General features: G+C 47.7%; 2 protein-coding genes and 2 pseudogenes across 5 annotated transcripts in view; 1 reads left to right on the top strand and 3 right to left on the bottom strand.

The window, feature by feature from the left end:
- HIPK2 (homeodomain interacting protein kinase 2) overlaps nucleotides 1–13,131 on the top strand; it is a 165,842-nt gene extending 152,711 nt beyond the window's left edge. For all 4 annotated transcript variants that reach the window (XM_017880367.1, XM_017880366.1, XM_017880365.1 and 1 more), the window contains exon 15: nucleotides 1,355–13,131. In XM_017880367.1, coding sequence (XP_017735856.1) covers nucleotides 1,355–1,825 — 471 coding nt within the window. In that variant the 3' untranslated portion in view covers nucleotides 1,826–13,131. The remainder of the gene's footprint in view (nucleotides 1–1,354) is intronic.
- A 14,976-nt stretch (nucleotides 13,132–28,107) lies between these two features.
- CLEC2L (C-type lectin domain family 2 member L) lies at nucleotides 28,108–53,129 on the bottom strand. Its single transcript, XM_017880397.1, is given in 8 exon segments — nucleotides 28,108–28,856; nucleotides 30,944–31,044; nucleotides 33,176–33,342; nucleotides 37,043–37,117; nucleotides 49,538–49,679; nucleotides 49,682–49,725; nucleotides 50,133–50,243; nucleotides 53,054–53,129. Coding segments are annotated over 8 exon segments (828 nt in total). The 3' UTR covers nucleotides 28,108–28,744.
- Nucleotides 38,849–48,329, bottom strand: LOC108534833 (enhancer of rudimentary homolog pseudogene; annotated as a pseudogene).
- Nucleotides 53,130–68,457: 15,328 nt separating the features above from the next.
- Nucleotides 68,458–69,973, bottom strand: LOC108534838 (hsc70-interacting protein pseudogene; annotated as a pseudogene).
- Nucleotides 69,974–71,346: the final 1,373 nt, after the last annotated feature.

Consider the following 71,346-nt stretch of genomic DNA (forward strand, 5'->3'; position numbering starts at 1 on the left):
CCAGGGACAGACCTGCATCCGACTCATTGCAGGGAGGGCCCACACAGCCTCCAAGTGAAGGTAAGAGTTGTCCCAGGACCTGGAGGAAGGCGGGTGGGTTGAGGTGAAATGTGAGTGACCCGAGTTTCTGCAGGCACAGGGCTGTGTCAAGGGCTCTTCATCAGGCCTGACTCACACGGTGGACTCAGGGCCCCTGTTTCTCTAGAAACAAGATGAGATAAAAGGGGTGTTTGTGTTCAGAGCTTCTTATCTGAAGCGCTGCACCAGGTCATCAGTGGATCCTGTGTCTCTGTCATGTGACTTAGGTTCTCCAGGTAGGAGAGGGCTATTTTATTTGGACTGACAGAACTTCAAACAGCAATGCTTCTGAGAGCCAACCCTTTTTTTTTTTTAAGACAGGGTCTTTTTCTGTCACCCAGGCTCAAGTGCAGTAGCACAGTCATGGCTGTCACTGCAGCCTCTGCCTCCTGGACTCAAGTAATCCTCCCACCTTAGCCTCCCGAGTAGCTGAGACTACAGGCATGAGCCACCACACCTAGCTAATTTTCGAAATTTTTTGTAGAGATGTTGTGAGAGCCAACAATTTTGAGAACAAGATTTTACAGTGAGTAAGAAAGCAATTGCTGCTCAAAGAGTGTCCTGGCCGTGTGCGGTGGCTCACTCCGGTAGTCCCAAGGCGGGGGGGATCATTCTAGGCCAGGAGTTCAAGGCTACAGTGAGCTAGGTTCATGCCACTGCACTCCAACCCGGGGCATCCTGAGAATGCCACGGCATCTATGTGTCCTTGGGAGAAATACTTTCTCCTGTAACTTTGCAGCTGGCTTTTCGTGTATCACCCCAGCCTGGTGAGTGGCAGGCCAAGTCAGGACTTTCTCAATCCAAGTGATTTTTTTTTTTTTTTTTTTTTTTTTTGAGGCAGAGTCTCACTCTGTCACCCAGGCTGGAGTGCACTCGCGTGATCTCAGCTCACTGCAACGTCTACCTCCCAGGTTCAAGTGATTCTCGTGCCTCAGCCCACCGAGTAGCTGGGACTACAGGCAAGGCACATGCCACCATGCCCGGCTAATTTTTTTGTATTTTAATAGAGACGGGGTTTCGCCATATTGGCCAGGCTGGTCTCGAACTCCTGACCTCAGGTGATCCGCCCACCTCTGCATCCCAAAGTGCTGGGATTACAGGCATGAGCCACCACGCCAGGTCCCAAGTCAATTTTTACTTTCTCAACACACAGAGGGAAGCCCTTTCTGTCACTTCTGGCGTCTTTCCCTTCTCTTCCTCCTTCCTGCCCCTCCTCCCATTCCTTCCTCCCCATGTGTCAGCCCCTGACGTCTCTCTTGGTGCCTCTCCTCCCCAGGCTCAGCAGCACATCACCACGGACCGCACCGGGAGCCACCGACGGCAGCAGGCCTATATCACTCCCACCATGGCCCAGGCTCCCTACTCCTTCCCGCACAACAGCCCCAGCCACGGCACTGTCCACCCCCACCTGGCTGCAGCCGCCGCCGCCGCCCACCTCCCCACCCAGCCTCACCTCTACACCTACACCGCGCCTGCGGCCCTGGGCTCCACCGGCACCGTGGCCCACCTGGTGGCCTCGCAAGGCTCGGCGCGCCACACCGTGCAGCACACTGCCTACCCAGCCAGCATCGTCCACCAGGTCCCCGTGAGCATGGGCCCCCGGGTCCTACCCTCACCCACCATCCACCCGAGTCAGTATCCAGCCCAGTTTGCCCACCAGACCTACATCAGCGCCTCGCCAGCCTCCACCGTTTACACTGGATACCCACTGAGCCCCGCCAAGGTCAACCAGTACCCTTACATATAAACACTGGAGGGGAGGGAGGGAGGGAGGGAGAGAATGGCCCGAGGGAGGAGGGAGAGAAGGAGGGAGGCGCTCCTGGGACCGTGGGCGCTGGCCTTTTATACTGAAGATGCCGCACACAAACAATGCAAAAGGGGCAGGGGCGGGGGGCAGGGGAACGGGACGGGACACCAGTGAAACTTGAACCGGGAAGTGGGAGGACGTAGAGCAGAGAAGAGAACATTTTTAAGAGGAAGGGATTATAGAGGGTGGGAAATCTATGGTTTTTATTTTAAAAGAAAAGGAAAAAAAAAGTCAATAACAAAAAACAGCTCAAGAACCCATTCTACGCCAAACTGGAAAGGAGAAGAGAGCAACAGGAAGATTCCAGAAGCGGGGGGCCCCAGTTTTTGAAGAACTTTATGAACTTTTCAAAGATTATTTTCATATGGCAGCAAGTGATACGGAAGACTTTGCTGTCAGGGACACCTGATATGGAAATCAAATAGATTTTTAATTAATTGAACATAAGATTTAGGGATTTTCCCAGAACTCGAAAGGGTCAACAGCTCTCCAGAACGTCAGGCTGCAGCCTGAGGAGGCTGATGTTTGGAGCTGGTGTGGGGCTGCCGAAGCCGAGTCCAGGCTCCCTAGTCAGGAAAGACGGGGGACGGCCAGGCTGGTGGAAGGCCCTCGGGGGCGCGGGGCGGGTTTTCTTTTTCTGAGCACTCTGGATAAATCCCTAAGCAATGTTGTTCCTCAAATGTCATTAATAATGTGTGTTGCAAACTTTAGGGTTTTTTTCTTTTCTGAAAATGTATTTTCTCTTTGAATCCACCCCCTAGTCGCATAGCGTAGGGCTAGCGGTCGTCACGGACACCCTAGTAGAATGTAGCACTCAGCACCCTTGTCTCCTACCTTGTGTTCAACTCCAATGATACCAATAGAATATTCCTCAATGTAATTGCACAAAAAAAAAAAAAGCGATATAACATAGGCATGTAACCAATGTGGCGGTGCAGGTGTGCGGGTGAGCGAGCGCGTGTGGGTGTGCACGCGCCGCCCTCCCCGCGTGGCCCTCGGCGCCGCCACCCTAGCTGGCGCAGTCTTGACACTGCATCCTTCCCTCCTAGTGCCTTACCGAGCGACGCGGCGTGAGGGTTTACTTCCACTGGTACTCCAAGAAACTGAGGCTAGTCAGACACAATCTCAGCTCTTCTGTTGTGCTGTTGTAACAGTTTACTCTGGCCTTTTTTTTTTTTTTTTTTTTCTTTTTAAAATGTTAATGCCCATTGTCTTTCCTGGGCTGTTTGCTAGCGGAAGGATGCCAGGGAAGCCGGCAGGAGCTAGGAGAGAGTCCGTGGATCTTGAAAGAAATATGGGAGACAGATGCCTGGCAGGTGCGTCTGGAGATGGGGACAGCGGGAGTTGAGTTGTGGCAGTAGTTGAGTTGTACTTTGTGGGCGGAGGCCCAGAGAGACTCCCCACCCTTCACCCCTGCCCCACTCTGTCCCCAGCTCTGCCATTTGTGAGGCCAGAGGTTTCGGGACTGTTGGCCTTACCAGGCAGCTGCCTCCCGCCCTAGGCAGCACCCCCTAGTCCCTCCCACCATGAGAGCCTGGAGCTCTCAGCCTCGCCCGGGACTCCACTCTCTCCTCCGACTCCCTGGGCTATTTTGCTCTAACCATCTTGCCAGATCCCTCCCTCTGTAGACAACCACCAACCTCTGTTTGCTGTTGAATTCTCTCCTCATATTACCCAGGTCTGCTCAAGACATGATTTTGGTTTTGGTTTCCGAGGGTTCTGGTGGGCAGAAGGTTGGAGGGACACTTACGAGGGTGACCGGGGATCTGACGCTGCACTTTGGAAAAATTCCCACAGACAGTTAAATTTCCAAAGAAATCTGCCCTTTGCCCTCTTTGCACCTTTGACACATTCTGGAAGTTTTCTCAGGCTTTGGACACTGCTGGGGATGGAGGTGTGGAGAGGTGGGGAGTTCTCTGTCTTCATAGTAAATAACTCTGAAATATGTGAATGTGATTGGCAGGAGAATCTGGCCAAGGATGGGGCCGAAAAGGGTGGTTCTAATTGTTTGCTTCTGATGTTGAGTCCTTAGCTGACGCCACAGGCAGGTTTCCAAGGTGCAAAAAGATCTTTCCCGAGTCAGCGGCCCCATCCTTATCCTCCCGCCCTTTACTTCCTCACTCTGCAGTCTCCTTCAAGGATCTACTGTGAAAGGTGTGTTTGTAGTGATATCCAACTAACTCAGTAACAAAGCTGTTACTTAGCTCTTAGCTGTGAAATAACTCTGGAAACTTCCCCACCCCAACCATAAATTCTCACTTACAAAGAAATAGGTCCCCAAACTGGAAACAGCTTAGTCCAGCGAGAAGGAAGGACACCATGACTGCTCGATGCTGGACACAGCTGGGCAGTCTTGCCAAGTGCCCACTGGAGGCTGAACAGGCAAGAGGCCTACAGCAAGGAGATGCCCTCCCCTCGGGCCATTGTCAATACCATCTTTATCTGGAGGTGGGGAAGTGCAGCCCTCTGAGACAGCAGGACAATGGTCAGTTCAGAGAGAGTGAGGGCAGCAAAGGTTTCAGAGGACACAAGCCAGAGGACCCCCTGCTCCACAGCTGGGTCAGCCTGGAAAATCCGTCTGTTAGGGACTTTTTGGCAGCCAGATGGCAGCAGTAGCCCATTAGGTCTCATCCCGAGTTCCAAGTCTTGGCTGCAAATGAGCCTCAGTTCGCCTTATTGGAGAGCACCCCCAGACTCCGGGGCACAGTTCAGTTCCAGCCCTTTCTAGATCTGATCTTTTAGGGGAAAGACAGCTTAAAATGTTCTTTTGTTTTAAAGAAAATTCTTCTGTCTGCTTAAGTTGGAGGCTACTTTCACCTGATATTTTCTTTCCTTTTATTCTTCCAGATCAGGAATGAAATTTCCATGCTGCTCATAAAGATAATATTGTACTAATTATTTTTATTACCATTGTAATTATGATCATTATGTTGATATTTTAGTCAGGGTTTTAAATGCACGTTTATTCCAAGTATCTTTGTGTTTTCTCTTTTAATATTTAAACTTATTCTCTCTGTGAGTATATGAGTAGACTGGAGGGACATCCAGATGTCCAGTTTTGTCAGGCAAAAAAAAAAAGGAAAGACTTAAGAAGTAGGAAAATTGTTTCTGTCATCTCTATCCCACCAAGAGCCGTCAAGAAAGATCCACCACAGAACAAAAGTTTAAAGAAGAATCAAAGCCTTGATTGGGCTTCTGACAACATGGTCACCATCAAGGTTGTCATTTTCTAGATCCCAGCGAGCTGGGATGCGACGTCAGGTGGCATCTCGTGGGCTCGGGGAATGCTGAGTCACTGACTATCCAGCCCTTAGCTGGCTTCTCTCCCACATCCTCAGAGTTCTCCTGTGCTTCTGAAATCTGTTAATTAAGTCTTTGGCTTGCCTCTGATATTGAAGCAAGAAAATTCCCTCCCAGAGGTGAGCCCAGCCGCTTCCCCACACATCCACCCTTTTCCCATCTGCGCACCTGGGGCCTGGTTAGATTCTTCACTGCAGAAACATTTGCCCTCTCCCAGAAGCTGCTGGGCACAGTGAGGTGGCGTAAGAGTGACTGGCAGGTGGTACCTCCCCCAGGAAATTTCACCACACCACCCAGTTCCTCAGCCTGCCCCCTCCCCCTGTGATGCATGCTCCCAGCACCCAATTCTAGCCAGCTGGAAGTGGGTGGAGGGATGGCAAGAGGCCAGAGAAACCCTGAACAAAGCTGGGTGGCTGCTCAGGCATCACAGGTTGTGCCCCCTCTGAAAGTGGGCTCCGGCCACATCCTCAGTGCACTGTGCTGTGTGTGCTGGGTGCTCACACGCTGTCCCCAGACCCACAAAGTGCTAGGCCCCCAGATGAAGAAAGGGGTGAAATAGCCAGCTTCACCAAAGGGAAGGGAAGGGAAGTATTGGGCGATGCCAGCCCCACAGATGCTCAGCAGACATTAGTGCACATCCTCCTAGTCCTCACCCGATGGCCTCCTCTACCCCATGCATGGAGCTGCCACATCAGAAGCCCCAGGAGAAGCTCCCTGCAGGAGAGGCCAGCTCCCTGAAAGCCCATTTGCATACCTGGCCGAATCTGCCATGTGGTCACCTTGGCAAATAGGCTGCTGTCACTAGGACCAAGCTCTCAAGCAGAGGGATGCCAACCTAGTCCTTTCTTAGCCCACAAATCATCTAGAGCATCCTCTAGTCTTTCGTGGGCTCCCTCCTTCCCTTTTGAAGAAACATTGTTCAGAGGAAGAGGGGAAGATTTGAAATGTCAGGTCATGGAGGAATGTTTAATTGGAGCCTGGTGAACCGCTGCTCACTGGGTTCTGACTGGCCCGTCTGGACGTGGGCCCCCATGTCTCTGTGCTTAGGGCCTCTTCATGATGTTCTGGATGTTTCCAAGGGAAGTGGGTGAGCAGATCAAGGGGGTGGGAGAGTCGAGGCTTGATGCCAATTAATACTGTGAAGTGGAGCGTGCGGTCAGTGGAATTCAGAGGAAAAAGAAGGGTTGGAGCAAAGCGGCATTCATCTCCCGGACTGTTAGCCTCTCTAGTCTTCCTGGTGGCTGACGTGTTCGCAGGCTGGGGAAGCCAGCTGACCTTTGTCCTCTTCAACCTAGAAGACAGCCTGCCCAGACACCAACGTGTGAGACGAATGGACGTCAGGAAGGGAAGGGGAGATTAGCCCAACTGCCGACAGAACGATTTCCCTTGGTTGGACCTTGGGAATGGCAAACACTTATATTGGAACAAGCTTGGGGTGGAAGATTTAGGCCGTGTGAGCGTGTGTGAGTGAGTGGAACAAACTTTCTTGGAAACTGGAGGGAGGAGATGAGGAGGCTTCGGGAAGTATTACTGAGGGCTTATGGTTGAGAGAGCGACATGGGGCCCCTGCTCGCCCCAGCTTTCGTCCCAGGTTCTCTTTGTCTGATGCTGAGGGCAGGGTGGGGTGTGGGACCACCACTCTTGCTGGCCTGTCAGGTAGCCACTAGGACAGAAAATGGAGAGAAGGAAATGACTCAGTGCTGTCAACTAGCAGAGAGAATTCGAGAGAGGCGAGGGTTCCTTCCGCAGGCCAGCCTGGGACTCCACAGTGCCAGCAGGAGTGACTTTGCCACGAGACATTCTAGCCCAAGGGACTTTGCAGGCTTCATTCCCTGTCTGTCTTTTCCTTCTGGTGTGTGTTACAGATTTCTGACGGGGAAGCTTCAAACTTGAGCAGGCCAGAGATGTCCTTACCAAATTGGAAAGGAAGGTGAAGCTGTTCCTTTCTTTAGCCAAAGAACCCTTCTCAAAGATGCCTCCAGAGATGGACAAAATGGCCTTCCCCTCCTTCCTTTCCAGGCAATAATGACATCATTAGTGATGCAACTCTGTTTGTCTTTCTCTTTCCTCTCTGTCCTTTTTTTTTAAAAAAAAAAAAAAATTGTATTTGTTTCAAAACTGTGCTATTCTTTTAAGAGGAGTGGAGCAGACCCCTTGGATGCTGCTGCTACTGGGAGACAAGGAGCCGTACCAATAGGTGGGCTTGACTAATCCCGGGCCACCATGGGAGCGAGCAAAGCAGAGCTGCCAGGAGTTCAGCTGCATCAGGGACGTAGAGCGCGTGGGGGCTGGGCTCGGAATAGCAGTGCTTTTCCACTTTGATGCCTTAGAACTCTCACTTTTCATCTCCACAGACCAGACTCAGTAAAATCTCAGGCCACTAGAGAATGGAAGGCGGTGAAACAGGATTTAAATGCAAAAGAAACCTATTGGAGGCTTTTGGCACCGTGGCTCACTAGAGGGACCCAGCACAGTAGAGGTTTCTCGTGTCTTTGTTGCAGCTTCCGAAAAGTTCAAAAAAGAACTCCAGGCCGTTCTTTGCTCAGACCCAGTGAGAGTTTGTGGAGAAGTGCCCCCTGCAGGTCTCCTGTCCCAGAACACCAGCACCAGAGGGGGTCTTCCTGATGCCCCCTGCTGGACTTGCCCAAGCCTATGGGAGCCCCTCATCTCAGATCCCTGTGCTGAACATGGCACCGACTGTCCCTTATTTGTTAAAATTTGCAATATCTCTCAAGTAAATAATAGCCAACATTTGTTGAATACTTTCACGACTCCCGGGCCAAGGCCTTTATGAGCGTTGTCTCAAGGGGCCCCCACTTCCACCCCACAGGGAGGCGGATAACAGCCCCCATTTATAGATAAGGGAGCTGACCAGATGCTCCTAGAAGTGGCAGGTGTTGAAGGAAGGATAAAGCAGTGATGGGCCAGAATTCCCAAGGTGCCGTTTTTTGTTAATGAGGCCCTTCCTGAGATGTGATTTTTAATCTTTTAACTTTTTAAATTAATAGCAATGCGTGGCCTCATATTTCTATGAACCATTTAGTGATACTCCCGCTTCCTGCGTGCCACACACTGTGCTGGGAATTGCTCATGGGTCGTCCTGTTTCATCTTTTCAGCAGCCCTGTGAGATCGGCAATATTAGTCCCCCTACAGCCGAGGAAACTGCCCAGGGCTACACAGCTCATGAGGGGCAAGGAGGGCTTGAACCTGAGTCTGCCCAGCTCCAGAACTGAGCTTGCAGCCATTGGCTGCAGCTGTCTCCTGCGTGTCTGAGCAAAGAAAGGCCTTTACACAGCATCACCCTGTGCCATCCCGCGCACTGTGGGACTCAGCTGAAGACTGTGCAAAGAGGGGGCTCCTGAGTTGGATTTAGGCAAAAGGGGCAGAATTAGTTTGATTTTTAGAGAAAATCTCTGGAGAGTTTCTTTTGATTCATAGTAGAATTCCTTTTAGATTTCTTTCCAGCATACCAACTAGCTTTAGTAGTGCTGCTACAACCAGCTCTTATAAGTAAGAGTGAAAAAGAAGTATGCTTTTCTTCTTTAAAAAATAATTTTTTCTTGCTTATAGTTAATTCTAGAAAGGCAATACTAAAGGTATATATTTTTTTCAAAATGCTATTTTTTACTGCACTTGATAATTATCCTGACAGCTCTGATCTCTGTGATAGATTCACTCTTCAGCTCTGGGCAGAACCAGAGGCAGGGTTCACACCAAATTTGTAAATACCATATGTGGGTCTGGTGTCCAGGAACTTTTTTCTTTCTGTTAAAAAAGAAAAAAAAGAAAAAGAAAAAAAAAAGAAGTAGAGGTGGAAGAAAGACGAGACTTAGAGGAACAAAAGAATGTTTTCTTTTGAGATAGATACTCTTCTCAAAGAAATAGCAACAGTTGTACAAACAGGAAAACCAGCCAGCTTTCATGATAAAAGGAAGGAGTGTCTCTTGCCCTGGTATGAGATTAACAGAAATACAGATGCATTTTTGTTTTGGTTGAAAGATGGTGAGAATTTAGAAATGCTTAGGACTAGATTTTTAATTTTTTAAAAGAACGATTCTCATTTATTATGAAATATTTGTTCAGTTGTTTTCAGTGGGTTTCTTGTTCCTTTTTTCGTTTAAAACCTTCTTTGTTGACTGGCTCCAGGCTTGTTTGCCTAAATTCTTAGGTAGTTTACACAAGTTCTAGAATCTTTTAGAACTTTAACTCCATTGGAAGCAAACCCAACTAATCGGAGTTTGAAATCCTGGTTGGTTTCAATAGGTATTCTGGAATTCTGGCAGAACACCTAAAGATTTTTTTTTAGAAGGTTTTAGATACATTATCTTACACAAACTGTGACCTAATGGCAATAATTACCTCAAATGTGGGCATTCATCCTGGTTTTAGCCTTTTTTGAAATCATGTAGCCAGCTTGATCTTGGAATTTAAAGACTATGAATTCTCTGTGGGTGAAAATAATGATTACTTCATACCCCGGTCATCGTTGCTTAAGTGAATTCTGAAAATAGCTCATCTTTACAACAAAAATGAAACCAAGGAAGAGATTATTCTTTGTGTGTTGTACTCAAATGTGATGTTCAAATGCACATGTTAAGTATATATGTTTTCAGCTACTGTAAAATGCTGTTAGCCTTCTAAGCTATCAAGAGAGTCACATTTTAAATGAGTAAACTAAACTATTGACTGTGGATACTTAAGCATATTTCTGGCTACGTTTTATAGTTAAAGTGTTTTATAGTTTACATTTAGACTGGTACTTTTTAAAGAAAAGTTCTGTTTATAACTGACATCTGCAAACCCCAGCGAATGCCTCTTAGTTGCAGGCTGCGTCTCCCCCAAGGCAGGTGTGTTGTCCCAGACTCTTCTGTAGTCCAGCATGTGCACTGCCCTCTGGATTCTTAGTTTCCATGTGAGCTCGAGAGAACGTGAAAAGCAATCCAGATGGAGGGAGAAGGTGTGAGTCCGCAGCCCGGGCCAGATGCGAAGGTCTCATGCATGTCATCTAAACACTTGAATTCAAGACCTTCTCTCTGACATCTTGGAAAAGTCATTGAGAACAGTTAACCTGGTTCATTGGTTTTTGTCTTGATTTGAATATTTAACTTATTAATAGATCCACTGATTTCCAGGCACCAGGCAGTAGAAGAGACTGGGATTCAGGTGACCATAAAGGCGCAGCTGCTACTTCTGGGCCTGGGGTGATATTTTGATCAGTGTTTTGTAGGGGAGGACCATATACCCTATTCCCATGGTCGCTGGCTGGGTTTTCCATGTATCTGCTGTCATTTATTCGTTTTCCCCTTGAAAGCAAAATCAGTGTAAAAGGCTATGTTTACGTTTTACTCATTGTCCAGCTTAGACTCAAAGCCTAGTTTGGTGGGAGGGGGGCCTTAGCATCCTCTCAGAGATGGTCAGGGCTGAGCAGGAGAAGAAGGCGGAAACAGGGGCAGCTCAGCCTGGTCCATTGAGACCTACTCTAAACAGACATCATGTTTGGAACAAGAGAGATGCTTTGAGTTGGGGATGGGCCCCACTGTCACGCAGAAACAGACTGGGGGGATGGCAGTTTCCCTGAGTCTTGGTTTCTTTTGCTTTCTCTTGTGCCACCACCAAACTGCAGAGGACCTGCTGTGACCTAAGGGGCATTCCTTTAGCAGATAAGACCTTGAAAACTGCAAAACACCTGGGACCAGGGAGCTTTTAAAAAATACAAAAAATATACCACTTTTGCTTTTTCCCTGTGAACTGCATTGACAGTGTGTTCTTACGACAGTCTTTTGGTAGAAATGTTACCGTAAAATAGTTTTCATCTCACCCCTCCTAATCATGCTCCCACTTTCCTGTTTGTGTGGTGATGGTGGTGTTTTTTCCTTTACATGAATTAACCAAATGAATTTTGTGTCATTGTTTTGGGGCTTATATTTTAAAACATAGAAATTGCCTTTTTGTTCATTTGAAAAGTAAGTATGTTGTATCTGAAAAAGGGCTCTGCCTCTGCTCTCCCTGGCTTCCTTGTAACCAATCTCCAAATGAATCTCTCCTGGCCCTGCCCCCTTCCTTATATAGGGTCACTGTCCCCAGAGCCACCTCTGCCTCTACCCTGCTGTCACCACTGCCCTGGGCCAAGGCACCCAGGACTCCCAGAAAGCGCGAGAGCCGGCAAGAAGGCCCCAGTCAGCCTTGAGACTGGTGGTCACAACTGTCAAGAGTCGCCTGCTGGGCTGAAGGGGCAACGGATTGTCATTGTTGAAATTGTTTGGCTCAGGTTATAAGGAGGAACTTGGGAAGTAGAAAGTGACTTGACCATGCACATCCCTGGTAGCTTCCTGTAACTAATGAACAGAGAGCGCACCCCCACCCCGCCCCGTCCTGCCCCACCCGGTCCCCAAGCAGATGTTCCCGTCTGCGCTGCCGTGAGTCAGTCAGTCCCGTTTCGGCTCTCCTCCCTTTTGTGTTCCTGCTCACTTCAAGCTTCTTCCATGGACTTTCCAGGGCACAATCATCTCTGGCCCCCAAATCATCTCTTCATCCTCTTTGTGTGCATTTTTTTTTAACCAAATGAAATAGACAAGAAAGTCATACTTTGTGGCAGCAGAATTTCTAGTTTAGTAGAATCACTGTATAGAGATAGATATTGATATATATGTTTGTGTATATATATCAAACCAAATTTGATAGGAGAAGTATAGCTTTACGGATGAGGAGGAGGAAGAGCTCTTTAGAGGTCGGAGTTAGCACTGGTGTCTTGGACGTGCATGGGCCTTGTCCCAGGCCACTCCGCACACATGGGGCTGAGGCGTGGCGCCAGGCCCTTGTCATCCACCTCACCGTGGCAGAGCCAGCGGGCCCTGTAGGGTGCCCCTGCTCTCACCGGGTCCCAGCTTCAAGCGCATCGGTGAGAGCGCTTGAAGGGGCAACAAATCAGAGTGACTGGAATTTTCCATCCCGTTTTGCTTTGACCACATGTATTGAGCTGCAGCCTCTGATAATTCTATCACATTTCCAAAAATGGTATCCATTAAGATAGAAAGAGAACGGATCTGTAGAAATGTTTACCTTTCAACTGCCCATGAATTCAGGACACTGGATAGAAAGACTCACTCCCCAAAATGAGAACAGGGAAGAGGAGACCTGGTGACACCAAGTCGCCAGGTCCCAGGAACGTGGCTCCCTCCCCAGGGTCATCTCACCTAGATCTTTCTCTCCCAGGTCATCTCAGCTCAATCTCAATAACCCTGTGAAAGCCCTGGTCTGTTGTGTCCCTTCACCGTACGGTTTCTGTAATAAAAAGTGTTAATCCACGTTAATCTGTGTGAAAATTATTGCGTGCAACAGTATTTTCTCGTGTACCTCTTTTTCCTATGTGAATTGTCCCTCTTTTTTATTTATAAATGTCTACTTTTGTTTTTTTAAAGACAAACCAATGTGTTGTAGGCCTATATGTAACCTATTCCTTAGTCTCATATTATAGGTATGTTATAAGAATGAATATTTTACTTGGCTTTAGAATGTTTTACAAGAAAACTAATTCTTAACTGATCAAGTCCTTGCTACTAAAATGCTTGTGTTTTTCATCATGACGTCGTGTGCTTCTAAATTAATCATTTTCGTTGTAGAAAAATGGAGTGAATTTATATTAGTCTTGGAAACTAATAATAGCATTGTAAATTTATGAGATGATTTTAACAGAAAAAAATATAGAAGAATATAGTTATTTTAATTGTAATATTACTAACTGTAGGGTGAGAAAAAGGGGGGTCCCATTGTGGTGAACTATGTTATAGCTTGTTACTCACAGTTTCTTTTTGATCATTTTTTCGGTCTCCGAGGTGAAACGACTTATTAATTAAAATTTGTAAACTCACATATGCATATTGTATATGTGTAGAAATGTAATCACACTTTGTCTTGGAATTACATTAAACTGTTTGAAATCACTGTACACCTGCCTGGCATGCTTATTTATCCTGGAACCAGACCTGTCATAAGAGCGAAGAGTTTATTGTTACAAGTAATGTATTTTGGCTTTGTTTGTTTGTTTATTGAGACAGAATTTTGCACTTGTTGCCCAGGCTGGAGTGCAATGGCACGATCCCGGCTCACTGCAACCTTGGTTCAAGCGATTCTCTTGCCTCAGCCTCCCAAGTAGCTGGAATTACAGGCATGCGTCACCACGCCCAACTAATTTTGTATTTTTAGTAAATACGGGGTTTCTCCATTTTTTGGTCAAGCTGGTCTCAAACTCCCGACCTCAGGTGATCCACCTGCCTCGGCCTCCCAAAGTGCTGGGATTACAGGCGTGAGCCACTGCGCCCAGCCGAGATTATTTAATGGCTCTGGAAATGTGTAGAAGCCACCACTGCATTGAAAATTTGCAGAGAGAGGGAGGGCCTTGAGATCACGTTAGTCCCAATTCCCATGCAGCTGAGTGGGGCTAAGAGTCTCCCAGCTTCCTACTGCCTCTTCCAAGCCATTTCAGCCCCATCTGCCTCCAATCTCTGTCCCTGACACCTAAGGTGTGGCTGTCACCTGCTGTCCTGGAAGCTTTCCAACATGCTTCCTGGATCCTCCGCACCCAGGCCCTGCCGTCTCACCAGACACCATCAGCACCCACAGCCTCGTGGCTTGCGAATCCATCACCAGGGCTCTTGTCACTCTGCACCTGTGCTCCACAGCCCCGTCCAGCCCTGTGCCTGCAGCAGCTCCACCTCAGCAAGCCTAAGAAACTCCACATCCTGCTGGGACTAGGGTTTCCCAGGCTTCTGACACTCTTGTTGTCTTAAATTATGGTAAAATATACATAATATAAAATTACCATTTTAACATTTTTAAGTGGACTGCTAGCAACCTTAAATACATTCACATTATTGTATAGCCGTCATCACTATTTCCAGAATTTTTTCATCATCCCAAACACAAGTTCTGGTCCCATTAGCAACTCCCCATTTCTCCCTCCACCCAGCCCCTAGCAACCATCCTTCTACTCTGTCTCCATGAGTTTGCCTATTCTAGATATTTCATGTAAGTAGAATCATATATTTGTCCTTTTGTGTCTGGCTTATCTCACTTAGCATAATGTTTTTAAGGTTCATTCATGTTATGGCATACATCAGAATTCCATTCTTTTTCATGGCCGAATAATATTCCATTGTATGGAGAGATCACATTTGGCTGATCCATTTATCTGTTGATGGACATTTGAGTTGCTTCCACCTTTTGGCTGTTGTGCAAATGCTGCTGTGAACATTGGTGTGCAAAAGATCTGTTCAAATCCCTGCTTTCTGTTCTTCTGGGAGTGTACCCACAAGGGAATTGCTGGATCGTACAGCAATTTTAAGATTAACTCTTTGAGGTCCCATCATTCTGTTCCCCATAGCAGCTGTACCATTTCACATTCCCACCAGCAATGCACAAGGGGCCCTGTTTCTCTACCCAGCACTCATCCTGGCTTCCATTTCCAGGATTTTCAAGTCTGGGGAGCTCTGGGTTCCAAGCCCTCAGTCTTCTGTGCCTCTAGGTTGACCAGGCTAAACTCCACAGCCCTTCGTTCCACCCACCTTCTCCCCTACACCCTCAACTCACTGCCTTTTGCCTCTGCCACACCCCCTCACAATGGCTCAGTGATTCTGCCCTCCACCTCTGCTCCGAGGGCTACTGGGGAGGACCACCAAGCCCTGAAAACGAATGACCTCCAGCCTCGCTAGGCCTTCTGTTCCAGCAGCAAATTCTGTGGCTAATGGGAAACACCAATCTCTCCAGGCCCTGAGCCCCACTCTCATGAGACCTCTACGCCCCAGGCAACCCAAAGAGGTTCAGGCTGCTGGACAGAGTGCTCTCATCCCCCTCCTCCAGTCCCAGCGGCATCTGCCTTGCTGCCTCGGATCCCTTCAGCCACAGGGGAGAAAGGCCCTGTGCTTCCCCCGTCCTTTCCTGTCTCCCCAGGACTCTTTCTCCTTCAAACGTCTCCTCCCTCTTTCAGACCTTCAGCCGTGCTCCCAAATGTCCTTCAAGAAGCAGCCTGAGTCCCCTCTCTAGGGAGCTTGCCCTAACGCTCCTGACTGAGGCAGGCAGCCCCGGTCTCGGTTCCCAGCGCCTTGTACATTGTTCTCGTTAGACCACACTGTCAACATTGTTTCCCTTATTTTCCTTCCCCACAAAACCCTAACATTCTTTCAGGTAAAGATCTGTCTTTCATCTGCTTCCGGGGCATCTATTACAATGCCAGGCACAGAGTGTGTGGTCAAGGCATCTTCAGGTGAATGAACAAACCCCTCAGCCCACCTTCATCCAACCCCCAACCCACCTTTCCACTCTCCAAATTCAGCATCTCCCAGAACTCCAGTAATACAAACAAAACCCTGAATGTGGCCCACACTTCAACTCAGATTAAATTCAACTCAACTAAAACGTAAACTACGTAAAATCCACGCAACACATTTGGACAAAGCTTCAGAATTCTTCCATCATGCATTTTGTCATTTTTACGACAAATGCACTGAGAGGAATCACATCATGTGGAAACGGAAAGGGAAGCAGATTCTGCACACCAGTGAGGTATGAGTGGGCCAGGCCGGCGCGGGGTTGGGGGGATCACCTGAGGTCAGGAATTCAAGCCCAGCCTGGCCAACATGGTGAAACCCTGTCTGTACTGAAAATACAAAAATTAGCCAGGTGTGGTGGCGCATTCCTATAATCCCAGCTACTCGGAAGGCTGAGGCAGGAGAATGGCTTGAACCCAGGAGGTGGATATTGCAGTGAGCCAAGATCGTGCCAGACTCCGTCTCAAAAAAAAAACAAAAACAAAAAAGAGATACGAGTGGGTCAAAGGGGAAGGCAGTGTAGCTGTATCCAAGGAGCTCACATCCGTGCACCACAAAGTTGTATAAAGTCTAAAATGAAAAGATAAACTTACTGTTGTCAATATTTCCCTGAAGCATATTTAATATTGGGGTAATAAAATTGATAAGCTGCTTACTTGCCAAGGCGGCCCCTAGAGAAAGACCAAGTAAACAAGTAAATGGCGCCCTCATTTGGCAGCCAGGTTGTGGTGGTCCCTGCTGCGGCTTTGGCTCTAGACGGGATGCTCCTGCATTGCAAACTTGCTTTTAGGGCACATGGCTGGGTTTCAACAGCTATGCCCTAGCCCGTTCCAAACAAGTGTAAAGTTTTTTATGACAGTCTAGCTTATAAACGTTTTCTAACCATTTACTAAAATAGATAACTTGAAGCAAATATTAAGTATAAAAGCAGAGCATACATTAAGAGCAAAGTGTAGATGAAACACTATTAGGGTTGGATATCCTCATGTCTCTTAACTTTCATTTTCAGTCCTTCCTTTTTGCCAGCATTCAGCTTTAAAGAAGGAATCTGTGCCACGCGCGGTAACTCACGCCTGTAATCTCAGTTACTTGAACCCAGGAGACAGATGTTGCAGTGAGCCCAGATCACGCCATTGCACTCCAGCCTTGGGCAACAAAGCGAGACTCTGTCTCAAAAGCAAAAGGAATCTGGGACCCTTTCTTTCACCCACCTCACACATTTTATATTCAACTTGGACCACACAAACTTCCTCTTAGGAAATTTATTTCCTTCATGACTTCCCATACACTGTCTTGCACTACTTGAAGATGAAAAACATCCACTGTTCAGCATCAGCCCCAACCCTCATTCTATACGGAAGAAACTGATAGCTAGAAACTAGACATTTCATGCAGTGTTGTGAGACCATCAATTCCATTTTGTAAATGCTTGTTGTCCATGTACAGAGATCTCTAGGTCTATGGTCTCTTCTACAGGGTCACTCCTCATTTGCTGCCACTTCTAAAGCAATGCTAGATTACAGGTAACCTTGAAAAGGACCACTTGACGTCCACTTTTATGTCCTCATGTATATTCTATTTCTTTTTTGTTTGTTCGTTTGGTTTGGTTTTTTTTTTTTGTTTGTTTGTTTTTTGAGATGAAGTCTTGCTCTGTCACCAGGCTGGAGTACAGTGGTGTGATCTCGGCTCACTGCAATCTCTGCCTCCCAGGTTCAAATGATTCTCCTGCCTCAGCCTCCTGAGTAGCTGGGATTACAGGCACGCACCACCACACTCAGTTAATTTTTTGGATTTTTAGTGGAGACAGGGTTTCACCATGTTGGCCAGGATGGTCTTGATCTCCTGACCTCGTGATCCGCCTGCCTTGGCCTCCCAAAGTGCTGGGTATGAGCCACCACGCCCAACCTCATTACTTCTATTCAACATTTTTTATAGAAGTTAAAAAAAAAATACAACAAAACACAAGATTGTATAATATGAAACACCATATAACAAAAATATTGAAAAGGGAGAAGTAAAACTGTCTTTATTCAGAGAAAACATGATTGCATACAAAATCCTAACCAATCTACATAAAAACCTACTAGAGCTAGCAAGTCAATCTGGCAAAATTACAGGATAAAAGGTCAGTGTACAAAAATCAATTGCATTTCTTTATCCTAGCAACCAACAATTGGAATATTAAATTTTAAAACAATACCATCTGTAATAGCAACAAAATAAAAAATATTTAAGGATAAATTTAACAAAATATATGTAAAAGCTTATCCTTAAAACTTGTAACACATTGCTAAGAGAAAATTTTTAAAATTGTAAATGAATCCAGAGAGCCACCTCGTTCATTGATTGAAACACTCATTGTTAAAATTACCTCTCTAAACTGATTTATAGATTCAATGCAATCTCAATCAAAATCCTAGCAGACTTTCGTTTTTAGAATTGACAAACTGATTACAAAACTGTATGTGAAAAATTAAAGAACCCAAAGAAGAGTCAAAACAATTTTGAAAAGGAGTGAAGTATAATATTGTTGTAAAGATAAATAAACAAATGAATGAAACAAAACAGAGAGTATGAAAGTGAATCCAGGCTGAGGAAGGCAGATCGCTTGAGCTCAGCAGTTCAAGACAAGTCTGGGCAACAAAGTGAGATCCTACGTCTACCAAAAACACAAAAAATTAGCTGGGCATGGCGGCACATGCCTGTAAGTCCAGCTACCCAGGAGGCTGAGGCACAAGAATCACTTGAACCTGGGAGGCGGAAGTTGCAGTGAGTGGAGATCATGCCACTGCACTCTAACGTGAGCGAAGAGCCAGACCCTGTCTCAAGAAAAGAAAGAAAGAAAGAAAGAAAGAAAGAAAGAAAGAAAGAAAGAAAGAAAGAAAGAAAGAAAGAAAGAAAGAAAGAAAGAAAGAAAGGAAGGAAGGAAGGAAGAAAATAAATCCACACTTACAGGGTCAATTCATTTCAACTAACGCACCAAAGCATTTCAATGGGAAATAGAAAGTTTCTTCAACAAACGGCTATCTATATGGAAAAACTGGCTGTCTATATGGGGACAAAAGGAACTTTGATCTATACCTCACAACATATACAATGACCAATTCAAGATAGATCATCAACCTAAGTGCAGAACTTAAAACTATTGAGCTTCTAGAATATATAGCAGAAAAGTATCCACAATCTTGGATAGGCAAAGATTTCTTAGGACATAAAAAAGCAAGATGTGCAAAAGAAAAAACTAACAAAATTGAGTGTATCAAAATTAAACTCTTCTGTTCATCAAACATCATCATTTAAAAAATGAATAGATAAGTTGTGGATTGGGAGAAAATGTTCACATACATATACCTTGGAAATAAATGTATCCAGAATATTGTATAAGTTCACAGCTCCTATGAATCAAGAATAAAAGACAAACAACCCAATTTTAAAATGAGTGAAATTTCTGAACTTTCCCTTCACAATGGAAGATAGACAAATGGCCAATAAGCAAATAGAAAAGTACTCAACAGTGCTATTCATCAGAAAAAAATAAATTAAAAGAATAACGAGACATCTCTACATACCTGTGGAGCCAACAACAGTATTTGGAGCAAATGAAACTCTGATTCTTTGCTGATGGGAGTGTAAAATGGAACAGCCACTTCGGAAATTGATCTAACAACTTCCTATAAAGTTCCTATGAACACCCTATGACCCAGCAATTCTACTTCTAGGCATTTATTCAAGAGAAATGAACACATACATACATAAATACACTTCTAAAAGAATGTTCATAACAGATTTTTCTTTTACACTTTATTAGTCTGTTTTCATGCTGCTGATAAACACATACCTGAGACTGGGCAATTTACAAAAGAAAGAGGTTTGTGAGACTCACAGTTCCACATGGCTGGGGAGGCCTCACAATCATGGCAGAAGGCAAGGAGGAGCAAGTCACATCTTACATGGATAGCAGCAGGCACAGACAGCTTGTGCAGAGAAACTCCTGTTTTTAAAACCATCAGATATCATGAGACCCATTTACTATCACGAGAACAGCATGGGAAAGACATGCCCCCATGATTCAATCATCTCCCACCAGGTCCCTCTCACAACACATGAGAATTATGGGAGCTAAAAGATGAGATTTGGGTGGGGACACAGAGCCAAACCATATCATTCCACTCCTGGCCCCTCCCAAATCTCATATCTTCACATTTCAAAACCAATCATGCCTTCCCAACTGTCCTCCCAAAGTCTCAACTCATTTCAGCATTAATTCAAAAGTCCACATTCCAAAGTCTCATCCAAGACAATGCAAATCCCTTCTGTCTATGAGCCTGTAAAATCAAAAGCAAGCTAGTTACTTCCTAGATACAATGGGGTAACAGGCATCAAGTAAATACAGCCATTCAAAATGGGAGAAATTGGCCAAAACAAAGGGGCTACAGGCCCCAGCCAAGTCCAAAATCCAGCAAGGCAAATCTTAAAGCTCCAAAATGATCTCCTTTGACTCCAGGTCATGCTTATGCAAAAGGTGGGTTCCCATGGTCTTGGGCAGCTCTGCCCCTGTGGCTTTGCAGGGTGTGGCCTCCCTCCTGGCTGCTTTCACAGGCTGGCATTGATTATCTGTGGCTTTTCCAGGCAAGCAGTGCAAGCTGTCGGTGGATCTACCATTCTGTGGTCTGGAAGACGGTGGCCCTCTTCGCAAAGCTCCACTAGATGGTGCCCCAGTAGGGACTCTGTGTGGAGGTTCTGAACCCACATTTCTCTTCCACACTGCCCTAGCAGAAGTTCTCCATGAGCTCTGCCTTCCCCCACAGCAGCAAACTTCTGCCTGGGCATCCAGGCGTTTCCATACATCTTCCAAAATCTAGGAGGAGGTTCCCAAACCCCTATTCTTGACTTCTGTGCACTCCCAGGCTAACACCACATGGAAGCTGCCAAGGCTTTGGGGTTGCACCCTCTGAAGCCACGACCCAAGCTCTACATTGACCCCTCTCAGCCACAGCTAGAGCAGCTGGGATGTAGGCCAACAAGTCCTTAGGCTGCACACAGCACAGGGACCCTGGGCCCATGAAATCATTTTCTCCTAGGCCTCTGGGTCTGTGATGGGAGGGGCTGCCTGAAGACCTCTGACATGCCCTAGAGACATTTTCCCCATTGTCTTGAGGATCAACATTCTGCTCCTTCTTACTTATGCAAATTTCTGCAGTCAACTTGAATTTCTCCCCAGAAAATGAGTTTTTCTTTTCTATCACATTGTCAGGCTGCAAATTTTCCAAACTTTTATGCTCTGCTTCCCTTGTAAAATGGAATGCCTTTAACAGCATCCAAGTAACCTCTTGAATGCTTTGCTCCTTAGAAATTTCTTCTGCCAGATACCCTAAATCATCTCTCTCAAATTCAAAGTTCCACAAATCGCTAGGGCAGGGCAAAATGCCACTGGTCTCTTTGCTAAAACATAACAAGAGTCACCTTTGCTCCAGTTTCAACAAGTTCCTCATCTCCATGTGAGACCACCTCAGCCTGGATTTTATTGTCCATATCACTATCAGCATTTTGGTCAAAGCCATTCAACAAGTCTCTAGGAAGTTCCAGACTTTTCCACATTTTCCTCTCTTCTTCTGAGCCTCCAAACTGTTCCAACCTCTGCCTGTTACCCAGTTCCAAAGTCACTTCCACGTTTTTGGGTATCTTTTCAGCAACACCCCACTCTACCAGTACCAATTTACTGAATTAGTCCATTTTCACACTGCTGATAAATACACATACCTGAGACTGGGCAATTTGCAAAAGAAAGAGGTTTATTGGACTCACAGTTCCACGTGGCTGGGGAGGCCTCACAATCAAGGCAGCTGGCAAGGAGGAGCAAGTCATGTCTTACACGGATGGCAGCAGGCAAAGAGAGAGCTTGTGCAGAGAAACTCCCATTTTTAAAACCATTGGATCTTGTGAGACCCATTCACCATCATGAGAACAGCACAGGAAAGACCTGCCCCCATGATTCAGTCATCTCCCACCAGGTCCCTCCCACAACATGTGGGAATTATGGGAGCTACAAGATGAACTTCAGGTGGGGACATAGAGCCAAACCATATCATTCATGATAGCTAAAAATTGGAAACGACCCAAGTGACATCAAAGGAGAAAAGATTAAAGAAATAATATATCCATACAGTGGAATACAACTAAAAAAGTAGAATGCACTACTAATATATGCAACAATATGCATGAATGTCAAAAATATTATACTGACTGAACAAAGAGAAACACTCAAGAGCACATATTGTGTGAGTCCAGTCAAAACTAATCTATAGTGAAAGATATTGTAACAGTGGTTGCCTTAAGGAGTGGGGACTGACCTGGAAGGAACATGAGCAAGCTTTCTGGAATGATGGAAATGTCCTGAAAATTGATAAGAATGTGGGCTTTATGAGTGTATGCAATTGTCAAAACTCATTAAAGTGTACATAAGATCTATGCATTTCCATGTATGTAACTACACCTCAAAAAATAAGTATTATAAGACATAGGAAGAAGCAGGAAAATAAATAATCAATATAAGCAGTGGAAGAAATAATCAGTAGAAACAGACCCACAGGTATCAGCAGGCAAAGGCTTTAAAATAACCATTATATCTCTGCAGGAGCATTAAAAATAAAATAAAATAACTATTATGAATATGTTAAAGAAAAAGAAAAAATATATTTGGTTAATGAAAGGATAGATAATTGAGCAGAGAAATGGAAATTGTAAAAGAACCAAGAGGAAACTGAAGAATTGAAAAGTACATGATCTAAAATGTACTTTGAAAAATTTGTATCTATTGAAAAATCTACAACAAACTAGACACAGCAGAAGAAAGTACCACTTAACTCAAAGATTTGTCAGTAGAAGATACTCAAACTGGCTAGGCATGGTGGCTCACACCTATAATCCCAGAACTTTGGGAGGCCGAGGCAGAAAAATTGCTTGAGCCCAGGAGTTCAAGACCAGCCTGGACAATGTAGGGAGAGTGTGTTCTACAGTAAATTAAAAATTAGCAGGGCATGGTGGTACATGCCTCTAGTCCCAGATACTTGGGAGGCTGAGGCAGGAGAATCACTTGAGCCTGGGAGGTCAAGGTTGCAGTGAGCTATGATCACACAGCTGTACTCCAGCCTGGGTGACAGAGTGATATCCTGTCTCTAAAAAAAAAAAAAAAAGGAAAAAAAATACATATATATATATATACACACACACACACATATGCATACACACACGTATATAACAGCCCTAACTGGAATCTTGGAAGGAGAGAAGAAACAGACGAGTATAGCAGAAAAAAATGTTTAAAGAGATAAAGGTGGAGAATTTTTCAAAATTGATGAAAGACATACCCTCACAAAGTCAAGAATTTCACTCCACACAGCATACACTAGACTCTATTTCTCAGCCTTCCATGACCAGTCTGGCCAATAAATGTAGGCAGAAGTTTTGTGTGCCACCTCCAGATCTGGCCCTTGTCTAACATAGGTTAAGATAATACCATAGCAACAAACTCAAAATCTCAGAGCCTTTATTTCTCACTTAAACAGTCTAAGCCAGTCAGGAGCGGTGGCTCACGCCTATAATCCCAGCACTCTCAGAGGTCAAGTTGGGCAGATCACTGGAGGCCAAGAGTTCAAAATCAGCCTGACCAACATGGTGACATCCCGTCGCTACTAAAAATACAAAAATTAGTCGGACATGGTGGCAGCTGCCCGTAATCCCACCTACTGGGGAAGAAGCTGAGGCAGGAGAATCGCTTGAACCAGGAGGCAGAGGTTGCAGTGAGCTGAGCTCGCTGGGTAACAAAGCGAGATTCCACCTCAAAACAAACAAACTAAAAAACCAGTCCAAGCAACTCTCCAGGAAACCTGTCTGCCACATATTGGCTTAGCATCCCAGGATGCTTCCGTATTATGGAACCTCCAAATCAATCACTACAATGGGAAGGGAAAATATGAAGCAGACATTGGTTCTTAAATGCTTGCACCTAAAAATGGCATGTGTCAGTTTTCCTTGGTAAAAGCAAGTCACATGGACCCTTAACTTCAAGAGGCCAGGAAATATAGTCCTTCCATCTGCCTGGAGACAAAGAAAAGTGACAAATACTAGTGCAGGGCAGTCATATCTATCACATCCCTTAATGCACATCTTATGTGAATGGCTCCTAGTTGGAGCCAAGTGGTTCCTATCATTGACCCACGTTAGTCTGTGGTGTGAGCAAGAAATACAGTTATCCCTCTGTATCCATGAGGGATTGGCTCCAGGACCCTCCATAGATACCAAAATTCACGGATGCTCAATTCTCTTATATAAAATGGCATATGACCTATGCATGTCCTCTCATACACTTTAAATAATCTCTGAATTACTTATAATACCTAATACAATGTAAATGCTATGCAAATAATTGTGGGTTTTGTTTTTGTTTTTGTTTTTTAGACAGAGTCTCGCTCTGTGGCGTGCAGTGGCCCGATCTTGGTTCACTGCAGCCTCCACCTCCCGGGTTGAAGCAACTCTCCTGCCTCGACCTCCCAAGGAGCTGGGGTTACAGGCATGTGCCACCATGCCCAGCTAATTTTCGTATTTTTAGTAGAGACAGGGTTTCCCCATGTTGCCCAGGCTGGTCTCAAACTCCTGACCTCAAGTGATCCACCTGTCTTGGCCTCCCAAAGTGCTAGGATTACAGGCGTGAGCCACTGCAAATAATTGCTATATTGTGTTCTTTTATTGTTTGTTTTTCAAATAGTTTCAATCCATGGTTGGTTGAACCCATGGATGCAGAACCCGCAGATGTGAAGGGCCAGCCTCTGAAATTTGGGCATTAGTAGAGAAGCTAGCACAATGCTTTGCACAACACCTACTCCATAATAAGCTCTTAATTAATGTTGTTATTGTTATTCCAATTTATTGCTACTCTTCTTCCAGGTATTGCTATTCCAATTTCGTCTTAGTTGTATATTTATCTGCTGAAAAGGAGTCTGTCCTCAAAAGCACAGGACCCTAATAGATATCCTAAGTGGCTGGGCATCTCATTTATCTTTTTCTCAAAACCATCTGCAAGTTTCCTACTTTGTGGGCAGCTGAATTGGAAATATGGGTTTCTAGGATCACAGACAGCATGGCGTAAAGAAAAGAGCATTTGAACTAGGAGACAAGATCAGTTTAATTCAACACACAATTTATGGAGCACCTTCTGTATATACCAGGTGCTAGGGCCACACAGGAGTGTGAGACTGGATCCCTGCTCTCTAGGAGCTCACACCTCTGCATGAATGATGGACTAGCAAACAAATCAACAAAACATGACACGTGCAATAATGAATATAAACCAGAACAGGAGAGCCACACGGCCTGAGTGGTGTGACTTAGGATGTGTTACTTAACTGCCCTGGGCCTCATGGATAGTGAGATGGGATAGATCATTTCTAGCTCCTGAAATACTAACATTTACAATTCTCAAAGCCCTGTGAAGTCAGCAGGGCAACTATTATTCCAGCTTTATAGACAGATGGAAAGCCTAAGGTCAGAGAGGTTTCACATGGCAGCCAGAGTTACACAACTGCTTGCTGGTAGAACCAGATCCAGATCCAGGCAGGCCTTGGGACTGTGTAGAGTGCGTCTACTCCAGGCTGCCTTGGCAGAGAGCGGGGAATCTCTGATGGGCGTGGCAAGGGGCTTTCTTGTTACTCCCAATTTGAATCCCATACTTACAGTTTGGAGCTGGCCACAGACCAAGAGGAAAGAGGCAGGTACCTCTCCACCCGCTCCTGGTGCAAGCACTCAGCAGAGAGTGGGCATTTCTGAAAACCAGGTCACCTCTCACAGAACAACACAGTGATATGATATGGACAGGATTTTCCCAGCGATCACAGGACCCTTCAAATGCCGACCCCAGTTACTGATGACAACATTCCTGGGCCTGGCTTCCTCTCAGCCGTCTCCTTGTCACTGGGCTTAGTGTGTGATGTAAAGGACACTCGGGAGATGAAGGCAGCTTTCCCTCAGCACTCCTGGACTTTGGGCCACCCCACCCTCAACCCGTCCAGCATGTGCTCGCTTAGGGAATATGAATGAGCTCATTTAACATAAGCAAGGGGTTCGTGTTGGCTGTGCCTCTGAAATCATGCCATGCCACCAAAGCCAAAAAGATGAGGCTCTGGACAATAGCCAGCCATCGCTACCTCCCACCATGGCAAATAGTTCACAGATGACACTCCAGGCGATCTGATTATCATACACAGCAATTTTTGAGCATCTGCTATGTGTACTACAAAGAGACCAACAATGGAGTCCCTGCCATCTCGGGGCCACTGTGGAGAGGCTTATCATCAGATGACAGGAGTGGTCAGCTGACATAAAGAGAAGAGTCACAAGATGACAAGCCACACAGACACAGGGTCATGTAAGAGGCTCAGTCTTAAGAGGCAGAGACGTTGGGCAAAGGGAGTGGTCATGAGTGCTGTTGCTGCCAGGGAGGCATTCCAGGGAGGCTGGAACTGGACCTTAAAGGAAGAGAAGGACAGAAGTCATTCTTCACATCACGCACTCTCCATGGGTAATTCACATGAATGTCGTGTGATGAAGATAAAGGCATCCAGAAAAAGAATTGCCCGTGGGCATGTAGATTTCCTTTCCCAGGGTGGCCCCTTCTCAGCCACTGGCACACACAAACACTTCCCACCCTTCCTCCCCAGAGCTGGCCAGCGCAGCAGGCAATTTGCCTGCCACACATGCAGCTGCCCGAGTGCGTTGTGGGGATGGGTGTGGGTTCAAATCCTGGCTTTGCCACCTCCCAACTGTGTACTACGGGGCAAGTCCTGTAGCCGATGAGCTGGGCTGATCATTCTGACCTGGCAGGGCTGTGAGGAAGATGCATACAACACTAGTTAATCCTCTAGGACAGCACCAAATGCTACCACCCAGTCAAGCTTCTTAAAAGGTCTTTCCTAGGGCCGGGCACAGTGGCTCATGCCTATGATCCCAGCACTTTGGGAGGCCGAGGCAGGAAGATCACCTGAAGTCAGGTGTTTGAGACCGGCCTGGCCAACATGGCAAAATCCTATCTCTACTAAAAATATAAAAATTAGTCAGGCATGGTGGCACTCACCTGTAATCCCAGCTACTTGGGAGGCTGAGGCAGGAGAATCACTTGAACCCAGGAAGCAGAGGTTGCAGTGAGCCAAGAATGCACCACTGCACTCCAGCCTGGGCGATAGAGTGAGACTCTTTCTCGGAAAAACAAATAATAAAATAAAATAAAACCCAAAAGGCACAGGTTACCCATTCTGTGTCCTCTCACATTGCTTCCCTGAACCCACAGGGCTGGAGGAAAGCAGGGCTCTGAAGCCCTCGGCCATGTGGTTCTCAGGACCCTAGCAAGGTAGTTTACTCACCTTTGGCAGCATGACCTGCCTCCAGCATTTCTGCGAGAATTAAGGGAGCTGCCATACCTAAAGCAAAAAGTACTGAGGCTTTTGAACTTCGCTGTCTTTGAGGGGTGGATACTGGTGAGAAACACAGGCTTATACGTAACTGAGAACAGGTGGGAGTGTGGGACTCCCACTCGAGAAGCGGCAGCAGCTGACCACTTCCTCAACCCTCAACCCCTCACAGCCACCCCTACAGGCCCACCACCACCAGCTGAATTCCCTTAAGTACTTTATTGTATACTCAGATCCCCAACTGGCCTCCCAGTGACAGCAAAATATAAAACCACAAACCACCTGTATTTTACAAAGTATCTGGAAAGCATGCAGAAAATGTAACAAACCCAAGTTGGAGGTTTTGTCTGAAGACTATAAAACCAGTACTAGGACTACGCAGAGCACAGCAGGACCCGGTTTCTCTCTCCGAGCTATTTTCTGAAAGTGGGCCAGGACCCAAATGCACGCACTGGGCTCCCAGGCAGGCCACCCACATCTCATTCGTCCGGGAACATCAGGAGGCCAGAGAGGCCCGGGATCCACTGCAGCTTGGTGCTGGAGCCTCAAGTGTGTGGGGTGGAGAGTGTGGAGCCCCTACAGGCCCGAGGGCACTGCCTGCCAACCCCATGCCCCCACCACTTCCTCCCCAAGCAGATCAAGGGGGATAGGAAGAGGCCATAAGACCTTCACAAACTCTTTTCCAGCTCAATGTGAACACCACCTAATCTTCCCGTTCACTTCATTCCATCCTGTCCCAATGCAGAATAAACCATCCCTTGACTGTGTTCCAGAATGTTCTAGCACTTTCTGAGCTGTTTCCTCTGCTCTTTGTGTGCTTCTTAGGGGATAAGGCCATAGATCCCCCATGCCTGGTGTGGTGTCTGGCTTGTGGTAGGTGTGAATAAACATTTGTCATCTTGAGGTGACTAGCAATGAAGGAGCTGGAATGGCCACCTAAGAATACCTTAAAGGCTTAGCAACGTGAAATGATGCCCTGAGGCCAGAAGGTGCGTTTTTTCATCCTCACACACTGCTATCTGCTGCACTGGAACAGGTGAATTTTGTGGTGGTCCCCACAGACTGGCACCCAGAGATGTGCCCCTCGCTATCCCTCCCCAAGCTCTGACTCTGGAACAAATGGCAGCAGACTTCTCTGGACACGAGTTATTAACTCTTTATTCCGTTAGTGACCAATACAACAGCACCACGGACACAGCAGGGGCCCTGCCTGAGAACCTAGGCAAGGCAAAGAAGGGGGACGCAGGGGACCTCTGGGGCCCAGGGCTGGCCTGGCCTAGGTGAGGGTGAAGCTTTCCTAGCCTGCCTCCGCTGGCAGCCATGAGAGAAACCACTGGGGAAGCGGGGCTACTGAGTGAACAGTCAAACCACCTGTCAATGCCCCTCCTTCCCCAGAGCACCAGGGCTGCAGTGAGGAGAGGGCTTCTAGGGGGCCAGAGAGAGATCTGTGGGGTGGCTCAGGGTGGACACTGAGCTTCAGAGGGGACAGTGTCTGTGTGTGCGTGTGCGTATGCATGTGTGTGTGTGCGTAGGTGGGCAGATGCCTACACTACTTAGCATATGGGATTTAACTGCTGAGCCACATGACCTGCCTGGAGACAAAGGAGGCCAGGAACCAGGGACTCAGAGCGCCAGGGCCTGGGAGAGGGGCCTGGAGCAGAGGCCACCCACCCCACTGCTTCGTCTTGCAGAGGGCAGGCAGCTCCGCTGGAGGCAGGTCTCGGGCAGACACCTCCCACAGGCCTGGGGGGAGGGGCCACCTCTGGCCCGACCCACCTCACGTATAGGCCATCTTGCTGCACACCCAGGGCCGGGTCATCAGACACTCCGTCGACACCAGCCTGGTGGGCTCCACGAAGACACACTCCCCTGGACCTGCGATGTTGAACCTGTGGCCAGGAGAGAAGACCAGGCGTTTATGATCTGGGACATTCAGCCCAAAACCCAGTGGCAGGGGAGGCCATGGAGGCCCTGAGGCCTATCCCTCCCTCACTTCATCACTGGAGCTGCCTTCTAGGACATTTGTGCTGACAGACTGTTCTAGCTTGGCATCCCATTGTCTTCCTACTCTGTGCACCATAGCTTCAGCCGCCCCGGCACGCCGCTCAGGCACTTCCTGGACACACACACACTTCCCCATTCTCCATGTCCTTGCAGAGTTGGCTCACAGGTCCCAGGCTCCATGACACCCAGTTCAGGGCCACTCACTGCCCACCCTACATCCCCACAGTCCTCTGCCTGCTCTGTGGGGCACTCCCACAGTCCCTGGGGTCTCTACCTGTCTGTCCACACAGGTCTCCAAAGCAGCCAGCTCCTGAGCAGCGAGCTCTGTGTCCTCTCATCTTGGCCCCCTGCAATGCGCAGAGTTGAGCACACAGGAGGGGCTCCGCAGAGCTGGCTGAAGTCAGCTACTCCTCACAGGTTACGGGCAGGCGGCAATAACCCCAATATGGGCTAACTGAGGCTGTGTTGCCCAGGAACTCATTGACATCACACACAGATGTGTGCGGTAGGAAGATTCCCCCCTACCTAAAATCACCCCTTTCCAGCCTCAGAGGTTTCTTCTTAACCTTAGTTGTTCACCCAGATCTCCGATCCCTGCCAAGGTTGGAGGTAGACCCTCACAACAGAGGGCATTGGAAGGACCCCAAGAAGGAGTGCAAGGGAAAGAACCTCTGCGGTGTCTGAGAAATGTGGCCAAAGGCCCCTTGGTTGCCAGGTGGTCAGGACGCCACAGACACCAACCTGCAGGGCTCTGAAAGCAAGAAGCTTCCAGAAAGGCAGGGAGAGGGGTGGAAAGTGCAAGACCTGCTCAGCCACTCTGAGAGCAGACCTGAGAGGCGGACAGGAAAGGGGGTGAGAAACAGAAGGGGTACTGAGGTCAGAGTAAGGGGCAAAAATGAAGACTGCTTGAGATAATGAGGGTGAGGGGAAGCGTCATGAATGCCCCCTGCCTCCAGGGCTGTCACGGGCGTGACTGCCTAAGCCACCCTCAGGTGGGAGCGCAGCTGATGGCCACCTCTGGCAACCAGGAGGATCCGAGGGTCTCAGATGCCCTTCTGCTTTAGCCCCTGCCTTGGGGACGCTCACGTGTCATCATCATCGGATTGGGAGCTGTGTTCCCCACCCCACCCCATGCCCTCCCGCTGGCACCTCAGAGCCTATTCCTCTAGCCACCGGGTCTGTTCTGAGGGTCCCACTCCCCTGTATGCACTTCCCTGCATTTCTCTAGACCTAGACCACTCCTTTCCCCATGCCCCACACAGTCCCCACTGTACTGCCACGGCCACACATCTGCCACCCACTTCACCCACGACCATCACCCCCACACCACACACCAGACCCTGCATCACACACTCATTTCCACACCACGTGAGTCTTACAAAACCACCACGGCACACGCCACCACCTCAGCAGTGCCCCCTCCATCAAGAGATGCATTCGCCTGGAAAATGTAGCCTAGAACACTTCCGGTGCCTGCCTTCAGATCCCCTTTCTTCCACAGCTACATTGCTTAGGTGCCAAGTGGCTGCCCAGGATGGAGGCGCATCTCCCATCCTCCCTTGCGGCCAGGTGTGGCCATGTGACTAAGTTCTGGCCAATGGGGTGAGGCCATCCAGGGCCCTCCCTCCCATTCGCTGTCCCGTTGGGGCTGAATGGGATGTGGTTGTGCCAGAGTGGAGCACCAGGCTGCAGAGATCGGGGACTCAAGGGTGGAGAGACCCTGGGCTAGACACTGGGAAGCTCCGATGGCTTCACAGGGCAGAGCCACCAAGCCAGGCTGGACTTTTGTGAGAGAGGGAGAAGTACAGGCATTTTCATGACTGGGTCTCTGGCGCACGCTGCGGGACCCCGAGACTAGTATCTCTAGCTAGCACAAAACCAAGGGCTTCTCTCTTCGGGAGCTGTGTCCAGGGGGTGAGTCAGGCCTTTCTCAGACTAAGCTCAGTGGCCAGAAGATGAAGCCTCAGCTCACGTGTCTGGATCAAACGGGTCCCCGTTGACCCAGTGGAATTCGTCCCCAACTCTGCGTAGTCCAATCCAGGGCTCCCTCCGCGTGAACTTGAACATAAATTCCTGCACCGAGGAAAGAGGGACACCTCAGGGTCAGATGTGGTCTCCTGACTGCTGTCACATCCCAAGACAAACCTCAGCTTGGAAGATACTGGCTCTCGGGAGGTACAGACGCCAGGAGAGTGACTGCTGTCTCGCTGCATCCCGAAAGTGAGGAGCTAGGCTTACAGGGTCCTCTGCAGTCACACTGCCAGAGTTCGGCTCTGAGCTGCTCGCTGACCTCACAGCAATTGCCTCCGACAGCTTGAAAGGGACCCTGGCTCTGTGTCACGCCCACTGGCCAGGAAGGCTGTACAGGGCTTGCCCTCCTAGCTCAGCAGGCCAGCATTCCTGATTTGCAGGAAGCTTGGGGATTGCCCACAGGATGGAGGATCTGGGACAAATCTCAATGCTCAGGTTGGTTGTCCTATCTGCAAATTTCTGGGACTTTCCCTGCAGACGGAATATCATACTGTGTATCAAAGGCAAACAGAAGTGATTTTTAGATTATCTTCTATTTTGGTTAACACCACTGTTAACCTCAAAATCCAAAACGGCCAATAGACTCCATTAATTGTGTTTCTTTCACGTTTCTGTTGCTAAAACTGTTTTGGATGTTAAATGAGAGATCATATCCTGATTTGGATCTTTAGAAAATGACAATGTGTTTTCACATTTCACAATGCATTTATAATTTGTAATTCTTTTTTCCTTTTTTTTTTTGATTTTTTTGAGACACAGTCTCGTTCTGTCGCCCAGGCTGGAGTGCAGTGGAGCGATCTCGGCTCACGGCAACCTCCGCCTCCCGGGTTCATGGCATCCTCCTGCCTCAGCCTCCAAGTAGCCGGGACTACAGGCGCCTGCCACCACTCCCAGCTATTTTTTTTTTTTTTTTTTTTTTTTTTTTTTTTTTTTNGACAATGTGTTTTCACATTTCACAATGCATTTATAATTTGTAATTCTTTTTTCCTTTTTTTTTTTGATTTTTTTGAGACACAGTCTCGTTCTGTCGCCCAGGCTGGAGTGCAGTGGAGCGATCTCGGCTCACGGCAACCTCCGCCTCCCGGGTTCATGGCATCCTCCTGCCTCAGCCTCCAAGTAGCCGGGACTACAGGCGCCTGCCACCACTCCCAGCTAATTTTTTTTTTTTTTTTTTTTTTTGTATTTTTAGTAGAGACAGAGTTTCACAGTGTTAGCCAGGATGGTCTCGATCTCCTGACCTCGTGATCTGCCCACCTCGGCCTCCCAAAGTGCTGAGATTATAGGCATGAGCCACTGCGCCCGGCCAATTCTTTTTTTCTTAAGAAACAAGTCTTGTGGCTGGGCACAGTAGCTCACACCTGTAATCCCAGCACTTTGGGAGGCCTAGGCAGGTGGATCACTTGAGGCCAGGAGTTCGAGCCCAGCCTGGCCAATATGGTGAAACCCTGTCTCTACTAAAAATACAAAAAGTAGCCAGGTGTGGTGGCACACGGCTGCAGTCCCAGGGACTCAGGAGGATGAGGCATGAGAATCTCTTGAACCCAGGAGGCGGAGGCTGCAGTGAGCCGAGATTGCACCACTATTCTCCAGCCTGGGCGACAAAGTGAGACTGCCTCAAAAAAAAAAAAAGAAAAAGAGAGACAAAGTCTTGCTATGTTACCCAGGCTGGCCTTGAACTCCTGGGTTCAAGTGATCCTCCTGCCTCAGCCTCCTAAGTAGCTGGGACTACAGGCACGCTCCACCATGCCCAGCTAATTTTCCTTTTACTTTTTGTAGAGCTAGGGTCTTACTGTGTTGCCCAGACGAGCTTCCAACTCCTGGGGTCAAGTGATCCTCCTGCCTCAGCCCCCGAGTAGCTGGTACTAGAGGTGTATACCACATCACCAGCTTTATAATTGGTAATTCTTATGGTTTATAATACTAAGTGACCTCAACCAGTGGGCCTTGGATTGAAATAGGTGGCCTTGACAATGGAAGTGGAAACTGGAGCCACTCATTGACGTGCTCAGACCGTGAGGTCTTCCTGCACCCCCAGTGGTTATGCAGCAGGTGGTAGCTTTGGAGACGTGTCACAGGGAACACTGCATCCTTTAGGGTGTGACTGTCCCCTAGAGTCAAGGTTGGGGGCTCTGAAGGTCCCTTCCCCCGCCCCCCTTCACCTCGGCACACTCACCAGCTCCTTCTGGCTCTGAATCACAGCCAGCACTGCCTCGTGGGTGTGGCAGTACTGCCTGCCTGTGTTCCAGTCTCTGGGTTCCTCAGAAAAGAAGTAACACTTCCTTCCATAGAGCAGCCAGTCCTCTGGGCAGGGCGCTTCGCACTTGATGCAGCCCTTGGAAGCTGCAGGGAAGAGACCGGCTTGGCCCTGCCCGCCCCACTCCCCGGCCAGAGTCCCACTCTGCTTTCTATGGCTCCCTCCCCTGCCTCAGCTTTGGCATCCTCCAGGGACACTGCAGGCATGGCTGTCCTCTCTGGTGAGCACCTCTCCTGGTGCCTGGAGGTAAAAGGGTGGCCACTAAATGAATGAGAAAGGGGACAGTGGGAAGCCTGGCAGGCGTCACCGCAAGGGGACATGACAGCGGTGCAGCCACTGGGTTAGGATCTCCTGTCTCCAAACTCCCAGAGGCATGGAACGCCAGAAACTCAGACTGGGAAGAGACCTGGCAGCTACGTGTCCTCTCTTTCCAGCTAGGCCAGGTACTAACAGCAGGACAGACGGCCCGCTATCATTAACCATGCCCACGTTAGCTACCAAGGCTGCCACTCCACCACTGAACTGCTGGGAAGTTCTTTTCATTTTTTATTTTCTTAACCCCCTTGCTGTTAGTGTGCATGGAACATTCTTAAATGTTGAGTCCCAACCTGTCCCCCGGTGACCGAGACCTGCTGGTCTAGGATCTGGCCTCTGGAGTGACCCAGAGACACCCGTTCTGTCTTCTACCCCCTACTCAAAGAAGCACACCAGCCTCCCTCATCCAGGTTGAAACAGATGCCATCTCTCCCAAGATTCCTGACAAGGGTTGCTCTCCATCCTGCCTGCTCACTGCAGTGTCCCCAGGTTACCACTGAATCGCTGCCACCAGGACAGACCGGGACACATCAGATGTGGCTCTACCAGCAGCAACAATGACCACCATGCTGTCCTCCAGTTGTCACGGGATCTCCAGTCTGCAGACTGCTTCCATGAACAGATCGGCGGGTATGTGCATACATGGACTTTTCTGGGAAGGTAGCCCGGAGCTTCTCAAAGGGCCTCCTTGCCAAATGGAATTAATCCACAATCTTAGATTGTTTTCATATGATCTGATTCTAAGCCAGGTCTCCCCCAGTGTCAGAACATGTGAAAATAACTTCTTAAATCCAAATGCAGAACCTTATATTTATTTATTCCACATTTATCTCATTCACTCTGGCTCATCATTTGAGTTTTTCAAGATACATTTTAATCTTGATTTCTTTCACCCATCTGTCATGTGGGATTGTGTTTTTGGATTGTGTCAGCTGCAAATTCCATAAGCATACTTTTTGTTTGTTTTCATACAAGTGATTGATTAAAATGTAGACCAGGACAGAGCCAAGAACAGGCCTCTGGTACTCAAGCCCCTAGGGATCTCCAGCCACACAGACATCAATTCATTCATCGACACCCCCTGGGCATATATATCTGTTCAATGAGATGCAAGTCCACCTGGGAGTACTGACCATGGTGTGGCTACATCTCACATCTCAACTGCTTTTCTGCAAGGATCTCCTAAGAGACTGTTATGCTTTATTGAAATCATATTAGCTATGTCTACACATTCTCTGGCCTCCCAGCCTAGTAAGAGGATAAAAGAAAACTGATGTAAGAGGATAAAAGAAAACTGATTTAATTTGTAGGAATTACTCTAGGTGAATTTAAGCTAGGCCCAGTGGTTACCCTTTTTTTGTTTGTTTGTTTTTTTAAGACAGAGTCTCTTCTGTCGCTCAGGATGGAGCGCAGTGGCACAATCTCAGCTCACTGCAACCTCTGCCTCCTGGGTTCAAGCGATTCTTCTTCCTCAGCCTCCCGAGTAGCTGGGACTACAGGTGCACACAACCATGCCCAGCTAATTTTTGTATTTTTTGTAGAGACAGGGTTTCACCATGTTGGCCAGGCTGGTCTCGAACTCCTGACCTCAGGTGATCCACCCACCTTGGCCTCCCAAAGTGCTGGGATTACAGGCTTGAGCCACTGCACCCGGCTGCCATATCCATTTCTAAACACTCAGAACCCCTGTCCTTGTCATACAAGCCCTATAGGGGAGGGTTTGGTAGGAACTGATAATTTTGGTGGAATTTTCCCCCATTTTATGGATTCCACCTCTGGTCTTATGGCATTTCTCAAAGATCAAAGACAGAGGCACTAATATCATTTTTGGAAACCCTTCAGAACCTACAATACACTTGTATTTGAATCTCTTAAAAGTAATCAGATTCCCTGTTCATATAGCCTCACACGTTCTTAGTTGCAGTTTCTACCTTTTTCATTTATCCAACCCTGTCAGTTCCACACACACTCTATGTTTCTCAGGCCTCTCCCACTTAGAATGTTCTAGTACCTTGATAGGGTCCAGAATATGCCACCCTAAAATATGCCACTTTGACATATGGATCATTTTAAGCTGAAGGCAATTCAGAATCAACAGGAAGAGTTCTCTACCCTCTCATCTGCCAGAAAGTAGGGCATAAATTTCCCTTTGGGGAGGGAGCTGCCCTACTCCCCATCCCTCACCCCATACCCTCCCATACCCCCACTGCCCACCCTAAACCAGGGAGGGAAGAGTGACCCATCATCAAACATGCCAAGGAGTCAACACCAAGATTAGTTTGCATAAGCAAACCTTATTAAAATAGCCTTTATCTCCTGTTGTTCCTCCGTGTGTTTCCTAGTCACTTCCCTTCATTTACCAGCCCTTGAAACCCAAGCCCTCTTTCCTTTGTTAAAAAGGTATGTAAGCCCCTGAGTCTAAATTCTTCTTTGAGTTTCACTTATTATCTGTGAACTCCCATGAACATAAATATTAAGAAACATTGGGTACCTTTTCTCCTGCTAATTTGTCTTTGATAGTTTACTTTACAGGCCCCTAGACACTGAACTTAAGAGGGCAGAGGAAAAGCTTTTTCCTCCCTAGCACTCTCTACCTCCTAATCTCTGGGGAGCTCCTATTCATTCTTCAGGGTTCAGTGTACATGTATTTTCCTTCTGGGAAGCCACTGGGCCAGTAATACCTCTATTATTGCACTTAGCCCTGGACACAGGAGACAGTGTCATATTTGTCTTCTTTTTAACCCTAGCACTTAGCCCAGAGCTTAGCACACAGCAGCACTCAATAAATGTTTGCTGACTGAATGTGATGTGTGGTTTTTTTTTGTTGTTGTTGTTTGTTTTGTTTTGTTTTGTTTTGAGACGGAGTCTCTCTCTGCTGCCCAGGGTAGAGTGCAGTGGTGTAATCTCAGTTCACTGCAACCTCTGCCTCCCAGGTTCCAGCAATTCTCCTGCCTCAGCCTCCCAACTAGCTGGGATTACAGGCACCCACCACTACAGCTAGCTAATTTTTGTACTTTTAGTAGAGACGAGGTTTCACCATGTTGGCCAGGCTGGTCTCAAACTCCTGACCTCAGGTGATCCACCCACTTCAGCTTCCCAAAGTGCTGGGATTACAGGCATGAGCCACTGTGCCTGACTGAATATGATCCTTATTCCCAAACCATCTCCTCCAAGAAGCACTGTCTTCCTAACCTACCCCAAGTTTGTTCTGAGTTCTCACAGCACTTAAAAAGTAATACCTAAGTAACATCTCCATTCTACTTGCATGGCTTAATAAAGGGGACATGTATAGTCTGTGTGTGAATATATTATTTTAAGCTAAAATCTCAACAACTGACACTGTATTTTCTACTTACTTAGTCCCCCACAGGATTCTTGGAGTGTCTAGAATCTTTCTTTAACTAATTAGATGTGCTTTTAACAAGGAGTGTGCAAATTGAATTGCATAAATGCTCTGACATGCATGCTCACCCAAGATGCTCATCACCACCAAGATGGCGAACAGAAGGACCGCGATGGCACCCAGCAGGAGACGTGTGGTGGTGTCTAGGAGAAGAGAGAGGGGTTCAACATCCCACCGCCTGTCCCACTGCCATCCCACCACCAGCCCCATATCCTGCTAATCAGAAACAGGGGGAGGTGGAGCCCAGCAAACTGTGTTTTGTTGTTATTGTTGTTGTTGTTGTTTTGAGACGGGGTTTCACCGTGTTGGCCAGGCTGGTCTCGAACTCCTGACCTCAAATGATCTGCCTGCCTCAGCCTCCCAAAGTGCCGGGATTACAGGTGTGAGCCACCACACCCGGCCAACAAGCTGTGTTTAAACAAGCCCTCCAGGTGATTCTGATGCAGGCTGGAGTTTGCGACCCACTGCTGTAGAGCACAGTTCTGATTCTGTGACTCCCCAGCTTGAAACCCTCCCTGCTGGGCTACCCACTGCTCACAAAATCTTCAGTGATGGTCAGAGCTTTCCACCTTGAATCTCCTGCTCTTCTCTATGTGGTCACAGGTTTCAGCCACATGGGTTCCTCAAAATAACCCATTCAGCCCTCACAGCCCTGCTACTGAATCTTTGCTCCCGAAGTCTCCTCCTCCACCTCCTCCATAGATACTTTCTAAAACTCGCCCACCTCTACACCATCCGTCCTCTTCCTGATCCTCTGGGTTCTCCCTTTGTTATTTTCATTTATTTATTTTATTTTGTTATCATTTAATATTGTCATTTTATATTTAATGAGAGAAACCTTTTAGACTTTAAACCTAGGGTATTTTAAGAATTTTTTAAGTTGTGATGAAAATATATAACATAAAATTTGCAATTTTAACCATTTTTTAGTGTACGGTTAGTGGCATTAAGTACATTCACAATGTCGTGCAACCATCATCACTGTCTGTTTGCAAACTTTTTCATCATCCCAGACAGAAGTTCTGTCCCCTTAAACAACTCACATCCCTTCCTCTCCCCAGCCCCTGGCAACCACCCTTCTCCTTTCTGTCTCTATGAATTGGACCACTCTAGGAAGTTCATATAAGAGGAAACATCCAGTATTTGTCCTTTTGTGTCTGGTTCCTTTCACAGCATGTTTTCAAGGCTCATCCATGTTGTCACATACGTCAGAACTTCATTCCATCTTAAGGCTGAATAATGTTCCATTGTATAGCAAGACCACGTTGTGTTTATCCATTCATCTGTTGGTAAACATTTGGGCTGTTTCCACCTTTTGGCTATTGTGAATAATGCAGCTAAGAACATGGTGTATGAGTATCTGTTCAAGTCCTTGCTTTCAATTCTTTTGGGTATATGCTTAGGAGTGGAGTTGCTGGATCACATGGTAGTTTTATTTGTTTTGTTTTTTACTAAAGAACACTTATTTATTTTTACCAAAACTTTATCTTGAGGACATGGCTAAACTGTGTTTCCACCCTCCCCCCGCCAACTTGAAGAAGGGTTACTACAGTGAATGTTATGCATTCCAGCTGAATAGACTGGAACCCAGTTGGAGACTGAAGGACTGGAACCAACATTAACTGACAAAGAACAACTTCCATCTAAATCATCATAAAAATGTTTGAGCAAAAAAAAAGAAAGAAAAGAAAAAAAGAGGGGGTAACAGGGGTTTCTGGTTGAACAAGATCCTCACATTTCATCTAACACAGTCAATCTTGGCTAGAGTATAACCAAACGGAAACAGGATTACTATGATACAAAACTTCCACTACAGCACACTATACACACCAGTGTTCCAAGCCCACCCCCATCCCCCAATGCTTCCAACACAGTTATTTCTCAGCCTGTTGAGCCTGCCGATGAAGAAGCATGTAGGTCTTCTCTTTAATCCAGTCTTTTTTTATAAGGCTGGTATGTCTGGGTATCAGCTCGGTAAACCAGGCAGCTGAGGTCTGCCAGATCACTGATGAAATCAAACAACTGACTGATGTCATATGTGATAGAGGGACTGTTGGGATTCATTCTTTTCACATGTCTTCATACATTTCACAAACGCCTTCCATGCATTCATTCACAGATTCGTAGTCAGCATAAGTTCTGCCTTCTGGCCTTTTGGTAGTCTGTACCAGCAAAATGGTGTGAGATATCGCGCCAAACTCTCTTCGTTACAGCCGCTGCCGACACCGCCGCCGCTCCCAGTAGTAGTTCTTTCTGAGGAACCACTAACTCCATCACTGGTTGCATAACTTTACATTCTCACTAGCAATAGACGAGGGTTCCAGTTTCTCCACATCCTCACCAACACTTGTTGGTTTGCATTGTTTTGATTACGGTCCTCCTAGCAGGTGTGAATTCCCTTTACAACTTTGTTTGGATTTTTTGTTTTTACCATCTTAACCATTAAGTGCACAGTTAAGTGCAGTTACATTGTTGTGCACCCATTTTGAAAGTGTTTTTTTAGTCAATGTTATACATAAATCATAGATGAAAACAGTGTCTTTGCAGTTCAGTGTTTGTCTGTAAACTGTTACTTGTCCATCATGATAAAAGTGCTGAAATTGAGAGGAAGAATCTGTAGCAATTCAGCATTACCCGATATCCAAGTGCTTGTTGCTCATTATTAATTTGTGTTGTATTTTACAAAGGATTTTGAAAAGAAACTTGTTTCCTTCACCAAGGATAGTCTGAAAAGCACAGATTTAAGGAATCAAGAAATTCTAATAGGCTTCATTTAAAAAATAATAGTGCAGAGCGCAGTGGTTCGCGCCTGTAATCCCAACACTTTGGGAGGCTGAGGCAGGCGGATCACTTGAAGTCAGGAGTTCGAAACCAGCCTGGCCAACATGGTGAAACCTTGTCTCTACAAAAATTACAGAAATTAGCCGGGTGTGGTGGTGTGTGCCTGTAATCCCAGCTACTCCATAAGCTGAGGCAGGAGAATTGATTGAACTCAGGAGACGGAGGTTGCAGTGAGCCAAGATCACATCAGTGTACTCCAATCTGAGTGACAAAGCAAGACTCTGCCTCTAAAAAATAATAATAGTAGCAATAACATTGCTCCTTCCCCAAAGCCAACCATTTTCAACTCTTTTAGCTGACTCTTTTGGTATTAGCTCCAAATTTCTAAATGCCATGTGTATGTAAATACTTCTAGATTTTTTTCTGTTTTAGATATAATTTATTGACTTCCCGTTACAGTGATGCAGACTTAATTCTCTGCATTATCACTCTACCCTGACCACTCACTCCCTGCCCTCTCAATATCATAGTTTGTGTTAGCTTGATATTTTGGTGTTATATTCTTAGGTCAGTGTAAACAGTACTCTCAGCAAAGCCATGCAGTGTGCTATGATCATGTCCATAGAACTTCTTGTTTCCCTGTTAATCCTGGTCTTCTTTTCCCTTTGCTCAGTTTCTGTATGCATATCATATTTCAATGCCAAAACTCCTCTTTCATGATGAGACAAAATCGGAATTTCTCTTTCACTTTGGTCTTAGTTCAGTCTGCTATAACAAACTGTCATAGACTGGGTGGCTTAAACAACAGACATTTATTTCTCCTGATAGTTCTAGAGGCTGGATCAGGGTGCCAGCATGGTCAGGTTCTGGTGGGGGCCCACTTCCCGGCTTGCTGACAGTCGCTTTTTCACTGTGTCCTCACATAGTGGAGAGAGGAAGTTCTGGTGTCTCTTCCTCTTCTTATAAGGGTAGTAATTCCATCATGGGAGCTCTCCCTCATGACCTCATCCAAACCTAATTACCGCTCAATTACCCACCTCAATATCATCACGTTGGAGGTTAGTGATTCAACCTATAAATCTGGGGAGGAAACCAACATGCAGGCCATAACGACCATCTTGAAGAAATGTCCCTTGGAACTTTCTGACCTGCTCGAATCTGACCAGTTGCCTTCTAAGCCCAGCTGCCATCCAGGGTCTCCCGACACCGGCAGTCTGAGGATTTATCTGCCTCTCTCCTATGTTGACTCCTCTGTTCCTTTTCTCCCATGCCTTCCCTTTCCTTGGTTTACTCCCTCATCTTGGTGAAGCACAACATCCAATGGCTGCCTGAGGAAGGGTAGAGCCAAAGCACTGCACTGCACAAACCTGAGGAGCAAAGATTCTCATTGTGTTCCATGGCGCACTGGTGAATGTTGCTCGTGAAATTGTGAACCCAGAGGGCTAAGTATTATAGATCAAGAATAATTTTCCTTCAGAATTTTGAAGGTATCACTTAATTGTCTTCTAGCTCCAGTGTTGCTTTCAAAAAGTCTAGGTCCACTCTCACCCATGATCCTTTTCAACTGCTTAATTATTTTCTTTCTAGAGGCTTTTAGGGTCTTCATTGCACAATGTTCTAAAATTTCATCATTGCATGCCATGCCTTGGTTTGGTCTGTTTCATCTACTCTAGTAGGCCCTTTCAATCTGGAAAGTGGTATTTTTCAGTTCCAGGAAATTTTCTTTCTTTCTTTTTTCTTTTTTTCTTTTCTTTTTTTTTTTTTTTTTTTTTTTTTTTTTTTTTTTTTTTTTTTTTTTTGAGACAGAGTCTTCGCTCTGTTGCCCAGGCTGGAGTGCAATGGCATGATCTCAGCTCACTGCAACTTCCACCTCCTGGGTTCAAGCAAGCAATTTTCTTGCCTCAGCCTCCCAGGTAGCTGGGATTACAGGTGCCTGCCACCACACGTGGCTAATTTTTTGTATTTTTAGTAGAGGTGGGGATTTCACCATGTTGGCCAGGCTGGTCTTGAACTCCCGACCTCAGGTGATCCACCTGCCTCGGCCTCCCGAAGTGCTGGGATTACAGGCATGAGCCACTGTGCCCAGCCAGGAAATTTTCTTTAATTACATTATTGATTATTTCTTCTCTCCCATGTTTTGTTTTCTTCTGGAAGGCATAGTCTTCAAATGTTGGATCTCCTAGATTGGTCCTCCAAATTTCTCATCTTATTTTCCCCTCTTGCTTGCTATCTCTTTGCCTTTTTGCTCTATTTCCTGGAACATTTTCTCAATGTTATCATTACCCTTCTACTGAGTTCTTAATTTCTGTGACTATATTTTTAATTTCCAAGGTTTACTTGGTTTTGTTGCTGCTGTTCTATGAATACTCCCTCTTAAAGAATCCTATTCTTGTTTTAATGATACAATACTTTCTCTTATCTCTTCTCTCTGAAGATATGACTGACAGGTTTTTTGGAGGGGTGGGGAAAATGAGCAGAAAGATTATTTCCCCCTGTATAACCTCTGTTTTGGTCTTGAGCTTCCATGTTAGAGACTTTCCTCAGTGGTCTGGGGACCACAGTTATCTGTTCATGATTAAGGCAGGAAGACTAATGACTTTGTTGGAGCCTCCAAGCCCATGAGATGGGGCTTATTAGCTGTGGGGACATTATGTTTTCCTCTTGGATGGATGAGAGTCCATGGAGGAGGCTTTTCTGTTTTCTGCCCTAGAGAATACGGGGCTAGCTGAGGGAAGAGGCTGGGACGTTGTCCTCAGCATTCAATATGTAAATGTTGGCTTTAGTTGCTTGTTCTCAGGGTGGTGCTGTCTTTCTCTTTCTTTCCTTCTTTCTTTCTTTTTTGTTTTTTTTTGAGACAGAGTCTCACTCTGTCACCCAGGCTGGAGTGCAGTGGTGTGATCTCGGCTCACTGCAACCTCCTCCTCCTGGGTTCAAGCAATTCTCCCACCTCAGCCTCCCGAGTAGCTGGGATTACAGGCGCCCGCCACCATGCCCAGCTAATTTTGTATTTTCAGTAGAGACAGGGATTCACCATGTTGGTCAGGCTGGTCTCAAACTCCTGACCTCAGGTGATCTGCCTGCCTCGGCCTCCCAAAGTGCTGGGATTACAGGCGTGACCCACTGTGCCCGGCTGAAGCCCTCTTGAGAGATTTCATCCCAGGTTCCTGCCAGGGCTGGGGAGAATCTGTACAGAGTAGGAATCTAAATCCTCCTTAAAGAAATTTTCAACCAGTCCTCCTGTTCTCAGCCCCATCTTCAAGCACTGCCACCAACCCCCGAGCCTTAGGAGTCCTCCCATGAGGCTCAGGTGGCTCCTGTGCTCTCTGGACTTTCTCAGGTGGGGTGAAGTCAGTTACCATTTATCCACTTGCTCCCTAGCTCTCTATTTTGTTGCTAAATTTCTCTCTATTCTTGTCCTTATGGCCTTTTAAAAATCCCTTTGATGTTTGGTTTTTTTTTTTTTTTTTTTTTTTTTTGAGATGGAGTCTCGCTCTGTCACCCAGGGTGGAGTGCAGTGGCACAATCCCAGCTCACTGCAATCTCCGCCTCCCAGGTTCAAGCAATTCTCCTGCCTCAGCCTCCCGAGTAGCTGGGATTACAGGCACGTGACACCATGCCCGACTAATTTTGGGTTTTTTTTGCTCACTGCAACCTCCGCCTCCCAGGCTCAAGTGATTCTCCTGCCTCAGCATCCTGAGTAGCTGAGATTGTAGGCGCATGCCACCATGCCCAGCTAACCTGTTGCATTTTTAATAGAGTTGGGGTTTCTCCATGTTGGCCAGATTGATCTCAAACTCCTGACCTCAGGTGATCCACCCACCTTAACCTCCCAAAGTGCTGGGATTATAGGCATGAGCCACCACACCTGGCCCCTTTACTGTTGTATTAGTGGGCTTCTGAAGGGAAAAAGAAAAAAATGCATGTGTTGGCCGGGCGCGGTGGCTCAAGCCTGTAATCCCAGCACTTTGGGAGGCCAAGACAGGCGGATCACGAGGTCAGGAGATCGAGACCATCCTGCCTAACACGGTGAAACCCCGTCTCTACTAAAAAAAAAAATACAAAAAACTAGCTGGGCGAGGTGGCGAGCGCCTGTAGTCCCAGCTACTCCGGAGGCTGAGGCAGGAGAATGGCGTGAACCCGGGAGGCGGAGCTTGCAGTGAGCTGAGATCCGGCCACTGCACTCCAGCCCGGGTGACAGGGCGAGACTCTGTCTCAAAAAAAAAAAAAAAAATGCATGTGTTCAGTCTGCCATCTTGACCTGCAAGTCCAACAAACATTTCTAGTCTTTCCTATGGGCAAGGTCTATGTTGGCAAGTGACGGGGAGTCCTGGGTGGGTAGCTTCAGACATAGTAAGAGCAGAGGCTTCAGCCTGCACTGGACTGGGCTCTCTCTGTTCCTGCTCTGCTGTCCTTGGTGGCAGCTTCATCACAGTTCCCTGGAGCTACAGGATGGCTGCCTATGGTGAGCATGCTGAGTGCATCCTTCTTCTCCCTTCTATTAGCCTCTTCTCTATCATTGATGCTGCAATCCTTTGTGCACTGAAGATAAGAGCATAGCATCTGACATCACTTTGCCTGGGTTCAAATTCCAGCTCTGCCACCTTCTAGATGTGTACGGATGATAAAGTTTCTTAGCCACTATTGTAGTTCATTTTTCTCATCATGAAAATGAGGTAATGATAATATCTATCTGTCTCTTAGAGTGTTATAGGAATTCAGTGTACAGCGCTTAGCACAGTGCCTGGTGTAATAAACTCTACTCAATCAACTTGCGGCAATTATGCAGGACATCAGTGTGATGACGACCATCAGCCCTAGGCTCCTTTGGGGTAAGGACTGTGCTTTACTCACCTTCAGATTCCCTTAAATAGGGCTGGGTCATTGCCTTGCATGTTACAGAGCACCCACTGGGACTCAAAAACTATGAGAGAAATTTAGTCACACCAAATGACAACATCCTTGGTCAACCTTAAATTCAACTGAGTTTGTAGGAAAGACCACACAGGGAAGAGGGATCGGTACATGTATCTCCAACACTGCCAGACCCTGCCTCTTCATTATGTCTCAGGGATAATTTCTCTAGATGCTGCACTGGACCATGCTTCCTCTGACTCTGCAGGGACTCCTTCCTTGCCTCTTCCTAGTGTCCAGTGGTTGCTGACGGACTTTGGCACTCCTTGGCTTGCAGCCGCATCACTCCAATCTCTGCCTTTATCATCACATGGTATTCTCTCGGTGTGTCTTATGTGGTTCGACTATGTGCCCACCCAGATCTCATCTTGAATTGTAGTTCCCATAGTTCCCACGTGTCATGGGAGGGTCTGGGTGGGAGGTAATTGAATCACGGGGGCAGGTTTTTCCAAAATCATGCTGTTCTTGTGATAGTGAATAAGTCCCACAAGATCTGATGGTTTTATAAAGGGCAGTTCCTCTGCACACACTCTCTTGCCTGCTACCATGTAAGACATGTCTTTGCTCCTCCTTCACCTTCCTTCATGACTGTGAGGCCTCCCCAGCCATGTGGAACTATAAGTCCATTAAACCTCTTTCCTTTATAAGTTACCCAGTCTTGGGTATGTCTTTATTAGCAGTGTGAGAATGGACTAATACAGTGCCCTTGTCTTCATGAGACCATCTTCCTATAAGAATTCCAGTTCACACGGGATTAGGGCCCACCCTACTCCGATCTGACCTCATCTTTACTACAAATAATCTGCCAGACTGTATTTCCATATGCAGTCACATTCAGAGGTACCAGAGGTTAAGACTCCAACATCTCTTTTTTGGTGGGGACACAATTCAACTTCTAACAAATGTCTAACTCATTTCTTGTTCCCTACTATGCCATGGCCCATATTAGATGGCATTTAAGGGTGCAGTTTATTTAGGTTTCTAAATGTGTGTGATTTCACCTAATATTAGAAAGAACAACTGAAAAAACCTGACTCCCAGACACAGCTCCCATCATCCTCACACTCATATCCCAAAAAAGGCCCACGCTGCTGTCTCTAAGTCATCGGGGACACAGCCTGGCAAGCATAATCTTGACTTAAAAACTACCAAATGTGAAGTTTGGTAATTTTAAATTTTAAGAGGCTAAAAGCATGTGTGTGGTTTTGATCAGGAAGTTGTGGGTTTTGCCTAATCAAGAAACTTTCAACATTAAAATTCAGAATCGGTGAGCACTGAAAAATCTATAGGCTGAGGCACGCAGGCTCACTCTGTCCCCTCTCCCGTACCCCCAGGCCACTCCGGCCCACTGCCATTCTCAGTGCCAGAAATATCCCCATCTCGAATCACCTCTCTTGTTCCCAGAACCCAGGCGGGCTCTCTGGGTCACCTTTCCTAGTCTTATACCCCAGGCTGGAAGGAAAGGTTCATACCTACAGTGAGAGAAAATATTTGACTAAGGCAACTTCTGTTTGACTTCCTGTTTATAAAGCTAGTTATGCATCTCAGAAAAGTCTTGAAGACCTGGGCTGTAATCCCAGCTTTCTGATTTAAGAAGCTCTCTGACTCATTTAACCCATAAGGAGGGAAAAAACGTCAATGCTGGAGGTGGCAGGGTTGTCTGGGGAGCAGGGGGAGGAGAGGCTGTGTGTGGGAATTTGATGATCCCCAGCTAGCCTCACCAAGGCTGATGTCCTTGGCCATGCAGGAAGGGGTCAGAGCCTTCACAACAGGGCTTTGGGATGTCCTTGGGCAAGACACTCAGCCTCTCAGTCTCGGCTCCCTCGTCTATGAAACAGAACACTCACCAGCCCCTTGCAAGGGGGAGAGGTGAGGACTGGGATGATGACTATGAAAGCCCTAGGATGGCTCCAGCATGTAGCAGGTGCTTGATGTGCATTGGAAACCTGGCGATAAAGGAGCAGAGACTTCTTGGAGGGTTCAGCTTGGTCAAGTCAGGAAATGTCCCATTTCTCTCAAGACAGGTGCTTGGCTAAGCAGGTGCAGTATAACCCTGGGTCCCCAAAGGGACAGATCCCTCCTCCCATTGACAGTGTTTCATTATGTGAACTCTGGACTCAGGTTTGGGGTGGGAAGCAGAATCAAGGGAGGCTGACCAGAAGTCAAAGTGTTGCAGTTGGGTGTGGGCTCCCCTGGCAGAGCTGCAGGAGGCCAAGTCCAGGCAGTTGGGAAGAGGAGTCACCGTACACACAGCCCACACTACAGGGCCTCTGTCTACTGAGAGGTAGAAATCATGACCTGACTTAGCAGATGAGGAAACAAATGCTCCTAGAAGTTGGAAAGCCCACCAGCCTGTGGCAATGGAAGGCTCTGACCCAGCTTTACCAGATGCTCTGCTTCCTGTACCTCCCCACACTGTCTCAGGCCCTGTCTTGGAACCTCTGAGAGAACACAAATGTGCCCAGGGCCCAGATTGGTACCTAGATGTTGCAGAAAGAATGAATGCATGACGGAGACCAGTGCAAAAGCCAGCACTGGGCCATTGCAGCAGCACCCTGGAGAGGACCAGGTCTGCTCCTCGAGCTCCTCTCTTCTGGGTCCTCCAGAAGAGGACCCGTCCTTCCATCTGGGTCCTCCAGATCTGTCTCTCTCCACCCTGCCCCACCCCCAGTACACCTGGGCTTAGTTCCCACATGGGACAGACTAGCTCTGGCCACCTGGCCCGGAACACGTCGTGCTCTGGGTCTGGGACACCTTTCCCTCTGTCTCCTCTCAGGCTCCTTTTCTAGGCTCCTCTCAGAAGAGAGGAACTTGGGGGTACCCAAGGAGACCTTCAGAGAACTGGCCGAGGGGAGGCCCCTGGTCAGACTCAGACTCCAGATCCTAAAACTCCTGCAGGAAAAGAAAGTAGGCCTGAGATGCTGAGCACCCAAGGACCACAGGCCATCAGGAGCGGGACTGCTCCTGGGGAGTCCAGGGAAAGGAGGAGGAGGGGACTGCAGGTGGCATGAGTCAGAGAGCAAGGCAAGGCAGGAGGCCATGGTGAGGCAAGGCTGGACCACAGGAAGATGCTAAGCATGGGAGTGGGCTTGACTCAGGGTCCCAGGCAGCCTCTGGGTGACCTTCCAGCTTGGTGTGTGGTCTCTTCTGCAGCCTGACTGGCAGGTGGGCAGCCCAGCCACAGTGGAGAGGAGGAAGCCCAAGGGGGGAGAAGTCAGGGCAGGAGGTGGACAGGAACAGCAAGCAGGAGGCATTGAAGAGCCACAGCAGCCCAGAAGCAGCCCTACCATGGGGGCTTCGGTTAAGGTTAGGGCAGATCCTTCAGCAATGCTGACGAACAAATGAATGAAGAAACACAGGCAAGAGGAGGGAACAACTTCAAGAAATAGCTTTGGCAGGAGGAAAGCGTGGGAACACAGGGCCACTCCAACAGTAAAGCCGGAGACAGCGTCACAGGGAGCTGTCCCACCACCTCCATCCATTGCACACAACTCTTCACAACCCACAGCTCTGCTACAGCTCTTCTCCTCGGTGACGCAACATCTTCACCTCCTCCGTCCCTGCCACTGTCTGGGGGTCCAGCTTCAGAGTCGGCACAGCCCTTCCTCGGACAGTGCACGTCCCCTGGCCCACAGCCTTTGTGCAGAAGGCTGGTATTACCATCCCCACCTCACCATCCTCAGCAGCCCCCACAACCTGTCTTGGCCCAGGTGCTGGTTATGTTCCTCCTGGTGCACTGCCCCACCCCCTCCCTGACCTCGAGCCTCAGTCCCACCCCTCTGGGCCCCCACCAGTCTTCCAAAGGCAAACCCACTGTCTCCACCCCTCAGTAGCCCCTTCAGAGCAAAGTCCAAGCTCCTGGGCAAGACCTGGCTGGCCCTTCACCGTCTGGGTCCTTCAGACCCGTCTCTCTCCACCCTGCCCCATCCCAGTACTCCAGGGCTCAGTTTCCACATAGGACAGACTAGCTTTGACCACCTGGCCCGGAATACATCGTGCTCTGGGTCTGGAACACCTTCCTCTCTGTCTCCACGCCCGCTAAGAGGTCACCTACTCCAGGAAGCCCTCCTTTTCTGACACTGCCTCCATAAGGATGAGCGATCCAGGCTCCGGGTTTCCCTAGTTAATGCTGCCCAGGTCCTCCTTGTCCCTGGATTCAAGGTGCCAGGAGCACCCTGAGAAACACCCAAAGGGCCAGCCACCCTCTCACTAACTCCAGCATCTCCCACACCACACGCCGCCGGCGGTAGCTAATAATAGTTTCCTAAAAGAGCTCATGAATTTGAAATCAATTTCTCCACTTGGGTTCCTGCCCCCGCGGCAGGCCAGGGGTCCCTCCCTGAGGCAGTCTGATGGCGGAGTAGGTGTGACCCCTGACCTTGCAAGGAAGAGCCTCTCGGGGATTCTCCACCCCTGCCCTGCCCTCCCCACATGCCCCACCAACACGGGGTCCCCGCGGCTCTCACAGGGGCGTGCACCACCTCTGGGGTCTCCAGCTTTCTTACTTTACTTGAAGCATGTTCACGGCCACAGATTCCGCCACCCTCAGATGGGTGTCAGGCAGTGGCTGTCCCCTTCATGCGTGAGGAGACGAAGGCTCAGAGCGTGAAGCGCGCTCCAAGGTCAGACAGGGAGTCGCAGCAGCGGCGGGGTCGAGGCTGTGACTCGCGGTGGCCCCCGGTTCCCTCCCACCCCACCCCATGAAGCGGCGTCTGGCCGCCCTGAAATGAATGACTCCGCCGCGTCCCGGCGCCGCGCTCCCAGCGCTCCCCTCCTGGACAGCGGCCAAGGTGACTCTGACCGCCTCCGGGTCCCGGGTCGGGCCTGGGCAGGGGTCCCTGGCCGGGAGAGGGAGGCCGCTCCGCGCTTACCCTCCAAGGCCGCCTTCCAGCTGGTGCTGCCCTCGTAGCCCGACCCGGATCGCCGCAGCAGCCCCTCGGGGCCGCGGGCCTCAGCCTCTGCGGGCGAGCGAGGCCTGGGGCGGCGGGGGCGGAGGGGGGCGGCGCGGGCGGCGGATAGGGTGGCGGCGGCCGGCCCCGCGCCAGGGGCTCCCGGCCGGCTCATGCGGGGCGCTCCGCCGCGCGCGCCGCGCTCCTGCACCGGGGGCGGGCCCAGCCGACGCGCACCGCGTCCGCGCGCCCTGCGGCACCCCCAGGCCGGCTCTGGTGGCTAGACGCGGCGCTCGCAGGCCGGGGCTAAGCGGCCCCCGCGCCGGAGCCCTTGCCGCCGGTGCCGCCGCCGTGCGGCCGAGCCGCAGCCTCCACGCACACAGCCAGGCTGGGGAGGAGCGCGAGGCGGCGCGCGGGAGCCGGGAGCCGTGGACCCGGGCGGGGCGGGGCGGGCTCGGAGAGGGAGGAGGCGTGGAGGAGCGGGGACAGCCGGGTCCCCGACCCCGCCACCTGGGCTGGAGGCCGTATGCTGCCGAGCTGGGAGCGCAGTCTTGGAGCCGGGAGACCTGGTTCTAACTCAGCTCCACCTCCCCAGCGGCCTGCTCATCATCTGTAAAAATGGGAATGAAGTTCACGGGGACAGTGCAGGGAGGCTCAGGGAAGATGAGCGCCTTTCTTCCAGGCTGCCCTGGAGCCAGAGCAGAGAGTGGTAGGGGCTGTCACTTGACCCTCAACCTCTTGATAAAGGAGAGAAACGTCCGAACGATGAGCACAGAGAGAGTAGAGTCTAAAGGAGCGCTGTCGAGCGAAGCAACGTTGCAGATTCAGTTAACATTTCTTGAGCACCTACTAAGCGCCAGGGGCTTTCACGTATCTTAGCTGACAGTGCCCCCAGGTGAGGCTGAGAAGTGGAATTTTGAGGTCAAGGACATTTCCGAAGGCGGCGCCAGGCAGGTATATGCTTGGCGGGTGTCTGACTCCGGAGTCTTCACTGGCCCCTTGCCTCAGCTGACCTCGCGTCGCCTGAGGCCCTACGCCTCCAGCCCCGATCCTCTTTCCCCTCCACCATTCTCAGTCCCACCTCTGGTTCCTCTCTCAATCTACAGTTCTTCATCCGCAGCTCCTCCTGCTCCCTCCCCCAAATCCAATAGGCCACTGACTCTTGTGAATTCTCCCTTTTAAAATATTTTTATTTTTATTTTTTGAGGCAAGGTCTCGCTCTGTAGCCCAGGCTGGAGTGCAGTGTCAAAATCACGGCTCACTGCAGCCTCGGCCTCCCAGGCTCAAGCGATCCTCCCACCTGGGTCTCCCAAAGTTCTAGGATTGCAGGTGTCACCTGCCGTGCCCGGCCCCTTTTAAACTCTTAGTCTGCCCGTTGCACTCCATCCCTCTAGCCACTGGCCAAGTACAAGCCAATGCCTTCTCTTGCCCGACCACAGCAGCAGCCTTCTAAGAGGTCTCCCAGCCTCCACTCTTGCTCCCTCCTTTCCAGCTCCTCCCGCTCCGCACCCGCAGCATCTCCCTAAAGTGCAAACTCACCACTCCTTCAGGGATCCCTTTACCTGTGGGTTAAGACCATCTTTTTACAAGGCCTGAAGGTCCCTCATGGTTGAAGTCCTGCTCCTACCTAAGGCTTCCTCTCCTCCCACCCCTTCTCTGCCATCCCCAGACACACCCAACTATTCTGACTCTTTCCTCTGGGCCTTTGAACACTCTTCCCTCTGCCTGGAACACATCTCCTCCTTGGTCCTTCTAACCCTCCTTGTAGCCCCCATGCACCTTAGTTTGCCTACCAAATTTCTGCTAATGCTTCTGATTGCACAGTCTCTAGGATACTGCATTCATTCAGATTAGGTTCAGCAGAATACAACAGAAAACCCCAGTAAGAGTTTAGTTAGAAAGAAGGGTTTTTTGTTTGTTTTGTTTTGCTTTGTTTTGTTTTGTTTTTTACCTGAAAGAAGTCTACAGATGATCAGCCCAGGGCTGGATTGAGAGCTCCAAGATCATCAGGGACCCCAGTTCTTTCTCTCTTTCTGCTCACCATCATCCTTAGTATATACCCTACATCTTCAGGATTCCCTCATGGTCACACTATGGCCACTGTGGTTCCAGCCATCACACCTGCACACCAGATTACAGAATGTAGGAAAAACCAAGGGGAAAAGGGCATGCCTCTTGTTGAATCAGACTCCTTTAAAGAGTTTTCTGGAACCCCAGTGATTTCCACTTACCTTCCACTGGCCACTTCTATCCCAAGTAAGTCTGTGGAGTATAGGGGCAATTAGCTAAAGCCATTGCCACGCTCAATAATGCAGAGATTCTGACAGGAAGAAGGGGAGAATGGAAAATGTGCATGACCGGCAATCCCTGCCTCGTAAGCCTCCTGTGATCCCAGACTGTGGCACCTGTCCTTTGGGCCTTTGGAACACTCTCCACCTCTCTTCCCATAGCACTTGACACATCCTACTGTCATTGCTTGATCTCCAACCAGATGACTAGCTGTGGTGCGAGGGCAGAGGCACTGCTATATCCTGCGTTCCTAGGGCAGTGCCCCATTGGAACACCAGGCCCAAAGCTTCAGACTTCACGTAGGCACAAGGAAGCATCAAAGATGTTTGAGCAAAGAAAGGTCATGATCACACCATGCTTTAGGAAAATTAACTTTGGTACCAGGTACAAAGCAGTTTGGGAGCAGATCAGCAAAGAAACTCTTGAAATAAACCATTGACATAAAAAGGAGTACCAAAGGCGTGATACCAATGCATTGGCAGTGGAGCTGACCTTAGGAACTTCCCAGTCAATCACAATACTCCAGGACCTATCGGAAGTAGGATCTAAGCCTCCCAGAGTCCCCGTGTGCCCTTGTCAGCTTCCCTGCTCCCCTCCTGATGCTTTCTGGGATCACTCCCCAAATAAATTGCTTGCACTTAAATCCTTGTGTCAGGGTCTGTTTTGGGGGGAACCCAAAAGATAATGACCCTTAGGGGTGTGAAAGGGTCTGCTTCCTCAAGAAAAAGGTGCTCATGAAAATGGACACCATAATTGAGATAAAACCCATCAAGACCCCCTGCCCTAGGCCAGGGTTGGTGGCTCACGCCTGTAATCCCAGCACTTTGGGAGGCCGAGATGGGCAGATGACAAGGTCAGGAGATCGAGACCATCCTGGCTGACATGGTGAAACCCCATCTCTACTAAAAATACAAAAAATTAGCCGGACGTGGTGGCGGGCACCTGTAGTCCCAGCTACTCGGGAGGCTGAGGCAGGAGAATGGTGTGAACCCAGGAGGCAGAGCTTGCAGTGAGTGGAGATCGTGTCACTGCACTCCAGCTTGGGAGATAGAGCAAGACTCCGTCAGAAAAACAAAACAATACAAAACAAAAACCTGCCCTCTATCCCTGAGCGATTGTAGAGTTTCTAAGACGGCCGTCCTTGAGGAGCTTGGGTGACAGGCTGCACCAGCTGTACTCCCAGGAGCAAGCAGTGGATGTACTGCTTACCTCTAGGGACCCAGTTTTGTCCCACGAGGGTGTAGCAAGTAGTAACCTGTCTGATTTCAAACTCCCTCAGATTCATAGACTCTTACAGTGGACACCTACAATTCCCCAGGGAACCCCAGCATGTGAACTTCCATGTCACATGCTGTCAAGGAGGCCCAACAGGAAACTTGATCAGACTTAGAGTGAGTTTAAGTAGAGGTCTGGGAAGATTTCAAATGCAGCCTGGCCAGCACCAGTCTTCCCTTGGTCTTCTGGGCAGGGTTTTTGTTTGTTTGTTTTTTTGCTTACTACTTTCTAACAAAGTGTATGTTCCCATCTCTGAATGGCTCTGTCCTGCCTTCCCCTGTGTCTCAGGATATTGACTCCATCTCCTTTTCTTAGAGTTATAGAATAAGCGTGATTCCTGGCCCACAAATTAAGAGGTTGAAAAATAATGACATGTTCTTTCCTTCTTTCAAGTCAACTGAATTGTAACTTCAGGTCACCATCCCATTATGGGGGTAGAAAATTCCACCAGACTGGGCGCAATGGCTCATGCCTGTAATCCCAGCACTTCGGGAGGCCGAGGCAGGTGGATCACTTGAGCCCAGGAGTTCGATACCAGCCTGGCCAACATGGTGAAATCCCATCTCTACTGAAAATACAAAAATTAACTAGGCGTGGTGGCGCACGCCAGTAGTCCCAGCTACTCGGGAGTCTGAGGCAGAAGAATTGCTTGAACCCAGGAGGCGGAGGTTGCAGTGAGCGGAGATCTTGCCACTGCACTCCAGCCTGGGCAACAGAGTGGATAAGACTCCGTGTCAAAAAAAAAAAAAAAAAAGAAAGAAAGAAAAGAAAATTCCATCAAAGATTTTTTAAATATTTATTGAACTAAAATCTAAATAACATAAAATTCACTATTTTAACCATTTTAAAGCCCACAATTCAGACTTTTAGTATATTCACAACCCTCACCACTGTCTAATTCCAGAACATGCTCACACCCCATAAGGAAATCCTGCGCCCGCCAATCAGCCACTCTCCATTTCACCTCACCCCCAGCCCCTGGCAACCACTAATCTGCTTTCTTTCCTTTTTCTGTATTACTATTTTTCATTTACTACTTATAAGTAACCACTAATCTACTTTCTGTCTCTCTGAATTTGCCTATATTGGACATCTCATATAAATGGAATTGTACAATTCGTGGTCTCCTGAGACTGGCTTGTCACTGAGTATAATGTTTGCAAGGGTCACATGTCATAGCATGGGTCAGTTCTTTATTCCTTTTCTTCTCAGCCAGTTTTGAGGACTCCTCATTTTTTTTTTTTTTTTTTTTTTTTTTTTTTTTTTTTTTTTTTTTTTTTGACAGAGTCTCACTCTGTTGCCCAGGCTGGAGTGCAATGGTACAATCTCGGCTCACCATGACCTCCGCCTGCCAGGTTCAAGTGATTCTCCTGCCTCAGCCTCCCAAGTAGCTGGGATTACAGATGCCCACTACCAGGCCCAGCTAATTTTTGTATGTTTAGTAGAAATGAGGTTTTACCATATTGACCAGGCTGGTCTCGAACTCCTGACCTCAAGCGATCCGTCTGCCTCAGCCTTCCAAAGTGCTGGGATTATAGGCGTGAGCCACTACACCTGGCAGAGGGCTCCTCATTCTTCCAAGGCTGTGTCAGAATCCCCAAGGCTTAGGAGGGAAGGTCAACTGTGGCCATGGTTGACATCAGATTAGTATGTCCCTTAAAGCCCAGTAGGGGAGATATGGAGTCTTTGCTGGTGCTGGGGTTCTAGGGGCAGAGTCCTCCCTCTCCTGGCCACTCTGCCGTGTGATCCCTTTCAGGAGGCTATCATTAAGTAGTGGATGGCCTTGTGGCGCTTAAGGGGCCTCAGACCTCTCTGCTCTTCTTAGGCAGGGTGAGGCCCCTCATTTCACCACCTCTCCAAGGCTGTTTCCCTTTTCCTCTCCTTTTCCAGGACAGCCTATAATCTCCTAGTGGTCTTAGGTTTTCAGTACAGACCAGCCTCATTCTCAGGCTGCTTTGCTCTCTGCCCCACTGAAATCCTGTAGGAAAAGAAGCACAAAGCCTGCCAAATTGCTTACAGTTAGGAAATATGTAGAGAGACAAAAAAACTTTTTTTTTTTTTTTGAGATGGAGTCTTGCTCTGTTGCCCAGACTGGAGTGCAGTGGCATGATCTTGGCTCAGTGCAGCCTCCATTTCCCAGGTTAAAGTGATTTTCCTGACTCAGCCTCCCAACTAGCTGGGACTATAGGCATGTACCACCATGCCCAGCTAGTTTTTGTATTTTCAGTAGAGACAGGATTTCACCATGTTGGCCAGGCTGGTCTCAAACTGCTGACCTCAAGTTATCCACCCACCTCGGCCTCCCCACCCGCCTTTTTCTCCAAAAACTTTTATATCAGTAAATTATCCTGCCACCTGCCAGAGTGTGGTGCTTACACCTGAACCCTTCGTCTTTTCCCAGTGGGTCCTTGAGCATTTCTGGAATGTTGGTGTTTACTGGACCAGGTAGGGGACAGCGTTGCAAGTTGAAATCTCCCTAGACATTTTACAGGAAGGAGTAAGTCCCCCAACCTCTGCTCATGTCAGCAGGTCATTAAAATCACTGCCCCACTATTACCAGAACTTTCCAGTTTCCCAAAGGAGCTGGGAATCTGAGTTGTTACATGAAACTGCAAGTTTGAATGCCGGCAAATAATTCAGATTTTTAATATAAAATGTTGTTTTGAGCCCAAACAAAACAAAATGCATCTGCAGGATGGATTCAGCTCCTGAGCTGCCAGGTCACAATCCCTGATTTAAGCAACACATTCAAAGGCAGGGTGGCAGCGGCCCCGTAGAGCACAAGATGCTGTTGGGGCGATGAGGAGGCGCAGAACGGGGAGGATGCCAGGAAAGGTATTTGCATATGAATGAGAACTTAGCCATAAGTGAGTGATAGGTTTCTCAGTCTATTCCTTTGGCCTGTGCTTGAGAAATCACATACCCTTCCCCCCAGTCTGCCACATGTCAGAAATTAATGAAACCACCTAAGATCTGCAACCAGGTTGCCCTTGTCTTCACGTTACTGTAGGACGCCAGGGAGGACTTAGTTCTTGGGAGAAAGGACTAGGAAGAGGTGACTTATAATAACAAATATATTCAACCCAGGAGGCGGAGGTTGCAGTGAGCCGAGATCACACCACTGCACTCCAACCCGGGCGATAGAGCAAGACTCTGTCTCTAAATAAATAAATAAATAAATATTCACTACATTTTAATAAGTTAATCAAGTAAAACAAATTGTGAAACCAAGACAAAGAGCAGGAACACTAAGTACTGGAAGTGGAAGATGTTTTGTTACATGATCGTATGTTGACACGTTCTCCTTCCTCACTCTATTCTTGACTAACAATCCAATCCACGGGGAGTGGGGGACAGAAAGAGTTGCTGGTCAAAGGGCACAAAGTTTCCCTTAGGAGAAATAAGATTTTTGAGATCTAGTGCACAGCGTAGTGACTATAGTTAATAATAATGTACAGTATTGTATATTTCAAATGTTCTCACCACAAAAAAGTAAGTATTTGAGGTGATGGATGTGTTAATTAGTTTGAGTTAATTATTCTACATTGTTTACATATAATATCACTTTGTATCCATAAATATATGCAATTATAGGCCAGGCGCAGTGGCTCACGTCTGTAATCCCAGCACATTGGTAGGCCAAGGCAGGAGGATCACTTGAGACCAGCAGTTCCAGACCAGCCTGGGCAACATAGCAAGACACCATCTCTAAAAAAAATTTAAAAATTACCCGGGTGTGGTGGCACTGCCTGTGGTCCCAGCTACTCGGGAGGCTGAGGTGGGAGGATTGCTTGAGCCCAGGAGTCGAGGCTGCAGTGAGCTATGACTGTGCCACTGCACTCCAGCCTTGGCAACAGAGCAAGACCTTATTGCTAAAAAAATTTTTTTAATTAAAAAAATTCCAGCCTGGCCAATATGGTGAAATCCTGTATCTACTAAAAACACAAAAATTAGCCAGGTGTGGTGGCAGGTGCCTGTAGTCCCAGCTACTCAGGAGGCTGAGGAGATCGTACCACTGCACTCCGGCCTGGGTGACAGAGCGAGACTCGAGACGTCTGTCTTCCAAACAAAAAAAAAAAAATTTATATAATACCTACTATATAATTGTGTCAGTTTATAATAAACAAATTTAAAAAACCAATCGGGGGGGGGCAGGGATTGCCAATTGGGAGTTATACCTGATGTAATATGACGAGTTGATGGGTGCTGATGAGTTGAGGGTGGCAGCACACCCAACATGGGCAACAAGTATACATATGTAGACAAACCTGGGCACATTATCGCAACATGTACCCTAGAAACTTAAAGTATAATGAATAAAAAAAGTGAATGAGAATATAAAGACTTTCTTAGGCAAACAAAAAATAAAATAAAATAATAAAAAATAAAAATAAAAAACAATCAAATTTCCATTGCCATGACCATGTGAGTATCACTATATGACCTACTGCTCTGCTTGGAGCCATGGAGGCTTCAAGGCCCTTCTTCCTGGGGTTCAGGCGAACACTGTCCTTTCTGTGGAGTAGCAGTGGGTGCTGCCGTCTATTGAAGAAATGCCTCTGCACTGGTGCAAGCCCATGCCTCTGTAAAGCCTACCTCTGCTTCCCTCTGGATGCTGGCTCTTCTTGCTACAACAAGTCTCCCCAGCAGTTAAGGACCACTCCTGGGTTCTGCCTTTGCCATGGGTTCCCGGTGATGTAACTCTTCCTCAACTCATTGCTATCATCCTCCTCCCAGGCCAGGTGAAGACACAGAAGCCTTTCCACCCTCAGCCCAACCCTGATACACAGCCTCTATGTGCAACCCCAAGTAGGGGACACAAATAGATCACTCAAAGCAGAAAGAGCGGGGCTTATCAGAAGACTTGGGCCAAGAGCTGTTCAGATCCCAGAGTTAACTGTGGGAAATGTCGTCAGTGACACTATAGCCCAGGAAGTGAGCCTTGGCTGGGTGAGTTCTTGGATCCACGCACATCAAGTGGTTTGAATCAGCAGATAATTTCTCATGGTCGAAAGTTTCCCTCAGCTGCTGCAATGATTTTTCTAGAGAAGGAAGAGTCTGCAGGATTTAAAGGGTGTGGGAATGAGGGAAAGATCTCCTGAGGATGGGCAAGGTGACATGTCTTGTTTGCAGAGCCAGAGGCACAGCCTGCTCCTCGTTGGTGCCACAGGGCTTGGAGATGACCCTGTGAGGTTAGCAAACCCCAGCCTTTGTGAACCAAATGCCAGTTCCTCTGCCGGCACAATTCCCTTAGGATTTCAGGGCTACCCTGGCTATTTGCTTCCAGTCAATGCCGTGGAGCCGTCACAAAGCCAGACATCTTGCCAAGGGACAGTGTTTGATTCCAGCATCCGCCCTGGAAACTTCCATGTCTTGAATCAGGCCTCAGTGCTCTGATCTATCGCTAAGGATCTCCTTCCTGGTCTCCACCTTGAGGTATTGGTAAGGAGGTGTTTAGAAGAAGCAGAAGGGGCCGGGGGCAGTGGCTCACACCTGTAATCTCAGCGCTTTGGGAGGCCGAGGTGGGTGGATCACTTGAGGTCAGGAGTTCAAGACCAACCTGGCCAACATGGCAAAACCCCGCCTCTACTAAAAATACAAAACTTAGCCAGGTGCAGGGGTGATGCACCTGTAGTTCCAGCTACTCAGGAGGCTGAGGGACGAGAATTGTTTGAACCCAGGAGGTGGAGTTTGCAGTGAGCCAAGATCTCACCACTGCACTCCAGCCTGGGCGACAGAGTGAGACTCCATCTCAAAAAAAAAAAAAAAGAAGAAGAAGAGGGAGAGGGAGAGGAAAAAGGAGAAGGAGAAGGAGACGGAGACAAAGAAGAAGAGCCCAGGTGTTGCAGAACCCACGTGGTGCAAAGGTTAGAAGCTCAGGCCTGACCCAGACTGACTGGGGCACAGCCTGGCTCTGTCACTTACTGAATCAGGATGGATTCATTTAACTTCCCATGACTTTATTTTCCTCAGCTGTAGAACAGTACCAACTTCATGGGGTGTTATAAGAAATAGATGAGGTCATATATGTAAAAGTTTTTCTTGTTTTTGGTTTTGGTTTTTTGGCAGAGTCTCGCTCTGTCACCCAGGCTGGAGTGCAGTGGCGCGATCTCGGCTCACTGCAAGCTCTACCTCCTGGGCTCAAGCGATTCTTCTGCCTCAGCCTCAGGAGTAGCCGAGACTACAGGCGCCCGCCACCATGCCCGGCTAATTTTTTGTATTTTTAGTAGAGACGGGGTTTCACCGTGTTAGCCAGGATGGTCTCAATCTCCTGACCTCGTGATCCGCCTGCCTCAGCCTCACAAGTGCTAGGATTACAGGCGTGAGCCACCGCGCCCGGCTGTAAAACATTTATAAGACACGTTGAAATGTTATCATCCTTATTCTCCTAAATTCCATCCTTCTCTTTTGCTGTGTTTTCTGCCTCCCAGGCTTTGCTCACAGTAGATTTAGCGCACTGCAGATAATTCCACTGTCCTAAGGCAGCATCGCTAGACAGAAAGGGCCTTTCTTAATAAAGCTGCATTTTCTCCCTTCTGTGTGTTGTTGTTGTTGTTTGTAAATTGTGATAAAATACACAGAACATAAAATTTACCATCTGAATCATTTTCAAGCGTACATTTTAGTGGCATTCCTTCAGTATTTTCATATTGCTGTGCAACCGTCACCATCTCCTAAACCCTTTCATCTTGTAAAACTGAAACTCTGTCCCTGTTAAACAATTCCCCGTCTCCCCTTCTCCGACTCTCTTGGCAACCACCCTTCTCTTTTCTGTCTCTGTGAATTTGACTACTCTAGGGAGCTTGCATAAGTGGAATCAAACAGTATTTGTCTCTTTGTGGCTGGCTGATTTCACTTAGGATAATGCCGAGATTCAACACGGTTGTAGCAAAGGTCAGAATGTCCTTGAGGTTTGTTTCTTTCGTGTAAGATCTTACCCAAAGTGACAGGAAAAGCTCATCAACTTCATCTCTTCAGCTTCCTAGCTCGCCCGCATTTGTAAACACCTGGTTTGAGGGGCAACAATTTAATTTGTTGCTTCATTGTTACATAACAAGAATCACCAATATGCTAGCCAAGGATAGAAGGGTCTTCATCTTACCTTGATTCAGCCAGTTCTACACTTTAGGGTCACTGCAATCCTGCATTATTTTATTTTTTCTTATTTTCGGAAGGGAGACAGAGTCTTGCTCTGTCACCCAGGCTGGAGTGCAGGGGCGCAATCTCGGCTTACTGCAGCTCCCGCCTCCCAGGTTCAAGCAAATTCTCCTGCCTCAGCCACCCGAGTAGCTGGGATCACAGGCGCATGCCACCGCGCCCGGTTAATTTTTGTATTTTTAGCAGAGAGTGGGTTTTGCCATGTTGGCTAGGCTGGTCTCAAACTCCTGGCCTCAAGTGATCCTCCCACCTCAGCCTCCCAAAGTGCTGGGATTACAGGCATGAGCCACTGTACCTAGTCAATAATCCTCCATTCTTTATGGCAGTTTCTATATCAGGACTCTTCCCAGGGTAAGCAACAGAAAGCCTAACTCACGTTGGCTTTGGCAGAAAAAAAAAAATAAGAAATTCATTGCCTTATGTAACTGAAAGTTCAGAGTGGAGAGGAAGGGTTCCGAGTACTGACTGAACTAGGCACTTACGGCTGTGTCATCAAGAGAAGCTCCAGGCCGGGCGCAGTGTCTCACACCTGTAATCCCAGCACTTTGGGAGGTCGAGATGGGTGGATCACAAGGTCAGGACTTCGAGACCAGTCTGGTCAATGTGGTGAAACCCTGTCGCTACTAAAAATACGAAAATTAGGTGTGTTGGCGGGCACCTGTAATTCCAGCTACTTGGGAGGCTGAGGCAGGAGAATCACTTGAACTCAGGAGGTGAAGGTTGCAGTGAGGGGAGACTGCGCCATTGCACTCCAGCCTGGGCAACAAGAGCAAAACTCTGTCTCAAAAATAAAATAGAATAAATAAAATTAAAAGTTAAAAAATTTAAAAAAAAGTAAGACGAGCACCGTCTCTCTTTGTTCTTCACCATGTGAGCTTTATTCCTGGACTCCACACCATAAGAAATTGGCTTCCAGCACTCCAGGTCAGTATCTCCTCATGTGTGAAGCCAGCAGAAAAAAAGAGAGTTTCTCTTCCTTTAATACTTCGAAGAAAGTCCTGGTCATGACTGGCACTGCCCCAGCATGGGTTCTGTGTCCATCTCTGAACCAATCATGGTGGTAAGGCCTGAGTCATCTGCCCAACCCTAGGTCACCTCAACCTAAATCAAAGAACTGAAAATGGGGAAGACATGATTCCCCATCAAAATTCAGGCTCCTATTATGAGAGGAAAGGGGAGAGCTTCCTGGGGAAGAAAAGGCCACATATACACTGGAATAGTATGCATCTGTGTAAAAGGAATAATGCTGATGTGTATATCCTGATTTGGAACAATCTCCAAGATACATTAAGTTAGAAAAAAGCAAGGTGCAGAAGACATGTGCGTGTGGATGAGTGTGTGTGTTTGTATAGGCATGAAGATTTTTGGAAGGATACACAAGACATAGTTAATGGTGTTTATCTCTGCAGCACAGACCTGGCTGGGTAGGGTGGAATGAAGACTCTTTGTTTTCTAGCCTTCTGATGTTTAACTGCATACATGTGCATTTTCAGTGAATATCAACTGGCCAGGCCCAGTGGTTTAGTTCCATTCAGAACATCTATATTAGAATTTTTACCCCTACAGAGAATGGAGAATACCACTAGGTAGGTGTGTGTAGGTGTAGGTGTGTGGAGTCTGTGAACTGGAAGAGATTTTGATAGCAAAGCCCCCCCATCACATTTTTTTGGTTGGGGGCAGAGGCTGGGGATACCTTCAGCTGAAAATGGGAACTTGGGGCTCAGCCGTAAGAGCTCAAGTCTGGGGATAGGGAGGGCTAGTCTCTGTGCACGCCTGGATTTGGGGTCCAATGGGCCTTTGGAGGAGCTCAGAACACTGCAAGCCCACCCAGGCCCTTCCTTTGTACCCTGGCTGCAAAGCTGCCCCGGAAGTGCTTATTTTGCTTTGGCCGTTAACGCCACTCACCATTGCTTATGGGAGGTGATTAATGTTTATATGTGAGGTGATTAATGTTTATGTCTAGCTACTAGGTTTTTTAAATAAAATTATTTTCTTTTCTGTTTTGTTTTGTTTTGTTTTCTGAGACAGTCTCACTCTGTTGCCAGGCTGGAGTGCGGTGGCACGATCTCGGCTCACTGCATCCTCCACCTTCGGGTTCAAGCGATTCTCCTGCCTCAGCCTCCGAGTAGCTGGGACTACAGGTGCGTGCCACCACGCCCGGCTAATTTTTTGTATTTTAGTAGAGACGGGGTTTCACCATGTTGGCCAGATGGTCTTCATCTCTTGACCTCGTTATCCTCCCGCCTCCGCCTCCCAAAGTGCTGGGATTACAAGCGTGAGCCACCATTCCACACCTATTTTGTTTAAAAAATAAAATAGAGACAGTGTCTCACTATGTTGCCTAAGCTGGTCTCAAACTCCTGGGCTTAAGCAATCTGTCCATCTCAGCCGCCCAAAGTGTTGAGATTACAGGCATGAGCCACTCCACCAGTTCTATGTCTAGCTATCACGTAGCAGAAACATTCTGGAAATTGCTAAGAAATGTCAGATCAATTCCTGGGTATTGTTTCTAAGCTCAGGCCCAGGCATGGCGTCTGCTCCTATGTGCTGATGTCATAAGGTGCTTCTCAGGTGGCAGGACCCTCTGAGCGTAACCTTACAAAACGGGGACCCCTGGAGGCAAGTCTGTACTCACTGGCCAGGAACTGCAAGCCATCCTCACTGACACCCCACTTCCCTAGACACACGAGAATCAAGCTGACAGGGCTCAAAGATTCCTTCTTCCTTCCACAAATTCATTCAACAATTAGCGTCAGCTGTGCATGAAGCACTGTGCTAGGTACCGGGAATGTAGAGATGAATGACGTACCCAGTTCAGGCTCTCAGCTCAGTCGCCTGGTAGTCTCTTGTTCTCATTAGAAGTTCCTGAGGGAGAGACCCTACGCCTCACTCATCACAAAGGTAGCCTAGGAACCAGCTCTGCGAATCAGAGGGGAATATGTTTAGCATTTCCTGATGGAAACAAAATCTACAGTCAAGAAAAAGCTGGGCCTGGCTGAAACATTGACTTTTGGAGGAGAGTGATGCCTTCAGTAAGCATCCTGCCAAAAACCCTGCCTCGTGCATTAGCCTTCTCCCTGGAGGGTAACAGGACCCGCGAGTCACAGAAAACTCAACTCACACCGGCTACGGAAAAAAAAACCAAATCTGATCGGATTTTTTGTTTCTATTATAAAACAACAGAAATAAGCACAGATTTTCTTATTGTAAAACTAACATGTAGGCTGTTTTCATGTAAACAATATACAAACGTTTAAAATAATTTTTCTTTAGAATGTGGCATACTGTTTACATGCTTCTAAGCACTTTTTAAAAGTATGCAAAATAAATACTTATGAACTTGTTTTTCACACAAATGGGATGACTTCATACACTCTGCAAACTTGCTTCTTGTGTCACTTCATATAGCTTCATCACATTCTTGACCTAGAATTCCAGAGCAGGCCAGCAACAGTGGCTCACACCTGTAATCCCAGCACTCTGGGAGGCCGAGGTGGGAGGTCACTTGAGCCCAGGAGTTCAAGACCAGTCTGGGCAACACAGTGAGACTCCTGTGTCTATTTTATTATTAAAAACAAAGGAAGAAAGAAAAAGTAGAATTCTAGAGTATGGAGTTACCACAATTATTTCATTATTCTATTTTGCTGTTGCTGTTGTTTCTTTGTTATTTGAGACAGGATCTCACTCTGTCACCCAGGTTGGAGTACAGCAGAGCAATCATGGCTCACTGTAGCCTCGACCTCTTGGCCTTAAGCCATCTTCCCGCCTTAGCTTTCTGAGTAGCTGGGACTACAGGTGCATATCACCATTAGCTCCATTGCTGACTTTTAAAAATTATTTTTTGTAGAAATCGTGTCCCACTATGTGGCCCTGGCTGGTCTCAAACTCCTGAGCTCAAGCAATCCTCCTACTTCAGCCTCCCAAAGTGCTGGGATTACAGGTATGAGCCACTGTACCCATCCTATTCTTCTATTGAGGGACATTTAAATTGTTACTTTTCTTTTTTTCTTTTTTTCTTTTTTTTTTTTTTTGAGATAAGGTCACCCTCTGTCACCCAGGCAGTCTGGATGGAGTACAGTGGTGTGATCACAGCTCACTGCAGCCTTGACCTCCCAGGCTCAAGCGACCCTCCTGCCTCAGTCTCCCAAGTAGCTGGGGCTATAGGCAAGTGCCACCATGCCCAGCTAATTTTTGTATTTTTTGTAGTTATGGGGTCTCGCTACATTGCTGAGGCTAATCTCAAACTCCTGCCTCAGGTGATCCTCCTGCCTCAGCCTCCCAAACTAAATTACTATAATGCTGCAATGAACATCCTAGCACATACACTTCTGCGCCCTTGTGGAAGTATTTCTGTGGAAGAAATTTCCAGAAGTGGAATTACTGGGTCAGAAGCTGTCTGAAATTGTAGAATTTGATTTTGAGGTAAAGAATACCCTATGAGTGAACACTCTGCAGACCAGAGGCGCAGAAAATGATACACATGATTATTTATTCATAGTGAATTGTGAAGTGTGCTGGAGGGGATGCCGTTGGCAGGCCTGCTCAGAAATGTTCCAGTCACTGTCTTCCTGCTAGGACAGGAAATGTGCAGAGAAGGATCCTGGCTCAGCGTGTCCCTGATCCCGCTGCTAGACCTTCGGAAGGGGTTTTTTGGGGGTTTTTGTTGTTGTTTTTGTTTTCAAGACAGAGTCTTGCTCTGTCACCCAGGCTGGAGTGCAGTGGTGCCATCTCGGCTCACTGCAGCCTCTGCCTCCCAGGTTCAAACAATTCCCCTGCCTCAGCCTCCCGAGTAGGTGGGATTACAGGGGTGCACCACCACGCCCGGCTAATTTTTGTATTTTTAGTAGAGACAGAGTTTCACCATGTTGGCCAGGCTGGTCTCAAACTCCTGATCTCAGGTGATCCGCCCATCTCAGCCTCCCACAGTGCTGGGATTACAGGTGTGAGCCACTGTGCCCAGCCTCGGGAAGGGTTTTGATGGTGGCCTCAGGAGTAGTCATGAAGTGAACATACCACACACTGTGAACACACAGCTGATAGAGAAGCCCTCGGACTCACAGCAGGTGCTGCTCTGTAGAAAGAACAGCGCCCCCCAGGTGTCATGCAGATGCCAGCACCTGTTCTCACGCAACCCGCGGCTGGCCTTTGCCTTTAGAGGAGAAGGCAGGGTTCAATTTCTCTTCTTCTGAAACTCGCCAGCAAATGTTTGCTGTCTAAACTTCTTCTTAACTACTGTTAATACAATATGACACAATAAGACTCCAGGAGAGTCTTAGTGAGTGAATGTTCTCATTTTGGGAGTGACCAAAGGCCCACGGTATGGAATGGTGAAGGACATTCCCAGAGCTAGCAGATGAGCCTCCCAGTGAGTCAGTGTCCACATGTCACTGCCGTTTCACTGCTGCACCCGCATTACTGAACTCTCCGTGCTGCTCTGAAACTGATAGGAACTGGCACAATGGCTTGAAAAATGGTCAAGCAATTGGAAAGTTTGTTGGAAATGGAAATGAAAAGGTGGTCACCTGCTGTGCAGTAGAACAGGCAAAGGAACAACTCTAGATTGCAATTTTTTTTTTGAGACGGAGTCCCAGTTTGTTGCCCAGGCTGGAGTGCAGTGGTGCAATCTCGGCTCACTGCATCCTCCATCTCCCAGGTTCAAGTGATTCTCCTGCCTCAGCTTCCTGAGCAGCTGGGATTACAGGCACGCACCACCACCCCCGGCTAATTTTTGTATTTTTAGTAGTAACCGGGTTTTACCATGTTGGCCAGGCTGGTCTCGAACTCCTCACCTCAGGTGATCTGCCCACCTCGGCCTCCCAAAGTGCTGGGATTACAGGTGCCAGCCACCATGCCTGGCCTGGACTGCGATTTTTAAAGGAGCCAAATAAACGTTCTCATATTTCAAGCTTCCTCAACTTCCACACTCTCCATATTTTGGACTAGAAACTTCCTCATTTCAGGGGGCTGTCCTGTGCATAGTCCCTGGTGTCTACCCACCAGCTACCAGTAGCAACCCCTGGCTTCCAGTTGTGACAACCAAAAATGTTTCTGGAACCACTTCCATATTTGAACGTTTGGTTCAGGAAGGTCTTGAGAAGTAGCTCTCTGGAAGGCCAAGCAGCAGCTGTGTGTCCTGCCACAACAGTAGGAACCTCTTTGGATTTTGGTAACTATTTTTTTATGTGGAAATAATATGAAACATTTATTAGATATACTGGACAAAAACAGAACTAAGTACTCCAACTCTACTGCAGCATTACAAAATCCATCCCTTCACCACAGTGTAAGATTTAAGGGCAACCTGCCCAAGGATGCTTGTTTTGTTGTTGTTGTTGCTGTTGTTTTTGAGACAGAGTTTCGCTCTTGTTGCCCAGGCTGGAGTGCAAAGGCGCGATCTTGGCTCACTACAACCTCCGCCTACCGGGTTCAAGCAATTCTCCTGCCTCAGCTTCCTGAGTAGCTGGGATTACAGGTGTGTGCCACCATGCCTGGCTAATTTTGTATTTTTAATAGAGAAAGGGTTTCTCCATGTTGGTCAGTCTGGTCTCAAACTCCCTACCTCAGGTGATCGCCTGCCTTGGCCTCCCAAAGTGCTAGGATTACAGGCGTGAGCCACCGCGCCCAGGCGGATGCATGTTACATAAAACACAGCAAGATTGCTGCGGCCCTGCCAAGTACTTCCAGTCCCTACCCAGGTCCTACTGAATACTGGTGGTCCCAATTAGTTTTATTGAAATAATTTTTTTTTTTTTGAGACGGAGTCTAGTTCTGTCTAGTGCGATGATGTGATCTCTGCTCACTGTAACCTCTGCCTCCCGAGTTCAAGTGATTCTCCTGCCTCAGCCTCCTGAGTAGCTGGCATTACAGGTGTGTGCCACCATGCCTGCCTAATTTTTGTATTTTTAGTAGAGACGGAATTTAACCATGTTGGTCAGACTGGTCTCGAACTCCCGACCTTGTGATCCACCCACCTCAGCCTCCTAAAGTGCTGGGATTACAGGCGTGAGCCACCGTGCCTGGCCTGAAATAAATCTTTAAAGGAAAAGATAAAGCATTTCAAAAGACAAGTCAAAATGCTTCGGGAACCACATATCCAACGCAAGCTTTATCCTCAAATGAGTTATGTTTGCCTCGCACTAATAAACTTTTATTTCACTCAGTGAGAGCAATAATCTTCCATACATAAGTATCTTCCTTGTCCAATAATTCAAAGGGAAAAAAATCCAAAATGATTAGTAAAGAAAAATATAAGAATTAACAGACCCTTTAAATTTGTTTTAATTAAGTATTTTTAAGGTTAAAAGTGTGGCCGGGCGGCGTGGCTCAGCCTGTAAATCCGCAGCACTTTGGAGGCGAGACAGGGATGCACAAGGTCAGGAGATCGAGACCATCTGGGCTAACACGGTGAAACCCCGTCTCTACTAAAAATACAAAAAACTAAGCCGGGCGAGGTGGCGGGCGCCTGTAGTCCCAGCTAAGCTCTGGAGGCTGAGGCAGGAGATGGCGTAAACCTGGGAGGCGGAGCTTGCATGACTTGAGATCCGGCCCCGCACTCCAGCCTGGGCGACGAGGCAAGACTTGCCGTCTCAAAAAAAAAAAAAAAAAAAAAAAAAAAAAAAAGGGTGGGGGGTTTTTATTTGTAATTCCTAGCAGAAAAACATTATCTGAATGAATACCCTAATGGCAAACCTCTGTAAAATGCTTCAGCTGCATTTGGAGAAGAGGGGTAGGGATTATCTTCAAAGCATCCCAGTTCTCTTGATGAGAAGGTCAGAGATACACTGGCTTGTATTATTGTGACATCCATAAGGTAATCTAGGTTACTTTTCCTTCGGCAAGGGTTTTTTTTTTTCTTTTTTCTTTTTTTTTTTTTTTAACAGAGTCTTGCTCTGTTGCCCAGGCTGGAGTACACTGGCATGTGGTCTCGGCTCACTGTAAACTCTGCCTCTTGGATTCAAGCAATTCTCCTGCCTCAGGATCTGAGTAGCTGGGATTACAGGCATGTGCCACCACACCCGGCTAATTTTTGTATTTTTAGTAGAGACGGGGTTTCACCACGTTGGTCAGGCTGGTCTCGAACTCCTGACCTCGTGATCCACCCGCCTCAGCCTCCCAAACTGCTGGGACTACAGGTGTGAGCCACCACACCCGGTGTAAGGGCTTTCTTTATCAGAAGAGCATTACGCTTGACTGCCAACTTTGGCTGATAATTTACTGATAAGATTCATAATCTTTGGGTTGCTCTGGTATTTTGACATGTTTGCTGGGTCCTGAGCCACATCCTGGAAGGCCACCATAACTTCTGGATCCTGCATGGCTGCAAGAACCTCTGGATCACTAAGAATTTCATTGAGTCCAGGGATTCCGGCCATTCCAGCCATGCCTCCTCCCATTCCAGACATTCTTCCGGGAAAATGACCAGGCACTCCCCCAGGAAAGCCACCTGGAAAAGAGCCATGCTGTGCTCCTGACTGTCATCTGGCTTCTTCCTCCCTCTGGGCTCTCTCACGCTCTTCTTGAGCCTTCTTAACTGTTTCTATTCTTTCTTTGATCTCTTGCTCTTCACGTTTTCACTCATACTTTCTCCGATGTTCTGCAATTTTCTCTGCCCAGGTTGAACTTCTTTCAGCATTCCACTGGCATCTTCATCATAATCCAATATACAGGCAAGTCTGTGTGTTTTCCCTCACCACTTGTAAGGCTGAGCTGAATCAGGATTTCTTTCTTTTTTTTTTTTTTTAGATGGAGTCTTGCTCTGTCACCCAAGCTGGAGCTCAGTGGTGCAATCTTGGATCACTGCAACCTCCACAACCCGGGTTCAAGCAATTCTCTGCCTCAGCCTCCTGAGTAGCTGGGATTACAGGCGCTTACCACCACGCCCAGATAATTTTTGTATTTTTAGTAGAGACGGGGTTTCACCTTCTTGGCCAGGCTGGTCTCGAACTCTGACCTCATGATCCACCCGCCTCGCCCTCCCAGTGCTGGGATTACAGGCATGAACCACCGTGCCTGGCCCAGGATTTATTTCAATGGCTCTATCACAGTCTCAGATGGCAGCATTTGGCTTCTATAATTTGACAAAGACACTGGCCCTCTTGACATACAAAATGGCCAAGTGAGGATTCAGCTTGATGGCATCTGTGAACAAGTCAATGGCTTTCTGCAGTTCACCATCATTTAGGGCTTCAATAGCAGTCACTTTCTTATCATTTGCCTGATCCATCATCTCTTATCTCTGCATTCTCATCTCCCATTTCTTGAGGGGCATCAGTGCCTGTTTCAATCACACCTTCATTATCAATTTCTAGATCACTTTCCTCGCTTGATGGTTTGTCTGCCTTTAAGTCTTCCTCCACCTTCTTACTGTCAGGTGTTTCTTCCTTGGTATTTTCTTCTGATTTAGCTTTCTGAGTAGCAGGTGGTACTTTACCCCCATGCTCTCCACCCACTCCCTCAGGAAGCGTATTTCCTCGGTGTGCAGAACGCTCGGATCCTGCTTACACATTTTCACAAAGGCCCGAAGCTTGTTCACTTTGCTGGGGTCCACAGTCGGGAGGCGGTGGGCAAGGCTGAGGAGCTGCGGCCCGGTTCCAGGCCCAGGCGCTGGCTTGGCGTGACCGTGCAAAAGGTGACTTTTGGTAATTGTTATTAGGCGTTTTCCCTCATCCAGACCTGAGGCCTGGATTCAGCCGCCATGGGGCAGAGTGAGACACCATCGACCTCATGGAGTTAGTTCAGGGCTGCAATTAAACGATACACATGAACATGTATTGCAAATGAATGTAAGAGGTAAAGGCTAGAAAAAGCTACCTCCAGATCGATTTTCAAATATGCCCAGACCTTGATTCACATTTTAGGGGATAAAAGCAGGGTTCTTTTTTTCTTTTCCTCACATTCTATGATCCAATTAAATAGGTTTCTAAAGTTGTATGAATAAGCATTGTTTCCTGTAGTTTTTAAAACTGTATTTTCATTTTGGTTCTTTTTTTTTTTTTTTTTTTTTTGGAGACAAGGTCTTGCTCTGTTGCCCAGGCTGGAGTGCAGTGGTATGATCTCGGCTCACTGTAACCTCTGCCTCCTGGGTTCAAGCGATTCTCCTGCCTCAGCCTCTCAAGTAGCCGGGATTACAGGCGCGGGCCACTAGATTCAAATATTCTTTGTATTTTTAGTAGGAATGGGATTTCACCATGTTGACCAGGCTGGTTTCGAACTCCTGGCCTCAAGCGATCCACCCGCCTAGGCCTCTCAAAGTGGTGGGATTACAAGCGTAAGCCACCACGCCCGGCCTTGTATTTTCATTTTGATTGGGGCAAAAATACAACCTTTAAATCTTTTTTATCTCCCAACTTTTATTTTAGATTCAAGGGGTACATGTGCAGGTTTGTGAGTTGGACATATGGTGTGATGCCGAGGTTTGGGATAAACATGATTCCTTCCCCCAAGTGCTGAGCACAGTATCCAACCGTTTTTCCACCTTTGTCCTTCTCCCTCCCCCATCTAGGAGTCCCCAGTGCCTACTGTTCCCATCTTAATGTCCATAAGTACCCAATGCCTAGCTCCCACTTATAAGTGAGAACATGCAACCGGCCAGGCGTGGTGGCTCACGTCTGTAATCCCAGCACTTTGGGAGGCCGAGGTGGGCAGATCACTTGAGTTTGGGAGTTCGAGACCAGCCTGACCAAAATGGAGAAACCCTATCTCTATCAAAAATACAAAATTAGCCAGGGGTGGTGGCGCATGCCTGTGATCCCAGCTACTCGGGAGGCTAAGGCAGGAGAATCTCTTGAACCCGGGAGGCCGAGGTTGCCGTGACCCGAGATTGCGCTATTGCACTCCAGCCTAGGCAACAAGAGCGAAATTCCATCTCAAAAAAAAAAAAAAAAAAAAAGGGGGGAAAATGCATATTTAGTTTGTTTTCGGTTCCTGTGTTAATTCACGTAGGATAATGGCCTCCAGCTGCATCCTTGTTGCTGCAAAGGACTCCACATCTTTAAATCTTTATTTTCCCCGGTTTGGCTTTGGAAACAACAGGTTACAGCCTTTCTGAAGCCCCATCCCATTCTTCACTC

This window comes from Rhinopithecus bieti, unplaced genomic scaffold (assembly GCF_001698545.2).
Source record: "Rhinopithecus bieti isolate Rb0 unplaced genomic scaffold, ASM169854v2 scaffold_11401, whole genome shotgun sequence".
Taxonomy (NCBI): Eukaryota; Metazoa; Chordata; class Mammalia; order Primates; family Cercopithecidae; genus Rhinopithecus; species Rhinopithecus bieti.